Source organism: Acomys minous, assembly GCF_964271855.1.
Source record: "Acomys minous genome assembly, chromosome: 10".
NCBI classification, from domain to species: Eukaryota; Metazoa; Chordata; class Mammalia; order Rodentia; family Muridae; genus Acomys; species Acomys minous.
The window spans coordinates 74,142,597-74,214,685 of NC_140491.1; the positions used below are offsets into that span (position 1 = coordinate 74,142,597).

Sequence of the window (72,089 nt, forward strand, 5' to 3'; positions counted from 1 at the left end):
CTTTCCATGATGTATTTGACTTTGTATTTTGGTTACCGTGTGTGTGTGTGTGTGTGTTTGTGTGTGTGTGTGTGTGTGTGTGTGTGTGTGTCTATAAGCACAGTATGAGCGCATTCCTCTGATATGTGATTTTTTTGTATTGTTGAATGTGTTGTGTTGGTTTTAAAGTGAGTCTGTGTGACTAGTTTTACATTTTGTTCTTATGTCTCTGTGGGTGACATCCTCTCTCCAAGACAACTGTAGCTGGTGAGAAATCACAAATCAGCAATGCAAGTGTCTGCATGGGTGAGTGCACTCACTGTGCATGTCTGTTTCATTGGTGTGGTCTAGGGGCTTCAGTTAGTCCCTGGAAAGTCAAATATCCCTTGGTGGCCAGTTGTTATTCTGCATTGGGCAGAAGGCTCATATATATTTCATTACCATCATGAATTCATGATAAGAGTTCAGTTTAGAAACAGATTCCTCATTATTCAAGGACAGTGACCATCTCAACTTTATAGAAGTATTTTGTGGACTAAGTGATCCAGTGTATATAAAGTACTCAGTGCCGTGTTTGATTTACTGTAGTCAGTAAAAAGAAATTATTATTGTTTTTCCCAAGATTAAACCTCTGGGTGTTGGAGGCTCATTAGTTCACTACTATCTGGGGAAAGAACAATAGAAACCAGAGGAAATTGGCCTATTCTGACTTGCCCTCACACCTCAAGGTCACAGGCTGAGTGCCTCCTGCAAGATCTTGCCTATAGTAGCAGTCAGGGTTCATGAGTGGCTTCCTCTGGCTTTCTAAGGTGATACAGACTCTATCAGTGAGGAACCAGGCCTCTGCATTGGTGTCAGGTCACCATCTTCCTTGGGGACTACGTCCAGTAATAACCTGTGTCTTGGTAAGGTGCAAGTTTCTGCAGGATTACTCGCTACAATGCCCTGTCCAAGTCATGTATCCTTTTACAATATCTCGGTTCAAGGATAAGTTCAACGAATTTGTTTATTTGTGTTTATTTCCCCCGACCTCATCTCTCTGTGTATGTGTGTGTGAATGCATGAATGCCACAGAACAGGATGCAGGTCAGGGGGAGACTTGGAGTTGGTTCTCTCCTTTCACCACATAGGTTCCAGGGGTCAAACTCAGCCCATCAGGTTTGGTGAAAAGAGCCTTTACCCACTGAATAAAGAGGTTCTCCATCTTCCTTATGCTGCAACTCACACAGTTCCTTGTGTTGTGGTGACACCCAGTCATAAAATTACTTTTGTTACTACTTCATAACTATAATTTGTTACTGTTATGAATCATAACATAATTTTTTTTTTGGAGATAGAGGTTTGCCAAAAGGGCCCCAACCTCAGGCAGAGAACTACCACAACAGCCTCACTGGCCCCAAATGTATACTTACTGCTTTGAAAGAAGTTAAAAAGTGGAAATCTTTTGTAAATTGCACTATGTATAAAATATGATTGGCACCCTTTTGTAGGACTTTTGAAAAGAGTAGTGGACACTGTATGACATCCTTGGATATTTGGGTGAGTGATGATTATGATTCTACTAAGAGCAGGGACCTAAGCATACATCATGATTTTACCTGGTACCTTTGCTTGCAGACTTAGACACTCTGGCTTTGTTTCCTCACTGTTAAAATGAGTAAGATAATAAGTGTTCATAATTAGACTATGGTGAAGATAGAATTGGAAAATGTGTGCAAAACATTGAGATTAGTATTCGATGCTAAATTAATACTGTCTTGGAAATCATTCTCAACCACTTTTGGTGACAGGTAAATTGGAAGGACTCAGAACAGTTAAGACTTTAATATTTCTGCTTCAACTTAAGATGTTTTACGTTATTTTAAAATTATTGATAATCCCCACTTAATTCTCTATATTTGGCTATATTAAAACTGCAGGTTTGAAGTTTTACAATATTTTTTGTTGTGTTTTCCCAAGAGGAGCTATGTTGTGTTGTAGAAAAGAAAGTAAATAAATAATTTTTTAGTAGCTTGGAAAAACAAACAAATAAACAAACACAACCCATGTAAACAATGGATGCCTCTTTCTTACTGTCCATTTCTCATTCCAGAGTAAAGTACTGAGACTTGATATGGCTTAATATGAAGACACAGTCTCCTACACAGGGACCTGGCTCTTTTTATCACTGCTACTGTTCATGTTACACATGTGTGTCAGATGGGGGTCAATATTCTTTCTCAGTAAACATCCATTAAGCAAAGTGCTGGTGACCTTAGTTTCTTTGGAAAGACATTCTTTAATGTGAAGGTGTGGCATATTATTGGAGTTAGAATTGGAAATGCTTATTTATTCATGCACCAATAAGTTAAAGAAAATGACAGAAGCATCAGGGAAGTTAAGGAGGGTAGAGGAGTGAGTAATTCGTGGGTGTGGAGGAGTATGAAGGTGAACATGACACAAGACATACTTAAATGAAAATATCTTCATGAAATTCATTGTTACAATGAGTAATTGCTCATAAACTTTTAGAAAAAAGGAATACATTTCTGTTTCAAAAGAAGCAAAAAAAAATTCCTCCAAAATATAAATTTAAATGAGACAACATGCACATGCAATGTGCTGTGTAGCATGTGAATGCCAGAACTTTTATTATTGTAGTGTAGTAAGGAAGTGGCATTCAGTACCAAGTAGGTACTGCCAAAAGGAGTTGCCTTTAAGTAGAAGGTAAGCAGAAAATAAATAGTGAAAAATTCTTCAGTATTTTATGCAGATTCCTTGCATTTAAACCCAAAAAGAAGAATCATACAGAAAAGATCACTGCAATAATGTGCTGGCCATGCTTATGTGTGTTCCATCTTTTTCTGCTTCTGAAGAGCAGCACGAGGATGGAGAACCAGAGCAGTGTGTCTGAGTTCCTCCTCCTGGGGCTCCCCATCAGACCAGAGCACTGGGGCATCTTCTTCACCCTGTTCCTGGCCATGTACCTGACCACAGTGCTGGGGAACCTGCTCATCATCCTGCTCATCAGGCTGGACCATCGCCTCCACACCCCCATGTACTTCTTCCTCAGCCACTTGGCCTTCTCTGACATCTCCCTTTCATCCATTACAGTTCCTAAGATGCTGATGAACATTCAGACTCAGCAACATTCCATCTCCTACAAGGGGTGTATCTCTCAGATGTATTTTTTCATTGTGTTTGGCTGCCTGGACAATTTCCTTCTTGCGGTGATGGCCTACGACAGGTATGTGGCTGTTTGTCATCCACTGCGCTACATCACCATCATGAGGGAGGAACTCTGTGTCTGCTTAGTTGCTGGGTCCTGGTTCCTCTGTTGTGTCCATGCTCTGCTGCACACGCTCCTTTTGACCCAGCTGTCCTTCTGTGCCAATAATACCATCATCCCCAACTTCTTCTGTGACTTCACTGCCCTCCTGAAGCTGAGTTGCTCAGACATCTCCCCCAATAAGCTACTCACCTTCACCGAGGGAGTGCTGCTTTTCATCTTGCCTCTGAGTAGCATCCTGGGCTCTTATATTCACATAGGAAGCACTGCTTTGAGGGCCCCCTCCACAAAGAGATTCTTTAAAACCTTTTCTACCTGTGGCTCCCATCTCTTTGTGGTGGCTTTGTACTATGGGACAATTGCGGGCGTTTACTTTTTCTCTTTATTCCAGAATTCCAGTGATAAAGACATAGTTGCTTCTGTTATTTATGCAGTGGTCACACCTTTGCTGAACCCTTTCATCTACAGCCTGAGGAACAGAGATATAAAACAAGCTCTAGATATAGTTGTCACTAGGATCCACTTCTTTAAGTGAAAGACATTCACTCTACTTATTATGAACACTTCACCATGTATTTCCTAAAGTTATTATATGGTTGATAATTCTGTGTGCTTAGTATAAAATGTATTGCATTGTTATATGCCGGGTTTTCCAGTTTTTGTTTGGTTATTTGATGCAGTTCTGGGTGTTGACCTGAGGAACTCACTAATTGTAGGCTGCACCCCAAGTCCTGCACAGTGTTCTTAATATGTCAACAGGATCAAGTTTAGTTCTTGAGTTGCTTGAGTTTTATCTTAGTCTTTGCTTGCTCACCATCCTATATAGCTAGTGTTATGATCTATGCCTAGTAGACTGACTCATGTATCATGGTGGGCTGAAGCATGCTTGTGCTGAGTTTATGCTGTTTGAATAAATTTCTTCCCAACTGGACAGTTATGGCATCACACTACTAGCTTGAAGTCAGACATCATAAGGATGACTACACTATGGATATTGGCCACTTCTGCAAACATGTGTCATTCAGTCAGCACACATCATAACATTCATAGTTGGATGAGAGTTGACTTAATCTTTATAGACAGCCTCTGCCTTGTCACCACTACTTCTCATGGCAGCATAAGAAAGCCAGTTTTTTGTTATATATATATTATTTGTTAATTCATTCATATTACATCTCAATTGTTATCCCATCACCTGTATCCTCTCATTTCTCCCTCCCTCCCTCCCTCCCTCCCTCCTTCCCTCCCACTTTCACCCTATTCCCCTCCCCTATGACTGTGACTGAGGGGGCCTCCTCCTCCTTATATGATCATAGGGTATAAAGTCTCTTCTTGGTAGCCTGCTATCCTTCCTCTGAGTGCCACTGGGCCTCCCCATCAAGTGGACATGGTCAAATATGAGGTTCCAGAGTTCATGTGAAAGGCAGTCCCCTCTCTTCACTCATCTGTGGAGAATGTCCTGTCCATTGGCTAGATTTGGGTAGGGGTTCGATGTTTACTGCATGTATTGTCCTTGTCTGGTGCTATAGTTTGAGGAGAAACCCTGGGCGCAGATGTAAGAAAGCCAGTTTTTATGTATCACTGAATACATGCTTTTTTCAGTAATTTTACTTTTCAACATCCTTACACGTGTGATGTATACACTTTATAACAATGTAAAGTTGAATTTTTCTTCATTTATGTACTTTGAAAATTATATTTCTAGGGAATTCAGTTATCAACATTCAATAAAACTGTGGTACACTTGGATTTATATTTTCCACATTCCTAATTTCTGTTTGAGACACTTATTGCAAATGTTTTCTGCATTTTGATTATGTATTTCTGTAATTTCATTTCCCCTACTAATTTGTTTTGGTGGGGGTTAATCATTTGTTTGTTTGAGACAGAGTCTCAGTATGTAGCCTTGGCTATCCTGGAACTCACAATGTAGACTAGGTTGGCCCTGACTCCCAGAGACTCACCTGACTGTGCCTCCTGAGTGCTTGGCTTAAAGCTGTGTGTCACCAAACTCAGCTCCCTTACTAACTTGTTAATAGTATGTTATTTTCGTGTGTGTGTGTGTGTGTGTGTGTGTGTGTGTGTGTGTGTTTGCTTTATATGGAAATTATGATTTTTGCTTTCTGTCAAAATTTTAAATGAAGACATAATATGTATAACATACTACATACCATAGGATTTGTTGTCTTAAACATTTAAGGTGTATGATTAACCATCAGAATTGTCTTATTCTCACAAGTTCCAAAATAAAATGGCTATAATCTTTTTTATTAATTTATTCCTATTACATCTAAATTGTTGTCCCCTTGCTTGTCTCCTCCCATTCCTCCCTCCCTCCTTCTTTCACCCTATTCCCCTCCTGTAGGTTTGTGACAGGAGACCCCATCCCCCACCATATGGTCACAGCTTATCAAGTCTCATCTTGGTAGCCTGCCTATTCTTTCTCTGAGTGCCACCAGGCCTCCCCACCACAGAGAAGTGGTCAAATAAAGGGCACCAGAGTTCATGGAAGAGTCAGTCCTCACTCTCCACACAACTGTGGATAATGTCCTGTCCATTGGCTAGATCTGAGTAGGGGTTCAATGTTTACTGCATGTATTGTCCTCTGTTGGTGCAGTAGTTTGAGCAGAACCCCTGTGTTCTTCTTGTAGGTTTCTAGGACCCTCTGGATTCTTCTATTTTCCCATTCTTCCATACTTCTCTCACCTAGAGGTCCTCACATCTATCCTTTTTTTTCTTTTTTTCCTTTTTTTATTAATTTATTCTTGTTACATTTCAATGGTTATCCCATCCCTTGTATCCTCCCATTCTTCCCTCCCTCCCATTTTCCCCTTATTTCCCTCCCCTATGACTGTTCCTGAGGGGGATTACCTCCCCCTGTATATGCTCATAGGGTATCAAGTCTCTTCTTGGTAACCTGCTGTCCTTCCTCTGAGTGCCACCAGGTCTCCCCCTCCTGGGGACATGGTCAAATATGAGGCACCAGAGTTCGTGTGAAAGTCACACCCCACTCTCCACTCAACTGTGGAGAATGTTCTGTCCGTTGGCTAGATCTGAGTAGGAGTTTAAAGTTTACCACCTGTATTGTCTTGGCTAGTGGCTTAGTTTGAGCGGGACCCCTGGGAAGCAGAAAGACTCAAATGGTATATACTCACTTATATCTGCATACTAGCCCAAGGGGCATGTCCCATGAAAGCCTTCACTTACCAGGAAACTGGGACAGAGGAGAGGACATCCTATTGGGACTCTAGATGAGAGAAGCATGGGAGAATAGCAAAGTAGAAGGATCCAGAGGGTCCTAGAAACCTGCAAGAAGAACATTATGAATCTACTCTTTAACTATCTACACAATACCTTCATCTTTCCTCTCAGGAGGGAAAGATGAGCCCAAACTGTGCGCATGACTCCAGTAATTTTAGTAGTTAATTTTTATATTTTTGTTTATTTCTAAATGAGATAATTTGTATTTATTTATTTAAATTAAATTAATTTTTATTAATTTATTCTCTCATATATTACATCCCTAGTTCAGTCTGCCACCCTCCCTCCACCCCCACCTCCTTCATCCCCTGCTACCTCCTCCCTGCCCATCCACTCCTCCTCCATTTCCCTTCAGAAAAGGGCAGGCCTCCCAGGGATACCATTTAAACATGGCATATCAAGTTGTGAAAGACTATGAATCTCTTCTCATATTAAGGCTGGACAAGACAACCCAGTAGGAGGACAAGGGTCCCAAAAGTAGGCAAAAGCATCAGAAACAGACTCTGCTTTTGTTAGGAGTCTCACAAAAACAACAAGCTACACAACTATAACATATATGCAGAGAGCCTGGGTTAGACCCATGCAGGCTTCCTGATGGTTGGTTCAGCCTCAGTGAGCTTTTATGCATCCAGGTTTGTTGATTCAGTGGGTTTTCTTGTGGTGTCCTTTACCCTTCTGGCTTCTACAATCCTTCCTTCACCTCTTCAGCAGGATGTCCCAAACTCTGCCTAATGTTTGGATGTGGGTCTCTGCATCTGTTTCCATCAGTGGCTGGAAGAAGTCTCTCTAATAACAAGTATGTTAGGCACCAATGCTGTGGTTAATTTACCAGTAAATTTTTATTATTGCACCTATAATTATTATTATGCAGTATTTTCTAACCCACCAGCAATCATTCAAGACACAGACACCTGTTATGTTTTTAAATAGCCCTAGTTAACTTGGGACAGGGCAGATATTAATCCCCTCGGCTATTTCCCATACTGGGTCAGGTGCGGGATACCTGATCCAATCCCATGACATCTGGTTCTAATAATTTCTATGACCCTACCTCCTGCCCATAATCCCAAATACTTGCTAATGTTTTTCATTTAGGCCAAGTCCTCCATCCCTGCCAGCCATGTACTTTTTCTCCACCTAATCATTGATGGCGCAACCTCCTTCTCCTCTCTTCTCCTCTGGTCTCTCTGCCTCCCAAGATTCTCTCTCTCTTCCCCAGCCCTGGAGCCTTAGCCACACCTATCCTATTTTCCCTGCTAAGATGTGATAACCCTTTATTTATGATTTAAATTATTCTAACACTGTAGTTTCCAAATGCAGAGGCAAAATAAATTGACAACAATAGCACAGAGTTCACTTTTTACACTAAAGAGAAACAGGGAAAATAAAGAATAAGTATGCCAGAATGCTCGTTGAGTAATCAAATATTTACTGAGCACTCATTCTATGATAAGCCTATGATTGGGAATTTAGTATATGGAGATATGTAACTACATCAGTTTTTGTGAGGATATGAAAGATGTCATTGAGCTGAGATTACAGCCCTGTTGAAGAGCTTCTTCAAAGCCTCCTTCATGTCTCTGTTCCTTATGCTATAGATAAAGGGGTTTAGCAATGGAGTCACCACTGTGTACATCACAGAAGCAACTATATCCTTGTCACTGGAAGTGCTGGATGAAGGTATAAGATAAAGTCCAATGATTGCACCATAGTACAAAGCCACTACACAAAGATGGGAGCCACATGTGGACAATGCTTTGCAGATCCCTTTGGTAGATGAAACTTTTAGGATGGTGGTCCCAATGCAGCCGTAAGAGATCAAGATGCATATTAGTGGCAGAGTAATGACTGTTGTGCCTGCTGTAAAAATGACCAGCTCATTGAGGGAGATGTCTGAGCATGAGAGTTTTAGCAAGGTATCCAGGTCACAGAAGAAATGAGGAATGGTGTTGTCAGCACAGAAGGACAACCGGGCCAGGAGGAGGGTGTGAGATAGAGCACTTACACAGGACAGGATCCAGGACATAGCTACCAGTAAGATACACAGCTCGTCTCTCATGATGGTGGTGTAGTAGAGGGGATGACAGATGGCCACATACCGATCGTATGCCATTGCAGTGAGGAGAAAGTTGTCCAGATCAGTGAATAATATAAAAAAATACATCTGCGTTATACACTCTGCATAGGGAATGGATGGATCCCGAGTCTGCATGTTCCTCAGCATCTTGGGTACAGTGACAGATGAGAAAGAGATGTCAGCAAAAGCCAAGTGGCTGAGGAAGAAGTACATGGGGGTGTGGAGGTGAGAGTCCATCCTGATGAGCAGGATGATGAGCATGTTTCCCAGCACCGTGGTCAGGTACATGGCCAGGAACAGGGCAGAGTACATGGCTTGGTCCTCTGGCCTGATGGGGAGTCCCAGGAGGATGAACTCTGACACACTGCTCTTGTTATCCCTCCTCATATTATTCTTCTCTTTGCTGTGGACAACAGTACATTTAAGAAAGAGGGAACAAACAGGTATTAATTTACATCAGGGACATAAAATACGATTCATTTCCATAGTGAGTATGTTATGCTGATATTACTGAGTCACTTAAAGTGGTTTGCACATGAAATGAGAGAATTTTCCAACAAAGAGGAGACTTTAAAAAGTGGCATCGAGACCTGGTGGCACTCAGAGGAAGGATAGCAGGCTACTAAGAAGAAACTTGATACCCTATGAGCATATACAGGGGGAGGAGGTCCCCCTCAGTCACAGTCATAGGGGAGGGGAATAAGGGGAAAATGGGAGAGAGGGAGAAATGGGAGGATACAAGGGATGGGATAACCACTGAGATGTAATAAGAATAAATTAATAAAATTAAATTAAAAAATTAAAAAAGTAGCATCATTGGCATTCATCAGCATCAGAAGATAAGGCAAATAGGATCATGTGATAACTTGCAGTTGTGTGAAGTCAGGAATAAATCTCAACTGTTTTAGGAGAGGGATTTGCACCTTCAAATAGTAGCATGAACTTTTAAAATGTGACTTAGTTTGCATTAATAGTTAAAGTCTAAGATGGAGATTTTGAAGTGTTCAATAACAAGGACGTAAATAAAATTGGGTCAAAAATAAATTACTGGGGCTACAGCACACTAGTAGGTCACTCATTCTGCAAGCATGAACCTTAGGTTCTAATCAGCACCGCAAAAACAAATGGCCTCTGCAGGCAATAAGTTGCCAAGGTCTCGATTATTTATGAATTTTGTGAGAAAGGAGACATAGCTATTAAATTCGACATTTATAATTTTGTTATAATTTATTGACAGTTATCCTACTTGCCAGAAATTTTTAGAACATTTTCAAATCATCTCCTGATTCAATAACCTCTCTTCACCTCATGAAAATACAGAACCCAATATAGAAAGAGGGCTTTGTTTCTTTTGTTTCTAATCAAGAGATTGCCAAAAACAGAATCACTTGTTCCTTTTTAGCTTCCTCATTTTGGGCTTCTAGCATCTGGACCCATCCATTAACTGAGCAGCCCAGTCAGAGCCCCGGGACCCCAGTCCTCAGTATTAAGTATCCTTTTCTTTTTTTTAAAAATTCTATCTGTGGCCTTCCCTGAAGCCTAGTGTCTTCCATTGGAAATACTCTAGGGCATAAGTTACCAATGCTCAGAGATGTAGGCAAGAGAGTTGAAGACCTATGTTTTGATTGTTCTTAAAAGCTCATGCTTAACTGTTAAATTTATGGAGGGGTCATTTTGAATTTTTTTGTTATTATTTTGAATTCAGTTACAAAATCAGATTCCATTATGACATCTTCGTATGTACTTCATTTTGTTTGATCTCTCACTTCTCACTCCCCAAGTCCTTGCTTTTCATCCCTGACTAAACTCTTCCATTCCCAGTATTATTTATCCTTATTTTAAATTAATAAGTATTTAAATAAGTATTTAAAGTAGAAGGAACTTGTTTTGATGACCATGCAGTGGCTAACTAAAAACTGAGAAACTAAATATAATATGAAATTAAAACATCAGTTAAAAAGAAATTTTGGTATGAAATATTCCAAAGTGCTGGTATTAATGATAGCTTGGTAGTTGATTGCCTATATTCACTATTTTCTTCTGTCTTTAAAATATATGAATTATGCAAGATATAATCAAAGTACACTGTATGAAATCCTCCAACAATATGTAAAAATAACTTTTTTATTTTGAAAAAAATTGTCTAGAGCACCTTTATGGTTTAATAAGCATCAGAGTGTACTAGGGAATGGAGGCAGACAATTATCAGCGGCTTCTAAAAAGAAGTTGGAGAAGGAGGGCAGTGTTTAGTAAGTTGGGCGTTCTAACTAGATATATTCTTCATATACCTTCAACGCCATCTTAAATGAGAATGTTGAAGAAAGATTACACTGGACTGGTCACTCACTAGCTACTCTAAATAATCACATAGCATGATATCTACTCTAAATAATCACATACCTAAAAAAGAAAAATGATGATATAAGGCCCCCAGACAGGCTGTGTAATCAACTATCTCAGCCACTCTTCTTCAGTACCTAAGCCTTTGGGGTGAAATTTGAGAGAGTTATTGGCCAGTGATGACTGATACATCCCTGTCTCTAGGAACCAGGAGTAAAAAGTTACTTCATCAAGAGCACAGAAACTTGCTGAGCACCTGGAAAGACACACACACACACACACACACACACACACACACACACACACACACACACACATTTGATCTGAAATTCATGCTCAGGCTACCCTGCTCTCAGAAACTTCTTGGCTCACCTCTAGGAGATCCAGTGCACCCTCATGGTCCAAACCCCTCAGTGACAGAGAAAAGTCTTGAACCTGTATCTTAACCTTCTAAATTCATGGGCTTCAGAAACACAGGTGTCAAGACTCCACTCTCTACACCACAGAAAAGACACAATGGACTGGAAACCAAGATTTCAGCTAAAGAAAGCTGTTAAAGATGTACTGACTTCCCAATTTCCTTCTGACTCCCTCTAGAAAAGAAACCCTAGGGCAGTGGTCCCTAAAGTTCCATATTAGGAGAATCACCTGGGGAACTTGTTAATGAGTGCAGTTCCAGAGACACTTATTCATGAGCATTGAGGTCAGGTCATTCTCAGGCAAGCATTTCTAAGGGCTGACTTTGAGAAAACTGTCCAAGGAAGAGTGCCAGTTTACCTGTAAATGTGAGCCTAAGGGGAGATGGGAAGACATTCTCAGCCACAGTCAGATTTCTCCACACTAGGTCATAATTGGGAAAGTTCTCAAAGTGACCATGTTTTTTTGATTTGATACTTAGAGTATCAATTTCCCTTTACACCAAAAACTTTGATAATATAGGCACTGAAACAACTATTTTATCGTTTATCCACTAATCCTGCAAAATGTTTTTGTTAATAAACATGTATGTTTATATAAGTGGAATTTATAGTGTCTTTTTCTATAATAATTTAACGTGGTTATATCTGTATTTCCAGGTCTCTATATCATTACGTTTAAAAACTAAAAGTTGTAAAAAATTGAATCTGGTATTCTCAAGTATCTCAGGAGACTAAGCTAGGATTCAGAAGTTCTGGAAACTGTAGCAATAGTTTTGGTCGCAAACCCTTCATGTTGCTGTAGAGGATGGCTGTGAAAGAATGTTATCAGGAGACAGTTTTCAAATGTTAGCAGAAAGGAACTCTTTTAGGCCTGGTGAAGCAGATGGTTGTCTTGAAACTACCTCACTACTACTACTGTAGTGTGATATCAGCCATTCAAAACATATGAGTGAGTATGGTCGTGTCCCAATAAACTCATAGGAAGAGAGCATTCCTTCCACTTACACATAGCCTGGGATGCTCCAGTCTTGTCATTATGAATTAGTTTGGTATGTTCTAAAACTTGGGCAGGCAATGGTGGTGCATGCTTTTAATCCCAGCACTTGGGAGGCAGAGGCAGGTGGATATTCATGAGTTCGAGGCCAGCCTGGACTACGGAGTGAGTTCTGGGACAGCCAGAGCTGTTATACCAAGTAACCCTGTCTCAAAAAAAAAAAAAAACTTCTTTAAGGAATTATAGCAAATAAATATTTTTGAAATAGCTCTTTTTATATGTTTTTATATAATACTATATGTATTATAATTCTTACTTTTGTTGCTACATAAAAATTTGTGGATATAATTAAAATTATTATGGAAATGGAAAAGTGGTAAAATATTTGTTTAGTCATCTCTTCTCGAAACAGCACAAAGATTCCGCATGAAACTTTATTCGAGACTGCATGAGACTTTAAAATCACCTGATTTGCCAACTGCCTTAAAAATGCTGAAAAAATGAAGATGGTTTCAGCACAGAGTTCTACCAGACCTTCAAAGAAAAGCTAATACTGATACTCATCAAGCTACTCCAAACGATAGAAACAGATGGAACATTACCAAATTCATTCTATGAGGCCACAGTCACATTGATACCTAAACACCACAAAGACCCAACAAAGAAAGAGAATTTCAGACCAATTTCTCTTATGAACATTGATGCAAAAATACTCAATAAAATACTTGCAAAACGAATACAAGAATATATCAGAGATATCATTCGCCATGACCAGGTAGGCTTCATTCCAGGCATGCAGGGATGGTTTAATATACGGAAAAGCAGCAATGTAATCCACCATATAAACAAACTGGAAAAAACCCCACATGGTCATCTCCTTAGATGCAGAAAAAGCATTTGACAAAATCCAACACCCATTCATGTTTAAAATTCTCGAGAGATCGGGAATTCAAGACACATACATAAACACAATAAAGGCTATATACCTCAAGCCAATAGTCAACATCAAATTAAATGGAGAGATACTCAAGGAAATTCCTTTAAAATCGAGGACCAGACAAGGCTGCCCACTTTTTCCATATCTCTTGAAGTTCTAGCTAGAGCAATAAGACAACAAAAGGAGATCAAGGGGATCCAAATGGGAAAGGGGGAAGTCAAATTATCCCTATTTGCAGATGATATGACAGTATATATAAGTGAACCCCAAAATTCCACCAGAGAACTCCTACAGCTGATAAACACCCTCAACAAGTTGGCTGGATACAAAATTAACTCAAAAAAGTCAGTAGCTTTCCTATATGCAAATGACAAACATGCAGAGGAAGAAATTAGGAAAACTACACCTTCCATGATAGCCACAAGCAATATAAAATATTTAGGAGTAACTCTAACCAGCAAGTGAAGGATTTATTTGAAAAAAACTTCAAACCTCTAAAGAAGGAAATTGAAGATGACATCAGAAGATGGAGGGATCTCCCTTGTTTGTGGACCCCGATATGAATCCACACACATATGGTCACTTGATTTTTGACAAAGAAGCTAAATCTGTTTAATGGAAAAAGGATAGCATCTTCAACAAATGGTACTGGTCTAACTGGATATCTACGTGTAAAAAAATTCAATTGGACCCATATTTGTCACCATGCACAAGTCCAAGTGGATTAAAGACCTCAACATAAAACCAGAGACACTAAATCAATTAGAAGAAAAACTGAGGAAGAGCCTGGAACACATTGGCACAGGAGACTACTTCCTGAACAGAACTCCAACAGCCCAGACCTTAAGGTCAACAATTAATAAATGGGACCTCATGAGACTTAGAAGCTTCTGTAAGGCAGGAGACACTGTCAAGAGAACAAAGCGACAGCCTACAGACTGGGAAAAGATCTTCACCAACCCTACATCTGGCAAAGGTTTAATATCCAAAATATATAAAGAATTCAGGAAACTAAACACCACCAAACCAAATAACCCAGTTGAGAAATAAGGCTCAGAACTAAACAGAGAATTCTCAACAAAGGAATATCAAAAGGCAGAAAAACACTTAAAGAAATGCTCAACCTCCTTAGTCATCAGGGAAATGCAAATCAAAACAACTCTGAGATTCCATCTTACACCCATCAGAAGGGCTAGGATCAAAAATTCAAGCGACACCACATGCTGGTGAGGATGTGGAGAGAGAGGAACACTCCTTCATTGCTGGTAGGAATGCAAACTAGTACAACCACTTTGGAAATCTATCTGGTGCTATCTCAGAAAAATGGGAATAGGGCTTCCAAAAGACCCAGCTATTCCACTCCTTGGAATATACCCAGAAGATGCTCCAGAACACAACAGGAACATTTGCTCAACCATGTTCATAGCAGCCTTATTCATAATAGCCAGAACCTGGAAACAGCCTAAGTGTTCCTCAGTAGAAGAATGGATAAAGAAACTGTGGTACATTTACAGTATGGAATACTACTCAGCTATTAAAAACAAGGAATTCCCGAAATTTGTGGACAAATGGATTGAACTAGAAATGATCATAATGAGTGAGTTAACCCAGAAGCAGAAAGATTCAAATGGTATATACTCACTTATATCTGGAAACTAGCTCAAAAGGTATGTCCCATGAAAGTCTTTACTTACCAGGAAAGTGGGACAGAGGGTAGGACATCCCATTGGGACTCTAGGTGAGAGAAGTATGGGAGAATGGGGAAATAGAAGGATCCAGAGGGTCCTAGAAACCTTCAAGAAGAACATTATGATGGGCAGATCTGAGCCCAGGGGTCCTACTCAAACCATGGCACCAGCCAAGGATAATACATTCAGTAAACTTCGAACCCCTACCCAGATCTAGCCAATGGACAGGGCACTCTCCACAGTTGAGTGGAGAGTGGGGTCTGACTTTCACATGAACTCTGATGCTCCATATTTGACTACATCCCCTGGTTGGGGAGGCCCGGTGGCACTCAGAGGAAGGATAGCAGGCTACCAAGAAGAGACTTGATACCCTATGATCATATAGAGGGGGAGGTAATCCCCCTCAGGAACAGTCATAGGGGAGGGGAATAAGGGGAAAATGGGAGGGAGGGAGGAATGGGAGGAGACAAGGGATGGGATAACAATTCAGGTGTAATAAATTTATTGTAAAAAAGGAAAAGAAAGATGCTTAAATCTGTATATTTATAACACCACTTTCTCTCTCTTAGATTTTCATAATCTGTCTCGACTCTTCCCACCTCCTACAGAGTCTCCTCACAGGTGTCCTTATCACACATTTCTACCCACTCCACATCTTCTGTCCATCACCCCACACATTTTTAAGTGTTAGATAGTTTTTAGTATGGCTTCTTCAATCTTGTGATCAAATATTTCCATAGCTTTCTATGCATGGACTACATGATTCTGCATGAGGGTTACTGATGTTTCTAGATTTTTTTGAACTTCTTTCCCTGATCAAGTGCATCTCTATCTTTTTGTTTTGTTTTATTTTGTTTTTCCAAACAAAGCTTATCTGTGTATCTTTGGGTGACCTGGACATGCTTTATAGATAAGGCTGTCCTCAAACTCACATCAATTTGCCTGCCTCTACCTCCTTAGTACTGGGATTAAAGGCACACACACCACACCCAGGTTTTTATCTCTTTTAACATTCTTATAATTGTTTTTCAAATGAGTTACCAATTTCTTCTTTTCAATAGCTTCCTGTTTGGCTCCTTTGTCTTTCTTTTTTATTTATTTTTTACATATATTTATATTATTACACATATATACAATAAACTACTACAGCAGGAAGAACTACAAAACAATCGGGAATTATACAAATATTTCATTGATAGTATTTTGGTTATTTGTATTTGGAAGCTTTGAATAAAACATCTTTCCTATCTTGATGCTTCTGATATTCTGAAAACAAATCAATATCTATCACATCTCATCATTATCTCTCCATTTAATTTGATGTTGGCTACAGGCTTGCTGTATATTGCCTTTATTACGTTGACATATTGCCTTGCATCCATGATCTCTCCAAAACTTTAAACATGAATGGGTGTTGGATTTTATCAAATGCTTTCTCTGCATCTAAGAAGATGATCATATGGTTTTTTTTATTTTCAGTTTGTTTATATGGTGGATTACATTGATGGATTTCTGTATATTAAACTACCTCTGCATGCCTGGGATGAAGCCTGCTTGGGCATGTTAAATGATATTTTTTATGTGTTCTTGAATTCGATTTGCAAGTATTTTATTGAGTATTTTTGCATCAATGTTCATAAGAGAAATTGGTCTGAACTTCTATTTCTTTGTTAAGTCTTTCTGTGGTTTAGGTATCAAAGTGACTGTGGCCTGATAGGATGAGTTTGGTAATGTTCCTTTTGATTCTATTTTGCAGAATAGTTTGAAGAGAATTGTTATTACCTCTTCTCTGAAGGTCTACTGGAATTCTGCATTGAATTAAGATTGTCCTGGGCTTTTTTTTTTTGGTTGGGAGACTTTTTATGATTACCTCTATTTCCTTAGGTGTGATAGGACTATTCATTTTGCTTACCTGATCTTGATTTTATGTTGGTAATTCGTAACTATTTCATTTAGGTTTTCAATTTTGTAGCATATAGACTTTTGAAGTAAGACCTGATGATTCTTTAGATTTCTTCATTATCTGTCATTATGTCTGCCTTTTCATTTCTGATTTTGTTGATTTGAATACCTCTTCTCTGCCTTTTAGTTAGTTTGGCTAAAGGTTTGTCAATCTTGTTGATGTTCTCAAAGAACCAGCTCTTGGTTTCATTGATTCTTTGCATTGTTCTCTTTGTTTCTAATTCATTGGTTTCAGCTCTGAGTTTGATGCTCCTCTTGGGTGTGTTTACTTCTGTGTATTCTAGAGCTTTCAGATTTTCTATTAAGTTGTTGGTATGGGATCTCTCCAGTTTCTTTATAAAGATATTTAGTGCTGTGAACTTTCCTCTTAGCACTGCTTCCATTGTGTCCCTTAAGTTTGGGTATGTTGTGCTTTCAGTTTCATTGAATTATGGGAAGTTTTTTATTTCTAATTTTATTTCATCTCTTGCCCAGAAGTCATTGAGTAGGGAGTTGTTCAGTTTCCATGAGTTTGTAGGGTTTCTGTTGCTTCTTCTATGGTTGAGTTCCAACTTTACTCCATGGTGGTCTGATAAGATATCAGGGATTATTTCAATTTTCTTTTATCTGTTGGAGTTTGCTTTGTGACCAAGTATGTGATCACTTTTGGAGAACATTATGTGAGGTGCTAAAAAGAAGGTATATTCTTTTGTGTTTGAGTGAAATGTTCTGTAGATATCAGTTAGATTCATTGTTTCTCCATCTAGTTTCTGTTTTGATGACATGTCTATTGGTGAGAGTGGGGTGATGTCTCCCACTATTATTGTTTGGGGTTCAATGTGTGATTTAAGCTTTAGTAACATTTCTTTTAAGAGTGTGGGTGCTCCTGCATTTGGGGCATAGATGTTTAGAATTGAGACATTGTCTTGGCATATTTTTCTTTTGAAGAGGATGAAATGTCCTCCCCCATCTCTTTGATTGGTTTCAGTTGGAAGTATATTTTATTAGATACTAGAATGGCTGCTCCAGTTTGCTTCTTGGGACCATTTTCCCGGAATACAGTTTTCCAGCCATTTACTCTGAGGTAATGTCTATCTTTATTGCTGAGGTGTATTTCCTGTATGCAGCAGAATGATGGATCCTGTTTTCACATCCATTCTGTCAGCCTGTGTCTTTTTACTGGGTAGTTGAGGTCATTGATATTAAGAGATATTAATGACCAGTAGTTGTTAGTTCCTTTTATTTTGATGTTCATGCTGGTAAAGTGTGTGCATTTCCTTTCTTTTGGATTTGTGGATGTGGAGTTATTTATTTCCTGTGTTTTCTTGGCTCTGCCTATCTGTTCTGTGTTCCAGACAGGCTAGGTCTGTATGCTGCTGGCAGGCTGCAAGAGATCTGAGCCCAAAGCTGTTCAGGTGCCCCATAAACCTTCTTGAGATGGCAGCAAATGTGAGTTTTGGCCCACACTACATTCAGCTCTGCCTATCTTCTCTATATCCCAGATGGGCCAGACTGGTAAGCAGCTGGGGGATGGAGGTGGATCAGAGTAAGTGGCTAGGGAGGCTGAGAGAGATAGGAGCCCAAAGCTGCTCAGTTGCTCCACAGGCCTTTTCAAGATGGTTGGGCTCTGCCTATCTGCTCTGTGACCAAGATGGTCTAGGCTGGTAAGCAGGTGGTAGGCAGTGAGAGCTCCAAGCCCAAAGCTGCTTGGGTGCCCCGCAGTCTTTCTCAGGATGGCAGCTAATCCAGATTGTGGCTGGTAACAGGACTCAAGTCTGCCTGTCTGCTCTGTGTCCCAGATCATGTAAGCAGCAGACCAGCAGAGAGAGACCAAGCTGCATCTGTGTCTCATAGTCTTTCTCAAGATTGAAGCTAATGTGGATTGTCCCCCCAGGATTTTCTTTGGGTTAGCTCAGTGGCCAGGGGTCAGACCCACCTGTGCTTTATAAGATGTGGATACCTCTTTCACAGAAATCAGCAGCACTGGTGTTTTGTAGCTCTCAGTTTTGTCTTTATGTACTGTCCTGGTTGTTCTACTGATCAGAACTGGTGTGTGATAGGCACCACCATCTTGAATCTTCCCTCTGTTCTTCTTTCTAATAAGTAACTATTCCACCTCTGTGCTGTCCACATCACAGTCTGTTTCCATTCTCACAAGCCTCTGCTTACTTGTAATTTTTGAAGACCTATGTATCTTAATCCCTTCCATTACTCACTCTACCTCACCACAGTTTGGCATGTAGCAGTTACATAGAAATTTTACAAATGAGTAAATGAGTGAAAGAGTTGAATAAAATACTATTGCTTTCACTCCATTCTGTCTCATTTTGTTCTTCTTGAGTCTGAATGGAATTTATTTCTAAAGATTCTCTACACTAATTTCATGGTTATCATATATTTTCATGATTTCCTCATAGACACTAACTGTAACTGTGGGCCATAGCTGAAAAAGACAGTTAACATGTTGTTTCAGTCATTGTTCTATTACCGTTAAGAGACAACCACACCAACTCTTATGAAGGAAAGCATTTAACTGGGGCTGGCTTTCAGTTCAGAGGTTTAGCCCACTGTCATCATGGTTGGAAGTGTGGGGACACGCAGGCAGACATGGTGCTGGAGAAGTAGCTAAGAGTCCTATATCTATATTGGCAAGCAGGAGGAAGAGTGAGACATTGGACGTGCAATGGGGTCCTGAAACCTCAAAGTCCACCACCAGTGACACACTTCCTCCAACAAGACCATGCATTCTAATCCCTGCCACGTCCTAATGACTAAGGGTTCTAATATATGAGCCTATGGGTCCCTTTCTTATTCAAATCACCACATATGCCAACCTGGGTTTCACAAGACCACACTCTTAAGATGAAGGCTACAGACAATTAGTTGCTGCAGGGAATTGTATCTGTCCAGCCTAGCAAGCCAATAACTGACACAAAGAGACTGAAACATAATTCAAAGCTGCAAGCACTACACTGGGCAGAATCTAAACTGCTATTAATCTAACAATAAACTAAAAGAAACTACTCTAATCCTCATAACCTACATATAGCCCAAGCACTTGCCCATCTGATCCTTCTCAGACAGCTTCTGTCCTTCAACTCTCTGTCAACTGTGAACAATCAACTCTTAACTGTCAAATCCTGCCTCCTCCCCGTCTCCAGGAAGTCTCACCTTCCACTTCCTGTACTTTTGCCCAGCTGCTTGGCTAAACAGCACTTTATTTACAGTTGTTAAATCCCCCAAGACATTCCTCCACAATTCCCCTTTTTAGTCTAATAATTAAAAAAACTTTTACCTATACATTTATATTATTATACCAATATACAATATACACACACAAGAACTAAAAAACAATTGTGATATTCATGTTATACTCATAATGTTTTGCTGTCTTCAACCCCATCAGAGACTTGAGAAGGAATAAAATTAATTTCCTGAGTAAAAAGGAAGTGAATATTAGCAGCTTGAAAAATGAAAAAATAAATGACAAAGATACTTTGCTCCCTGAACAGTCACTCAAAACTTTCAAACATCTTGTGGCATCATCTTCTGCCTTATGGTCCAGTATATCTGACAGGCATATTTGTGAAGCAGGGACTATTGAGGACTTGCCTATCTTGTCTAGGCAGTTTGGCTGTCAACTCCACCTGCATCCAATCTTTTCCATTTCGGGCAGAATTCTGTTTTTGACAGAAAACAAGGACATTTTTGCCCAGTAGCTGGTTTGCCAATCTGAAGCCATCTCCAAAAGGAGGTTCCTTGATGCTCATTATCTTCTTTGAGATAGGCTGGGTGTTACCAAGAGTCAACCTATCTCATTTTCAAGGAGTCCTCAAAACAATAAAAATCTTTAAATGCCATATTCTGTAGGTCTCTGAGGTTTTTGATGACCTTATCTAAATATTTTATCTTATCTATCTATTGAACCTTTGATGTATATTCTTGTGGTAAAATTGAATAATACAATGAATTGAAAATAAACTTATTTTACATCAATATACAAGTTTTATACCAATGAATTAAAAATAGCCTTGTGCTCATGGATAGGGAGAATTAACATAATAAAAATGGCCATCCTACCAAAAGCAATCTACAGATTCAATGCAATCCCTATCAAAATACCTACACAATTTTTTAAAGACATTGAAAGTTCAATTCTGAACTTCATATGGAAAAACAAAAAACCCAGAATAGCTAAAACAATCTTGTACAATAAAAGGTGCTCTGGAGGAGTCTCTATACCTGATCTCAAACTGTACTATAAAGCAATAGTAATTAAAACAGCATGGTACTGGCACAGCAACAGGCCGGTTGATCAGTGGAATCGAATCGAAGACCCAGATATGAATCCACACACATATGGTCATTTGATTTTCGACAAAGAAGCCAAATCCATTCGATGGAAAAGGGATAGCATCTTCAACAAATGGTGCTGGTCTAACTGGATGTCTATGTGTAAAAAAATGCAACTGGACCCATATTTGTCACCTTGTACAAAACTCAAATCCAAGTGGATTAAAGACCTCAACATAAAACCAGAGACACTAAATCACTTAGAAGAAAAAATGGGAAAGAGCCTGGAACATATTGGCACAGGAGACAACTTCCTGAACAGAACACCAACAGCCCAGGCATTAATGTCAACAATTAATAAATGGGACCTCATGAGGCTGAGAAGCTTCTGTAAGGCAGGTGACACGGTAAAGAGAACAAAGCGAAAGCCTACAGACTGGGAAAAGATCTTCACCAACCCCACATCTGACAAAGGTCTAATATCCAAAATATATAAAGAACTCAAGAAATTAAATACCACCAAACCAAATAACCCAATTGAGAAATGGGGCATGGAACTAAACAGAGAATTCTCAACAGAGGAATATCAAATGGCTGAGAAACACTTAAAGAAATGCTCAACCTCCTTAATCATCAGGGAAATGCAAATCAAAACAACTCTGAGATTTCATCTTACACCCATCAGAATGGCTAAGATAAAAAATTCAAGCAACACCACATGCTGGCGAGGATGTGGGGAGAGAGGAACACTCCTTCATTGCTGGTGGGAATGCAAACTAGTACAACCACTTTGGAAATCTATCTGGTGCTATCTCAGAAAAATGGGAATAGGGCTTCCTCAAGACCCAGCTATTCCACTCCTTGGAATATACCCAGAAGATGCTCCAGCACACAACAAGAAAATTTGCTCAACCATGTTCATAGCAGCCTTATTCATAATAGCCAGAACATGGAAACAGCCTAAGTGTCCCTCAATAGAAGAATGGATAAAGAAACTGTGGTACATATACACTATGGAATACTATTCAGCTATTAAAAACAAGGAATTCCCGAAATTTGTGGATAAATGGATTGAGCTAGAAATGATCATAATGAGTGAGTTAACCCAGAAGCAGAAAGACTCAAATGGTATATACTCACTTATATCTGCATATTAGCCCAATGGGCATGTCCCACGAAAGCCTTCACTTACCAGGAAACTGCGACAGAGGAGAGGACATTCTAGTGGGACTCTAGATGAGAGAAGCATGGGAGAAAGGCAAAGTAGAAGGACCCAGAGGGTCCTAGAAGCCTACAAGTAGAACATTATGATAGGCAGATTTGGGCCCAGGGGTCCCGCTCAAACTAAGGCACCCGCCAAGGACAATACAGGCAGTAAACCTTAAGCCCCTACCCAGATCTAGCCAATGGACAGAACACTCTCCACAGTAGAGTGGAGAGTGGGATATTACTTTCTCACATACTCTGGTGCCTCACCTTTGACCATGTCCCCTGGAGGGGGAGACCTGGTGGCACTCAGAGGAAGGACAGCAGGTTACCAAGAAGAGACTTGATACCCTATGAGCATATAGAGGGGGAGGTAATCCCCCTCAGGAACAGTCATAGGGGAGGGGAATAAGGGGAAATTGGGAGGGAGGGAAGAATGAGAGGATACAAGGGATGAGATAACCATTGAGATGTAACAAGAATAAATTAATAAAGGAGGAAAAAAAGAAAAAACAAACAAACAAACAAAAAAAATAAAAATAGCCTTGTGAGTAACAACTAAGGCCTTAAGTTGAAGAGTAGATTCAGTAATCTGCCTTTGGTCTTATCATCCCTCTATATTTCTATATTCTCAGAGAAAAATCCCTGAGTCCAATCTCATTCTCTCTCTGAATAAGACCAATAATAACATAACCAATTCCCAATGAAAATAAACATCCATAGCCCAAAACCTTACCCAATCCCCCTTAAGGGAAATGAAACACCATTATTCCAGCTGATTTGGGATGAATAATACCTATGGAGGGGCCCAAATAAAATTGGGGAAATGGCTAAAACAAGTGAGAGATAGCCTTTGTGGTCCAGTTTCTAATATTGAGAAATTTTGGCGCAATGAAAGTCTTGTGTGGGACAGTCTGAAGTGCTGGACCAATTGGAATCAGGAGCTTTCTTCGAAGCTATCCTGGGAGCTGTTCTGTTCTGATGACGAATAGTAACCGAAGCACTTATGGCTGGCCCATGAGGAATGCAGGATGTCAGCATCTCAGCATGCTGGAGGATGAATCCTGTCAAGTCTGACCCAGCATCAGTGTCTGGTGCTTTTGTTCTGAAAATACATAAATTCTCACAAGCATTATACAGCTCTAAAACTATACATGGATGAGGTGTGCAGGATGCACAGAACAATTGAGGCTGGTTCTGTAGTTTGAATTCATGTACATATAGACTGACTTAAGTTAGCAGTCTCCCTTTCATCCAGGTCTGTTTTGATCTCTTTCAAAGAGCAAGTATAATATTACTATTACCAAAGAACATACAATCATTATTTAATTGACATAAAAACAAGATTGTATAGTTCTAAATGTCCTTTTCTAGGTTCTATGGTGCCTAATATATAGGCAAGGCCTCTATCTGTCTCCCAAGAAAATTTATCCCATTTTAGAAGCAAGTTGGTTGCCCTGAGCAAAGGAAGAGGCACTAAACCATAAACTTATGCATACCCTAGGCATCTTGTAACTGTGTTTTTACATTTATTGAAGGTGTTTCTGTCTCACCCCTTCTTCCATTGGGGATGGACACATCCACCTTTTAAACTTGATATAAATGCTCATTTTAGAGTTTATGCATACCCTACACACATTGTACCTGGGTTTTTACACTTATATAAACTCCAATTTTAGAGTTTATGCATAATCTAGGCATCTTGTACCTGGGCTTTTACATTAGTTGCAGGTGGTTTTGACTAATTCCTTCTCTCATAAAGGATGGACACTTTCACCTTTTAGTTCTGAACTTCCTTTTCTAGGCTCTATGGCACCTGATGTATAGGGCCAGGCTGCTAACTGTCTCCTGAGAAATGTATCCTGTTTTAGAGACAAGGCAGTTGCCCTGAGCAAAAGAAAAGGGATTATTAAGCTTACCCTTTTAAGAATATGAATTGTAGCCTTCGAATTTTTGAGAATCTAACTAGGCTGATGTGTACTTTGTCACCTGTAAGTCTTCTGTGTCTTTTCATGTCTGCTGTGACCACAACCTATCCCCTGCGAAAGAAGCTCATGTTTAGAGGGATAAGCCAGCTGCCAGAGCAGTGACACCTCAACTCAGCATACGAAGGGGACTTGTGCCAGTTTAAATCTTAGGCTGTCTCTACAAGTAACTTATCAGCAGGGGTCATGCCCTGTGGAGACCAGGCTGGTCTAGAACTCACAGAGATCCACCTTTCTTTTTCTCCATCTTGTTAAGATTAAGGGTGTGTGCTACCACTGTTCTGCACAAATATTTCATCCCAATTCCAGTAAAAATCCACAGAAATTTCAAGTATAATTCAAAAGTTTTCCAAAAAAAATTCTAAGTCTTGGATCAGTTACACCAATTTAGGCAGTAAGCGAAGCCCTGTCCACCATTCTTTTGAATTTAGTTATCGCTAATTTGCATAAGTTTACCCTTTCCAGAGTGAGATGACAAACACCTTGCAGCTAATAAGTTCTGAATTTTAGCCACTATCAACTCTAAGGAAAAGAGTTTGATTCCTTCTTCCCTTCTCATTGTTGGTAACTTAGCCTGGCATCTCTCAGCTTTCTCCCTTTCTCCCTGAACAACAAAAATAAAATAAAAAAAGCCAAAGAGGATCCAGGAGCCTTCTGCCATAGCAACGTGGAAAGGAACCATAGCAGTCTCTATTTTATTATTTGGATTATCTCTTAAGGAGCTATTCCTCCCACCAAACTATAACAAAATATGCTTTTTTTCAAGGGTGTGGATAAATTCGTTGGATGCCAATTTGTTACAATAAATTGTATCTGTTCAGACTATTCTGGAGGAATATCTTGAGTTGATGTAACAACTGTCAATAAATAGCTGTTTAGCCAATCAGTAGAGCAGAAGGGCAGAAAGTGGAAGGCAGGATTCCTGGAGGGAGGGAGGAGCCAGAAGTTGACAGTTAATGGTTAACAGTTGACTGTGAGTTAGAGGAAAGAAGCCACCTGGGAAGCATCAGATTGGCAAGTGCTTGGGATATATGTAGGATATGAGGATCAGAGTAGTTTATTTTAGTTTATTGTTAGAGTAGTAGCTGTTTAGATTCTGTGCAGCGTAGTGTTTGCAAGTTTGAATTATGTTTCAGTCTCTTTGTGCCAGTTATTGGCTTCCTAGGCTGAACAGGTACAATTTATTATAACAGGCCATACAGGACCCCACTCTTAAGATGAGGGCTACAGAGAATTAATTGCTGTGGAGGAAGGGAGAATTAGTTTTGTCCAGGGATGAGAGTTCTGATAGCTTATATAATCCCAAGTGCTTTTCTTTGACCATATGTACATATTAACTTAGTCAATTGTATATGTATGTATGATATATAATGTGTGCAACAATAACTAAAGAACAAGAGGTCACGAGTTTACAAGGGAGCAGGGAGGAGCCATGGGAGAAATCGGAGTGGAGAAAAAGGAGTTGGAAATTATGTAAATATAGTATTCATATATAAAAGTTTCAAAAAAATGAATTTAATTTTTAAAAAATTAAACATGTTAGTCCTCAATATTCACATTTATGTACCAATCCCTAAAAATATAATGATAGTTGCTTTATCAAAATATGTTAAAATAAAAGGTTAAAAAGTCTTTATGTATATTTAAGTATTTGTGTAGTAAGAAAAAAAGTCTCTTCCTTGACATGTGTTTGTGTTTCCCCATGAACAAGTATCAGTTCTCTTCTTATTTCCAGACTGAATGTGGGAAGGAAGAACCCACATGCTATGGATCCCACCCTGAAAAAAGAGCTAACATGGTATAAAGCCATCTATACTTTCACTTTGATTGAAGCTGGCAAATCTGGGCTTGAAAACAGGAGAATTTTGTGAACCATTCTTGAACTCAGCAAATGTGGACAAATATTATTCACCCCAGGAATTGTTATGATGAGTAAATAAGGACATGACTACAACATTTTAATAAGTGAATGAACTTGCAAATAATTATATCCACATCTATAATCTCAAAGGGGCTGCTTGGCAGTCATTTTATCTTGCAAATGTTCATGTCCTCAGAGAATTTTAAGAAAGATCCAGCGATTTCCCCTAATTGTCTCTTACAAGAAACTGTCAGTGGTCTCCTGGGTCCACCACCTGACTGTTAAAGAGGACTCCTGTTCTGACTGCATTAGAGATGTTGAGAAGAGAAAGTGTGCGTCTTCCTCAGGTTAGACATGGTGTCGTGGCATCTCTCTCCATCCTGGCTCTAAGTCTTTTGAAGAACATGAATAACAAGTTCATGGAACTTGCAACACTTGAGCATTTCACTGAGCTTGGTAAGGGACGTGTTTGTAAACTGCTACCCAAGAACAACGTGTGTGTGTGTGTGTGTGTGTGTGTGTGTGTGTGTGTGTGTGTGTGTGTTTGTGTTCCCATAGCTGGTCCTAAACACCTGGGGAAGAAGTTGGGCATAGAGAGATAGGCCAGTGGTCCATATCATAATGATCTGTACCTCCAATTACATATAATTTTAAATTTAAAATACATGTGAGAATGTAAGTGGTCAGTTAAAAATCTTGTAGATGATTAATGTAATCATACAAAGAAAGGGTTGTAAATCCCAATAACTTTAGCAAATATAAAGATAACTCTTTGAAGCTTATATTTTTCTGTCTAATAAAATTATAGACCTTCTCACTTATTGGATATTTGATCTGCATCTCAACTGTAAGAACATCAAATTTTAATAATCTGTATTCTGAATTTGTGGATAGCTAAAACATGTGTATATGTAATTTTCTATGACATACTTACACCACTAGTTTTTACAAAGTTAAGTTACTTTATTGACTACATGTTACTTCCAGTGGACTTATATTGGCCTTAAGCTTTCCTTATTGATGAAAACTAGACAGTACATTTAGGAAAATGGCCAAGAGGCTGAAGAAGTGGTTGAGTAGTTAAGAGCACTGGCTGACTTTCTAGAGGACTTGCATTTGATTCCCAGTACCCGCATCAGATGGCTCGCAGCTGCTTGTAACTCCAGCTCCAGAGAAACCAACACTCTCTTCTGATTTCCACAGGCACTGTGATTATGTGATGAACATACAAACAGAGGTACACATACAAACAAAAATAAATAGAACATTTTTTTTAATTTACCAAGATTTATCTCCTTTGGCCCTGAGAAATTACAGTTCTTGGTCCTCGATCTTTATATGTCAAACAGTGGACCTCTCTGATCACTTCAAAGCTATTATTAAAGATTTGTAGAATGCACCAATCTGATGGCCTCATTAATGAGAGGTGTCTGTTCTATCACTGCATGTTGCTCTAGAAGGGATTAAGCATCATGACTGGGAGCGTAGATTATAATTAGACTAGTCTGGGATTAAATGCCTTCCAGTCTGTTTCATGGTACATGGGCTTTAGTAAGTCACTTACATTCTCTCAGCCTTAGTTTTAAATTGGTTAAGCTAAAACCATGAATTTTTAATTTTTTTTACTTTATTTTATGTGTATGGGAATTTTTCCTGAATACATGTCTATGCTCCACTTGCTTGCCTCATGCCAGAAGAGGCTAAAACAGTGTTGGGCCCAAAGAAACTAGAGCTACTAGAGCTACAGGCCCTTGTGAGACTCTGTGTGGCCACTGGGACTCAAACCTCTGGAAGAGCAGCCAGTGCTCTTATCCTCTCGGCCATCTCGTTGTCCCTCGTGTCTTTTTTTGTAGCCATGTTAAGCTATTTTAGAAACTGTATGTCATAGAAGCTGGTCTATACTATGGAACAGAGTATATTATTATTAAATAGTTGTTAATCTAATTAGTATTATTAATATCTCCATCAAGTCACAAATCTTAAACGTTTTGACAGAGCGTTCAATTATCTGAACATTTCCTGGAATTCTTGAGTGCTATCAGACAACAGTTGTGATCTTCCTTGTGAACGTGGCTGCTGAAGGCTTTTGATGGGAAGAATACAGTTTTTGAAGACAGACAGCCCTGGGATCGCATCACAAATTCACTACAGGCTATTGCTGTAATACTCTGCAAGGAAAAAAAGTCCTGGTATTCTCTCTGGAATGAGGCTCAGAACGCACTTGAGAGATTTGAGGAACAAGTGAGTAGGACTTTAAGAGAACTTAGTGTAAATGAACTGTTTGTTATACGTTATCATCAGCACAGCTATTTCTGCTGCTCAGTTCTGTGGCAATCATCTGAGCCAAACTGAAAACATGGCTAAGTTTGTCCTCGCTTTCTGTAGTCTCTGTTTTCATTCTCTGTAACCCCTGGCTCCCTCTACCCTGGTTACTTTGAGAAAAGCACTTCCATTTGCGCCCACTCCTGCCCCACAAACCCACTACTCTCATCTGTCCATCTCAGTGTCGTTCATAAGCCTGTCTCTCTGCAATGAATATTTTATTTAAACTTAATCTCTATTTGGAATTTTAAAATCTTTGTTCTCTTGCTTAAGGATTTTTTGCCTAATAGCATCCTCCTGAAGATAGTGGTTGGGGCTGAGATATGGAGGACTCAAGGCTGCAATGGGAATTACACTACACAGGTGTGATTTTTCTGTCTTCCCTTGAGGGAGAAAAATGACTCAGATAATATGAAGAATTGAAAGAAACAGAAACGATGCTCCATTACTCATTTTCTACAGTCAATTAGAATTCTACAGCCAGACTTGGGTCCTGGATGTGAGAATCTGTGTAGAAAACCTCCAGCCATTAGAACAAAGAAACAGACAATGTCACTCACGTGTTTCCGGGAGACTAAATGGGAGTGTTCATGCACATTCTAACTCTGTGTTCAAGTGGCATGTGGAACCAATTGGCCACTTTTTTGCAGTCACTGAGGCTTAATATTTTGCCATGAATTTTCACCAACTGGACCATGTTGTCTTATAACTCTGCCCTTCATTTTATTTACTCATATCATAGGGAACCAGGCTACTTTTGAGTCCACTTGACAAACTAATGGCAGGACCTCTGGATCTCTGAAATTTTGCTTCTCCAATTAATGCTTTAACCCATCTGGGATTGTGTGTGGTGTGAGGTAGAAATATACTGTCTGTGTGCCATGTGGATAGACAATTGACTTTGAACTACTCATTGAAGACTTCATTCTTTTTTCCCAAGATATATATTATTTTATTAATTTGTTCTTGTTACATCTCAATGGTTATCCCATCCCTTGTTTCCTCCCATTCTTCCCTCCCTCCCATTTCCCCTTTATTCCCCTCCCCTATGACTGTTCCTGAGGGGGATTACCTCCCCCTGTATCAAGTCTCTTCTTGGTAACCTGCTGTCCTTCCTCTGAGGGCCACCAGGTCTCCCCTTCCAGGGAAAATGGTCAAAGGTGAGGCACCAGAGTACGTGAGAAAGTCATACCCCACTCTCCACTCTACTGTGGAGAATGTTCTGTCCATTGGCTAGATCTGGGAAGGGGTTTAAAGTTTACAGCCTATATTGTCCTTGGCTGGTGACTTAGTTTGAGCGGGACCCCTGAGCCCAAATCTGCCTATCATAATGTTCTACTTGTAGGCTTCTAGGACCCTCTGGATCCTTCTACTTTGCCATTCTCCCATGCTTCTCTCATCTAGAGTCCCAATAGGATGTCCTCCCCACTGTCCCTGTTTCCTGGTACTTGAGAGGACTTCATTCTTTACACACTTGCCTATAACACTATTTTTATCCATTGTAAATTCTTTATTATAAGCCTGTCTGTCCTTAGGTTCTACCTCCCCTCCACTGCTCTACTTGTTCACCTTTGTTTGTTTCTTACAACTGTAATCTCACAATATTCCTTTAAACACAGGCAACAGAGTCAGAGACAGCCCCTGCTCTAATTGTTAAGGGAACCACATGAAGAACAAGCTGCACATCTGTGTTAGGTGGCTTAGGTCCAGCCCATGCATGCTCATCGGTTAGTGGTTCAGTCTCTGTGAGACCCCATGGGCCCAGGTTACTATGTAGGTTTTCTTTTGATATCCTTGACCCTTCCGGCTCCCTCTATCCTTTCATGCCCCTCTAGAAGACTTCCTGAACTCTGCCTAATTTTTGGCTCTGGGTCTCTACACGTTTCTACCTGTTGCTAGATGAAGCCTCTCAGAAGACAGTCATGCTAGGCTCCTGTCTGCAAGCAGAGCAGAGTATCAATAATAGTGTCTTGGGTTGGCTCTTTCCCATGGTACGAGTCTCAAGTTGGGCCAGTACAGATTTTTTTATATTGATGTATGCCAGAAAATAAATCTCTTCTAGGTTATTTTAGAGATACTGAAAATATTAGAATTTGTTTTTATAATTTTCTTTTGAATTTATTGATTGTAGTTCTTTGCAATTTGGGGGATGGGCACTGTTATGAAGGTCCAGCCTAATTTACAAACTAGGTGTGGTGTAAGCATTTTATTGGAGCTACCATAGTGATTTTACTTGGATGCAACAGCTGTTTTATCAATCAGTTGATATCACATATGCATTGTCTATGTTACAGTCTAGACTGCAGCTAGTGACCAACATAGTAATGATAATTATAAGCATAGACAAATAGGACTTACAGAAGTGAAGAAATCATCACAAGCAGAATTACTAAGAGTTACAAGATTTAAGGTACCAGATAATCATTTTACTCCAGGAGAACAAACTTGGAATTAAAACACTTGGGTTTATAACCTTTCTTTTCTTTGTCTTACTTCTGTGGCTGGAAAACTACTTTTCTCTAACCATCCTTTTTTATAGTAGAAATGGTAATGGTACCTATCTAGGGCATCTATTTACAACTATTCATGGGTCAGTGCACATGTGAATTTAGAATATTATATAAGGAAAACACTTGGTAAATATTTACTGTAACTATTTTTATTTACAGAGGCTGGAATTAGACTGAGAAATAAAGTGACTGCATGCCTAAATCTACATTTTTATCCTCCACAAAATTTACAGCAAAACATGGAAAATGTGAAAGAAAAATATAAAGGAAGACATTCTTTAGGTCTAAAAAATTTGTATCATCATATGCCACAATAATCACATCTTATTCCTTCAACCTTCCTTGGCAGTAGCTGTCCCCAGCTGCTACACAAGTATGAGGTTCAAGAACCAGAGCAGTGTGTCTGAGTTCCTCCTCCTGGGGCTCCCCATCAGACCAGAGCACTGGGGCATCTTTTTCACCCTATTCCTGGCCATGTACCTGACCACAGTTCTGGGGAACCTGCTCATCATCCTGCTCATCAGGGTGGACCATCGCCTCCACACCCCCATGTACTTCTTCCTCAGCCACTTGGCCTTCACAGACATTTCCTTTTCCTCTGTCACTGTCCCAAAGATGTTAACAAAAGTGAAGAGCCAGCACATACCCATCACCTATGAGGGCTGTGTTTCACAGACATACTTCTTCATACTCTTTGCTGACTTGGACAGTTTCCTTATCACATCAATGGCCTATGACAGGTACGTGGCCATCTGTCACCCTCTGCACTACACCTCCATCATGAGTCAAAGTCTTTGTGCTAGACTAGTAGTTGTGTCCTGGGTCATAGCTTCCACTTGTGCTCTTTTGCACACTCTCCTCCTAGCCCAGCTTTCCTTCTGTGCTGACCACACTGTCCCCCACTTCTTCTGTGACCTGGGTGCCCTTCTCAAGTTGTCCTGCTCTGACACATCGCTCAACCAATTGGTAATCTTCACAGCAGGTTTGGCTGCCATTATGCTCCCATTTCTATGCATCCTTGGTTCTTATGGCCATATTGGGTTCACGATTCTCAAGGTTCCCTCAGCCAAGGGCATCTGCAAAGCCTTGTCCACTTGTGGGTCCCACCTCTCAGTGGTGGTTCTCTATTATGGGTCAATTATTGGCCTCTATTTTCTGCCACCATCCCACAGTACCAATGACAATAATGTAATTGCAGCAGTGATGTACACAGTGGTCACTCCCATGCTGAACCCTTTCATCTACAGCCTGAGAAACAAAGACATGAAAGGGGCTTTAAAAAAACTCTTGAGTAAGAAGACAGAGTTTTCCAGCTGATAATTGTTGGTTTTGCCTCTGTAGGATCTTAATTCCTCAATAATATAGATTCAAATTATTAAAACCATATCTTACTAGTCTCTCTTCTACTCCTTCCCTCCAAATGCTTTGCTGACGTCATTTCTGTACCGATGAAAAGGAATACTAAAACAGAATATTTTATGACTTTGTTATATTAGTTTATCAAATATTTGCACTGGGAACTATTGGAGCTGGTGTCATTAAACAGGAGCTGTGTGGTTAACCTTTCCTCTGACTTTAAATTTACTATAAAATGTTCCTGGAGTTTCTATTACTTTGAAAATTTCTAATTTTATGAACTATAGCTTCCTTTTCACTTACGTACTCAGAAACCCAAGAACTTTGAAATTTTTCTACAATTCCCTGAGGAGAGCACAAAACATTAATTCCAATTACATAATAGTTAGCACACACTTTCCTTGTTCCTCAGGAAAACTGTCAACACTTACTTTCTCACATGCACATATAGATATTTTATGGCAAGTGCCACCTCAGTTATCTTGAATTTTGTCTAACAATTTAATATGCAATGAAACCATAAAAGATGGTTCAGTGGTTAAGAACATTGGTTGCTCTTCCAGGGTTCCTGAGTTCAAGCCCCAGCAACCAAATGGCAGCTCATGACCATAAAAATATCTGTTGTCCTCTTCTGGCAAATAGGTCTGCATCCAGTCAGAGCACTCCTGCACTTAAACAAACAAACAAAAATTTATTCAGACAAAACCTCTTAGTGGTTGCTTAGGAAAACTCAGGTTCAGAGAAGTAACAAACACCTGTGACCACACAGTAACATGAAGCCTTGACCTTGGGTATTCCAAAGCAATTATTTGGGGGCATGGTCTGTAACGTATGGAATTCTATACAAGTCCAAGGAGGAATAGTGGACATTATCTGGTGGGAATAGATACAAAAGCTTTCTCAGAGATATGTATTTCACTTGTGTCTTCATTAGGACTTATCCAGACACACTGATTTCTATCTTTTGGTGCAGATCAGACCAGAGCACTGTAAGTCAGGATTGTAATATAAACCAACAGGACTCAAGATTGTAAGACTCAAAGCTGAAGATATTGGTGGTAAATTTCCAGGTGATCCATTTTTCTGAATCTTGATCATTTCAATTTAATGGGCATGTAAAAGTACATGGATATTGGAGATAAAAACAGTCTTATGAACTGATTTCTCTGGATAAAGCTGTGTTGTGAGCCCCAACTACTCCCAAGAAGGGAGGAGGTGTTTTCTTCCTTATAGAAAGCTAAATGAAAAAAAAAGAAAGCTAAATGACAGAACCTTTAAAGAAAACAAACAGCTTGATGTGTCCCTTTTTCTTTTATGAAAGAGCAGTGGCAAAGAAGAGGGTGACAGAAGGTACAATGGAATTTCATTTAGGCATTAGTTTTGCTTTACATCATGAGCAATAAGATTTTAAAACATGCTCCTTGTAGATCACAGGGAGTTTATGAGCGAGAATGGCCAGGGACCATTCAATTATTGTCAACAGGACTTTTGGGAAGTCCAACGAGATTCCAAGACAAAGTGTGAATTAGTGACGTGGCATCCAGTACTGTGAAAGCTCTTGAGGGAAATAACTAAAGGAAGGAAATTTGCTTGGGACTTATCTTGGGGCTATGAAGAGACATTCTAGGAGGCTGAATGTCCCTGGTCCAGAAATAATGCAGGAAATGAAATCATTTGGCATTGTGTTCATTTGGCTTTGGGTGTCCCTGGGGACTGAACCTAGGGTTTCAGATATGCTGGCAAGCACTCTACCAGAGTTACAACTGCATCGCACCTCAACCAGATTAACCACCAACAGTCTACGAGAAGTAGAAGTTCTCTCTAATGCAACAGCCACTGAGGAAGCATTCTGCCACCTGATTTTCCTCTTCTTCCTCCTTGCTCTCCTCCATCCAAGGAGATTGGACTCCCAACAAAAGTCAGAAAAGTAGGGAATCCCAAGTGAAGTGTCTTCATGATTTCTTTTTTTATTTACAATTCTTGCCTTTAGAAAGATGCAGTGGATTTAAAGTTTTACAGTCTGTATTGTCCTTGGCTGGTGCCTTAGTTTGAGCGGGACCCCTGAGCCCAAATCTGCCTATCATAATGTTCTACTTGTAGGCTTCTAGGACCCTCTGGATCCTTCTACTTTGCCATTCTCCCATGCTTCTCTCATCTAGAGTCCCACTAAAATGTCCTCCCCTCTGTCTCAGTTTCCTGGTAAGTGAAGGCTTTCGTGGGACATGTCCCTTGGGCTAATATGCAGATATAAGTGAGTATATACCATTTGAGTCTTTCTGCTTCTGGGTTAACTCACTCATTATGATCATTTCTAGCTCAATCCATTTATCCACAAATTTCGGGAATTCCTTGTTTTTAATAGCTGAATAGTATTCCATAGTGTATATGTACCACAGTTTCTTTATCCATTCTTCTACTGATGGACACTTAGACTGTTTCCATGTTCTGGCTATTATGAATAAGGCTGCTATGAACATGGTTGAGCAAATTTTCTTGTTGTGTGCTGGAGCATCTTCTGGGTATACTCCAAGAAGTGGAATAGCTGGGTCTTGAGGAAGCCCTATTCCCATTTTTCTGAGATAGCACCAGATAGATTTCCAAAGTGGTTGTACTAGTTTGCATTCCCACCAGCAATGAAGGAGTGTTCCTCTCTCCCCACATCCTCGCCAGCATGTGGTGTCGCTTGAATTTTTGATCTTAGCCATTCTGATGGGTGTAAGATGGAATCTCAGAGTTGTTTTGATTTGCATTTCCCTGATGATTAAGGAGGTTGAGCATTTCTTTAAGTGTTTCTCAGCCATTTGATATTCCTTTGTTGAGAATTCTCTGTTTAGTTCCAAGCCCCTACCCAGATCTAGCCAATGGTCAGAACATTCTCCGCAGTAGAGTGGAGAGTGGGATATTACTTTCTCACATACTCTGGTGCCTCACCTTTGACCATGTCCCCTGGAGGGGGAGACCTGGTGGCACTCAAAGGAAGGACAGCAGGTTACCAAGAAGAGACTTGATGCCCTATGAGCATATACAGGGGGAGGTAATCCCCCTCAAGAACAGTCATAGGGGAGGGGAATAAGGGGAAAATGGGAGGGAGGGAAGAATGGGAGGATACAAGGGATGGGATAACCATTGATATGTAACAATAATAAATTAATAAAAAAAAAAAGGAAAAAAAAGGAAGATCCAGTGGAAAGGAACAAGACCTCTCGACTAGATACTGTGGTGGAAATAAACTTTTATTCTTTCTAATTTCTAAAGTTCACACAAGAATTAGTGGAGTTAATTATATGTTAATTATATACTTATATTTACAGAATATGTTTTACTAATATATTATTAAATATATGTTATTCAGTGTAAGAGGAAATTCCTCCAGAAAGTAAACTTTAAGTTATCTTTTAAAATGAAGTCTTTTCCACTTTTTCTGTGCTAGAGATTCAAACTTTGATGTTTATATGAACTAGGCAATTACTCCATCAATGAACTACATCCTTAACTAAGCAAAGTTTGAAAAATAGCATAAACAAAGTCAATTCTCTTGATCAGGACTTAGTCAATAATCATGATATTAATTATTATAGATTAGATTGTTCTTTTAAAAATGTTTACTTCTTCCCCTCACTTCTATATTAGCAGTATTACTAAGTGGATTCAGTAAGGAATGAGAGAGAGACAAAAGAATTCCCTTCACTTCTATAACAGCAGTATTACTAACTGAATTCAGTAAAGAATGAGAAGAGATGAAAGAAAGAAAGAAGGAAAGAAAGAAAGAAAGAAAAATAGTAATTAAAGAAGGGAATGTATATTTGAGAGTGAGGCAGATCAAGGATAGAGAAAGAACTGGAGACAGAGAAAAAGAAGTAGATGTGATGCAAATACAATATTCACTTATGAAATTCTCAAAACTTAAAAAAAATAAGGAAGATCAGGTTTATATCTTAATGATGGAGCACTTTCTTTGGATTTGAGTGAAAACAAACAAACAAAAAGACTGGAGAGTAAAAACAATACAAAACAGAGCAGATCTTAAAGGGGGAAGCCCTAAGAACATATGCATTGTGCCATTTATTGAGCACAAGACATGGACTTGGACCAGACTAGAAAGCTGTAGAGGAGATGGTGTTCACCATCACCTAAACAGCCCCAGAATCTGGGCCACAGGAAAATCCTCCACTTAGGAAAATGAAGGTGCTCCCCGTAAGAAGCTCTATTCTAGTGGTTCTTAGTCTAGGCATTTTCTCCGAGGTCCCACCCCTTCCCTGTCATCTAAAAATACAATGTTTGGCATTTAATTAAAGAATCATATCAAAGTCAAGAACATCAATTGTGCCATGAATATATTAATAATTTAAATTTTAAAAAGTAATATATGAAGGTAATACAAGTAACAGTCTCCAAATATTGGAGCACATTAAAAATATGCTCCAATTAACAAAGTGTGAGTTTACAGGTTGCCTATAATGTAATAAATAAAAAGCAAAAGTAAGGAAAAGATGTGATTATGTGTTTCGTAAAAACGAATTCTATAGAAATAAGGATAAACCAGGTGTTCTGCTGGTCCAGTGTATGTCTCCTTGGGGCTAGACAGCTCTTCACTATGTGAAAATTCATGGTTCTGTCACAGTTTTATCACAGAAACAAGAAATCTGCTTCAATAGGAAAGCAACATTTCCTTAAAATGGAAAGGGCAGTCAGAGCCAGGCTTAGTTGCTTAACCTTATAATGTCATTACTTTGGAAGCTGAGGCAGAAGACTTATCCCAGTTCAAAGTCAGCCCAGATATACAGTCAAGACTACCAAAGCCACAATAAACTCTGCCTCAAAATAACAACAAGCAAACAAAACTACATTTCAATAGCCTGCTAGACAGCATAGTAGGCTGTCATCAAACCCTTTGACCTGAGTTCATTCCCTGGAAACCATAAAGTGGAGGGGGACAATCAACTTCCACAAGCTGTACACACACACACACACACACACATACACACACACACACACACACACACACACACACACTGTGGAACCTGAATACCAACACACACACACACACACACACACACACACACACACACACACACACACACGAAGGGGGAGGATGAATTTTAAAATCTTCTCAGGGTTGGAGATGGATCAGCTGTGTTCAGTTCAAGAAAATCCAGCACCTTCTTCTGCCTTCTGTGAACACATGTACACTCAAGCACACTACACATAATAAATATTTTAGAAAAAGCAAAGTTCTAAGGAAAGAGAAAGCAAAGGAAGAAAATTAATAAACCTATTCAAGACCTGGAAAATAGAATCAATAAAGAAAACCCAAACTGAGGAAATTCTGGAAATGAAAAATCCGGAATTTGAACAGGAACTACAGAGGTCAGTTTCAATAACAGAATAGAAGAGATAAATGATAGAATCTCAGGTACTGAAGACATAGTGAGGAAAAATAGATGCATCCATTGCAGACAATGTTTCATCTAAAAACACTCTTGGCACAAAACATCCAGGAAATCTGGCACACTAAGAATAATAGTAATAGAGGAAGGAGACGAAACACAGGTCAAAGGCACAGAAAATATTTACAACAAAGTCATATAAGAAAAATTTCCTAACCTAATGAAGGGGGTGCCTACCAATGTGCAAGAAGCACACAAAAGACCGAATAGACTGGACCAGAAAAGAAAGTCCTTTCAGCAAACAGTAATCAAAGCACTAAATATATAGAACAAAGAAAGGAAATTAAAAGATACAAAGAAAAAAGACTAAGCAGCATAAAAGGGCAGACCTATTAGAATTACACCTTACTTCTCAGTAGAGGCTGTAAAAGGCAGAAGGTCCTAGACAGATCACTACACACTCTAAGAGACCACAAATGCCATCCCAGACTACTATACCCAGCAAAGTGTTCAATCAACATAGATGGAGAAAATAAGACATTTCATGATGAAACAAAATTCAAGCACTATCTGCCTATAAATATTTACACAAAAATATATCCTCAGAAAGTGCCAGAAGGTAAACTCCATTCAAAAGAGGTTAACTACACCCAAGAAAACATAGGGAGTAAGTAATTTTGCCAAAAAAGTAAAGAAGGCACACACACACACACACACACACACACACACACACACACACACACACACACCACAAAAACAAAATAATAGAAATCAATAGGTCACTGATAGCTCCCAACATCAGCAGTCTCAGTTACCCAATAAGATAAACAGACTAAGAGAATGGATGGAAAAATAAAGTCCATCCTTCTGCTGCATCAAAGATAGACATCACCTCAGAGTAAAAGGTTGGAAAAGGCTATTCTAAGCAAATGGCTTAAGGAACAAGCTGATGCAGCCATTTTAATATCAGACAAGGTTATCTTCAGATCAAAACTAACCAGAAAACCCGGAGAATATCTCAAGGAAAATTCACCAAGAGAACCATTCAGTTTTTTAGCAAGTGTGGCTTGAACACAAGAGCACTCATGTAAAAGAAACTGTACTACTGCTCAAATCACATATTGAGTCCTATACACTATTAGCAGGAGACTTCAGTACCCCATTATCCCTAACAGACAAATCATCCAGACCAAAACTAAACAGAGAAATTCTGGAACTAACATTATAAAATGACATCATTATACCTGCAAAAAAATCCCCTTACTAAAATAATGCTAAAACTACTATCTGACTCCATCACGATAAAGTCTACATTGTTTCCTGAACTGTACTGTATTTTCTGTACAACTCTGATGACATTTGAGGATGTGCTAGTTGCTTTTTAAATTTTTTTTCTTTTGGTCAAAATCAGAAATATCCAGGAAGAAGAAGTCTTAATTGAGAAAATGCCTCTGTGATGGACTTGTAGGTAAGTCTATGGAGCATTTTCCTGATTAATAATTTATGTCAGAATGCCTAGCCCACTGGAAGTACCACCCCTGGGCAGGTGGTGCTCAGGTATGTAAGAAAGAAAACTGAACAATCCCTGATGGCAGGGTGCCAGCCAGTAAACAACACTCTGTGTTGTTCCATGTTCTCTGCTTCAGTTCTTGCCTCCAGGCTCCTGCTTTGGCTTTCTTTAATGGACTATGAATCAAGAAATATACCCCAAATAAATACCGTCCTCCTTTTAAAAATGACATCATGAAATTTGCAGACAAATAGGTGGAACTAGAAAAAAAATCATCATCCTGAGTGAGGAATCCCAGACTCAGAAAGACAAATATGGTAAAGTTCATTTATATGTGGACATTAGCTGTTAAGTCACAGTAACCCAGCTATGGTCTGTAGAACTACAGAGGGCAGGTAGAGAGAAAGGGACCTGGGAGAACAGATAGATCTCATTAGGAAAGGGAAATATAATAGATAATTATGGATAGGTTGGAGGGGGGGCTGGAATGGGAGGACCAAATAGGGATGGGGATAAAGGAAGTATGGATAGGGATTCAGGTAGAGCTAATTAAATATAAGGAGCATTTGAGAGTAGTTTGATGTAGAGGGCATGAGGGCCACATGCTTACACACAGTGCTAGAGAAACGAGAATTGTTAAAGATACAGGCCTTTTCGGTGGAAGTGACATCTGTTGTTTAATAACTTGGTGATGTTTTGCTAGTCTATGGAGCCAGTCTCACCTGAACCCCTGACTCCAGAGCATTGCCTCTCAGTCCATAGACCCCCATCTTCATGAAAGAGGGCCCATGTACTTTGCAAAAGAAATTGCTATTATGCCTATTGCAAACCCTCCTCCCCAGAACCTTATCTTTAGCATTGTTTCTCCATCAACATATGCCATCCTTTAGGCTTGTATCAAGCCATTGCTCCTTGGCCCCTATGCTGAGCTCATTTGATTAGTCAATAAAACCCATTCTTGTAGAAGAGGCCACAGGTTGGTCTACAAGAGACATGTATTTTGCAAGGGACTTTCAATGCGGTCATACTTTAAGCTGTCTTATGATAGTTGTCAAAAAGGAAACTTGCTGCCCAAAGTGTCACTGTGTTTAAATATGTAAAAAGTAAACTTCTAGGGGTCAGAGTCCAGAAGTTTGAACCATCCTGGCTTTCACTTTTGCCTCTCTTCAGATAGTTTTGCTGCCAGATAGTGATGCCTGCAGGGACCCTCACAATGTGAAAACCTAATACAATAGAAACTTCCTAAAATATACACATATATGCAGGCAAGTTAAATGAAATTTCCAAATAACGGGGGAAGAGAGAGAGAGTCTCAACTGGCCATCCCTTTTCACCAAGCAAAATGTCTAGTACCAGAATTGGATTACATCTCTAATTAAGTTGTCGGCCAAAGGGGCCCCATGGCTGAAAACTGAACTAGTTGCCAAAACAATAGTTGTTTCCTCTCCACAAACCGACTGCAAGGCCTCCATTGCTGAAGACAACAACTATACAACTCATTGAACACAGAGAATGCAAGCTGTTGCCTACATAGAGTTGCCTACATTCTGGCGTCTTTGCTACAGAAAGATATTCTGCATGCTGAAAAGGGGAACATTGACACCAACCCAGTCTCAAACTCTTTGATTTACAATAGTATACTGTCTATTAGATGTACTAATGCAATGGTGGCACAAACCTTGTGGGAGTAACCAACCAATAACTAATTTGAGTTAAGACCATGAGATAGAACCTATACCAAACACTGTTTTGGTAACCACGAACCAAAATCTAGATAGCTAAGGATCTAGGACAAAACCAAATACTACTGGTTTAAAAAATGTACCGATAAGTGATATTTTGATATGCTCATAGATCGGTGCTTTGTTCAACCATCATCAGAGAAGCATCCTCCTGCAGCATATGGGAACACATATAGAATCACACAGCCAGACATCGTGCAGAGGGAGAAACCTCGAGGCACATACTTCTAAATGGAATTAGCTCCATCAAATCCCTCCCCCTCAAAGCTCAGGAAACTCTATGGAAGAGAAGATAGAATGAGTGTAAGAGCAAGAGGGGAAGGAGGGCACCTGGAGAGCAAGGCCCTCTAAATCAACTAATCAAAGCTCATATGAATTCACAGAGGCTGGAGAAGCAGGCACCGGCCCCTGTATGGGTTTTCACGATGTTCATTTTTTGTCTCTCTCTGTCTCTGTCTCTGTATATCTCTGTCTCTCTCTCTCTGTGTATGTGTATCTCTCTTCTCCATCACTATCATATATATATATATATATATATATATATATATATATATATATATATATGAACTTATATATTTATATTTTTCAGTTTAGTAGTTTTATTGGACTCCTGAGCGTGTGAACAAATAGGTCTATGATTCTTGTGCTTTCTCTTAAGGCACTTTTCCTTTTGTTGATTTGCCTTGTCCAACTTTGTTGTGGTGTTGTTGGTTTTTTTTTTTTACTATATCTTATATTCTATTTTGTTATGTTTTGTTGTTACATCTTAGAATCCTGCTCTTTTTAAATGAGAGACAGAAAGAAAGTGGATGCTGATGGAGGATAGATGGGGGAGGGGACTGTGAGGAGTAGAAAGAGGGAAACTGTGAGCAGGATATATTGTATGTCAAAAATCTGTTTTCAATTAAAGGAGGAAAAGATAAATTACTTTACAACGTCATTGTAGTACTATAGAAAGGAGAGAAGCTGGGCCTACCTAACACTGAAAACAAAGAAACACACAAACGTTTACAACCATACCAAGTGTACATTTCACACCTGCTTTCACATGGTGTCTAAGATGAAGAATACCTTGAGCAAATTGCCATGGGAAGCATCTTCTATTTGTTTCTACGATGCATGCAATACAGTAAAAGAGAAGGTGTCTCTAAGGACCTCCGTATTGCATTATGTCAAGCAGAACTGTAACCCTACAAATAAGCAATTCTAAGTCAACATATCAATATGGTTTAGGTAATAGTTCCTGAGAAATTGGTGTGAATTTTAATTTTTCAAAACTTTGAGAGAACCAAGGGGGAAAATGTAACAATAAACTGTACCAAATTAGAGAAAACAGGATATAATTGTTACATTGTCTCTAGCTCCCCCAGGAATATAACCATGTTGGCACAGACATGGGAGAGTGTGTCCTTGGAGAAATCATGGTAAAACCACAGACAATGATTCTACACATGGTTCCTCATGAAGATTTTTGCTTTTCTAGTTCCTCTGGGAACTGTGATTCATAAGTCAGTAATGAGCCAAGCTGGAAGTTGACTGTGAAGACCAAATGTCTTGCTTCTGAAGCCCATGCTACTTTGAGAATTTTTAAAAGAAGACACAAAGTTAGAGGGAGCACATGTTGGGTGAGGGCTTCAAGGGGAACTGGAGAGGCGAGTAGGGGTAGAGATACTCACATTACATCATACATATGTCTGAAATTCTCAAAGAATAAATAAAGTATTACAAAATTCTTGACAAATGGAAACCATTAGTAAATTATTGTACCAAACTAAAATGAACTCTTAGTTTTACGATCATCTTTTATTTCAGTGGCTAGTTTATTTTTTCTTTTGTTCTATTGAAACTTTCCAATATATTTGACCACAGTGTCCCTCATCTCCTCCCAGACCCTTCCCATCTTGCCTACCCATCCAACTCTACCTCCCCACCCCCATTTTAAAGAAAACAATCAGGCAAGTAATAAAAGCACACAGAAGTGAAAAAAATAAAAGCACAAGAAACACAGATACAGAGGCACACAATCACACACACACATACACCATAAAAACACAAAATTGAAAACTATAATATGTCTGTAAAAGATCAGTGGGATAAAATAATCAAACAAAGTTAAATGAAACAAACAAACAAACAAACAAAAAACAACAAAAACATCATTGAGTTCATTTTGTGTTGGCCATCTACTGCTTGGCATGGGACCTATCCTAAAATGTGGTTTACATACCCAGTGAGACTCCAGCATAAAAAGTATGATTTTTCCTTTGCAAGCAGTTGTCAGTTGGAGGCAGAGTTTTAGGAGAACTCTGATTCATTGCAATGCTTCCCTTTTTCTTTCTTGGCTTTCACAACCGAGGTGTTTCAGTATTTAACATGTTGAATACAAATATATACAGAGAGTCAAACCAAAACCAAAACATTGTCAGTTTGTGCCAAGATATTGGTAAAATTAAGCTTGAGATAACTCTTGCCCACTGGAAATTTTGTTCACCCATAACAGAGGAGCAAAGTGGCAGTATGATTTACCATTGAAAATGTGAATTGATGTGGACCATGCAATTCTGATGCCAGGTTGTGTGTGTCTAACAGTTGACATGGATAAGAAGGATCATAGCCACATTTCATCAAGGTGGAAAAAAACTGAAGAAAAAAATACAGCAATACAAGAAAAAAAGGATCCAATGGCATAACAAAAAATATAAACACAAAACATATATTTTGTGGATGACTATGCCAAACCTAAAATTTACATATCAAAACTACCTACATATAATATAAATTCAGAAATAAAATGAAGAATTAATGTTAAATAAAGTAACTGGTCCCTCACTAGATGTTAATGTCATAGTGATGGGAGACTGATTAAAAAGCATTGAGGTCCTTTTAAAGTGGTTTGCTGTGTGTCCTCTCCCTCCCTCCCTCCCCCTCTCTCTTTGCCCATCTCAATCTTTATACACTTCTTCTTTATGTCATATGAACCAAAAGAAGGCAGCTGGTAACCTCTGCAGGCTATGAAGAAACCATATCACTATAGACTTTTAGATAGAGAACTGTATGTAATTGAATTTCTGCTGTTTATGACACCTAGTTACTTGTATATGGTTACAGCATCCTCAAGCAAAGAATTTGTGTGTGTGCATGAATAAATCTGTGTGTTTTAGAGGTTAATACACATAAAAGTCAAGTCAATTGTTTTTAAGGGGAGGAAGAAGACATGTACTTGGTTATTATGTCTCTAAAACAACAACAACAACAACAACAACAACTAAAAAGTATGACCAATAAGATGGTTCCTCAAAGAAAAGAAACTTGCCACCAAGCCCGGCAGCCCTGGGACCCACACAATGGAAGGACAGCAGCAATTCCAACATCTCTGACCTCCAGATGCAAACACAAATGCTAAGTGAATAAATACATGTAAAATGATTCAAAACAGCTGAAAATGCATGCTAAGAAACAGAAAGCCATCTTGTCATGAGGGAAGGAGTGCTGGAGAACAGTTACTCAGCAGCTGTTAAGCCTGTTAGTAAGTCAACTGTCCAGGTTAGAGTTTCCATTGCTGTGATAAGACCATAGCCAAAAGCAACTCAGGAAGGAAAGGGCTTGTTTTATCTTATACTCCCAGGTAACAGTCCACCACTGAAGGAAGTGATGGCAGGAACTCAAGCACAGCAGCCAGGAACATGGAGACAGAGACTGATGCAGATGCCATGGAGGGGTGCTGCTTAACGGCTTGCTCATCATGGCTTGTCCAGTGTGCTTTCTTATAGAACCCAGGGCCACCACAGCCCAGGGAAAGTCCCTCCCACAATGGGCTGTGCTCTCTCACATCAATCACAAATCAAGACAATACTTCACAAACTTGCCTACACGTCAGTCTTATGGAGCTATTTTCTCACTTAAGACTCCCTCTTCCCAGCTATGCCTACGTTTGTGTCAAGTTGACAAAAAGCAAGCTGTGCAGTGACTTAACATAATAATTATGTGCTGCATGCTTCAAGTAAAGCAAAAAGATAAAAGCATTATTAGTGTTTCCTAAAAAGCAAGATGAATAATGGTTTTGTTTTCTTTTCATCTGGTTAATATTGTATTGTACATATGCACCATATTTGTTTTTTATTTTGTCAGTTGATAGACTTCTACGTTGATTCTATTCTTGAGCTACTGTGAATATAGCATCAACAAATATAGATGTGCAGATGCCTGTATAAGAGGATATAAAGTCTTTTCTGTATATTTCCCAGAACAGTATAGCTGGGTCATATGGATGATCTATTTCTGGTCTTTGAAAAATAAACTGATTTCCAGAATGACAGTATTATGTATTAATTTTGTACCAATTAAACAATTTTTAAATACAAACTAGATTTGTAATTGGTGTTACTACTGAAAAGAAATTATAAATATAAAATTAAAAATACAGCGAAAGAATATATAGAGGAGAAATGTTTCTGTTTTCTTGAGAAAGGAAAAAAAATCTTTCAAATTGAAGGCCATACATTTAGATAATAACACAAAATGAATGTTTGGCATGACATAAAAAATTTTATGTTTCTAAAGTTAGAACACTATGTGAAAAGGAAAATAGTGCAGAGTTGTAAAAACAAACAAACAAGCAAACAAACAAACAAACAAAACACAACCTTCTTCCAAGATAATAAAACAATTAAAGAGAAACAAAATTTGGAGCTGAGGAGAAACAGGCTGAAAATGTACAACCTGAAGACCCACTGAAAAGAACCAAGCTGTACAGCCATGGGCAACACTGAAATGTTCTCAAATAAAGCGGGAAGACCATGCCCGTCGCTGTAAACACACTCTCCTGCTGAGGAAATTTCTTAGTGCTCCTTTCATATTCCGATTCTTCAGACTATAGATAAAGGGATTCAGCATGGGCGTGACCACACTATCCATCACAGCCACATTGGCATCCTTGTCATTAGTGTTATTGGAGGAGGGGAAAAAATATAACCCAATGATGGCTCCATAGTACAAAGAAACTACACAGAGGTGAGAGCCACACGTGGACAAGGCTTTGCAGATTCCCTTGATGGAGGGAATCCCTCCATCGTGCCCATAAGAGACCAGGATACATATGAATGGCATGGTAATGACTGCCACTGCTAAAGTGAAGATGACAAGTTCATTGATGGTGGTATCTGAGCTGGACAGCTTCAACAAGGCAGAGAGGTCACAGAAGAAATGATGGACAATGTTGTTTCTAAAGAGAGAAAGTCGAGCAAAGAGGAGAGTGTGCACAAGGCCATTAGTAGAGGAAAACACCCAGGATACCATCACTAGCAGGACACAGAGGCTCTGACTCATGATGGAGGTGTAGTGCAAAGGGTGGCAGATGGCCACATACCTGTCATAGGCCATGGAGGTCAGTAGGAAGTTGTCAATACACCCAAACAATAAGAAAAAGTACACCTGGGAAACACACCCAGCATATGAGATGGACTGGCTGTGTGTCAGCATATTCATGAGCATCTTTGGAGCTGTGACTGATGAGAAGAAGATGTCTGTGAAGGCCAAGTGGCTGAGGAAGAAGTACATGGGGGTGTGGAGGTGAGGGTCCATCCTGATGAGCAGGATGATGAGCAGGTTCCCCAGCACCATGGTCAGGTACGTAGCCAGGAACAGGGCATAGTACATGGCTTGGTCCTCTGGCCAGATGGGGAGCCCCAGGAGTATGAACTCAGACATGATTCTCCGGTTAGTCTTCATCATGCTCCTTTCTTTAACTAGAGATGAAAATAGATGATGTGGAAGAAGCATGTATCATTATGTCTATCAATTAATAATAATCACATCTTTTATAACTAGTCAGGTTGGACACTGTAACTGGACTCCCTCAATGTTCTTGCCACATTGTTGGGTTAGTGATTGTGTGGCTAAATGTGTTGTTTGCCTGATTAGAAGCCAACTCAAATTGGTTTTGGGGAAAAATGAAAAGCAGCAGAGTGAGCCTCATATCTCTTCAGGCTCAGAGGACACAGCAGTCTGTGAAAGAACTCTTAGGTTTCAAACAAGAGTACATGGTCAAATTTGAAAAGCATGAATAGAAATCCAGCAGATGACTTCTAAGGCCTTGTTGTTCTGACCTAACTTCCCTTGAGACCACTGGGATACTTCTTAGATATCTTGTATTTCCACCCACTTAATATAAGAGTAACTATTATGTGTTTGAAGCTCTGAAATATCATAGTCTAGAAATTTGATGTGACAGTGCATACAGCAGGTCAACTATTGGTGATTTCATAAGCTGGTAATATACCTGGGATACTTCATCAATTCTTTTTTTCTTTGGTCGGTTGGTTTTGGGTTTGGGGGATGGGGATTCTTTGTGTAGTTCTGGATTTCCTGGCCCTCGCACTGTAGACCAGGTTGGCCTTGCCTCTGCCTCCCAAGTGCTGGGATTAAAGGTATGTGACACCACGCTTGGCTTATTCTATTAATTCTTATTTTAAATAAGTTCCTTGGGAGACAAAAGAGCACTGCCACCCTTGCTGCTATGACTGTCCAGAGCCACAGTTGCCCAGGGACTTTGAATATATTTGGGATTGCCCTCAGCTGACCTTGGCAGGAAAGGAAAGCTTGGAGGAAGGACCACCCTTTGGGCTTTGTGCCTGTCCCAGCAAAGAACCCTAGTGGCATGACAAGCCTGCTGAATTGGGAGTGTGCTATCCCTGGGAAGAAGGGGAAGGAGGCTTGTTCAAGCTACAGATGCTTTTCAAAGATGACTAACTATCCTCACCACCAAAATGTACATTTGAGCCACTATTGTTGCATTCAAATGTGTATCCTTCCGGCACAGAGTGCCAATCCATTCTGGAGGAAGACATGCACTGGAGGCCAGCGATCATGGTCACACAGGTCTTATTAGGAATACAAGAACTTCTTTTTAAAAAAAATTTTTATTAATTTATTCTTGTTACATCTCAATGGTTATCCCATCCCTTGTATCCTCCCATTCCTCCCTCCCTCCCATTTTCTCCTTATTCCCCTCCCCTATGACTGTTCCTGAGGGGGATTACCTCCCCCTGTATATGTTCATAGGGTATCAAGTCTCTTCTTGGTAACCTGCTGTCCTTCCTCTGAGTGCCACCAGGTCTCCCCCTCCAGGGGACATGGTCAAAGGTGAGGCACCAGAGTACGTGAGAAAGTAATATCCCACTCTCCACTCTACTGTGGAGAGTGTTCTGTCCATTGGCTAGATCTGGGTAGGGGTTTAAAGTTTACCACCTGTATTGTCCTTGGCTGGTGCCTTAGTTTGAGCAGGACCCCTGTGCCCAAATCTGCCTATCATAATGTTCTACTTGTAGGTTTCTAGGACCCTCTGGGTCCTTCTACTTTGCCATTCTCCCATGATTCTCTCATCTAGAGTCCCACTAGAATGTCCTCCCCTCTGTCCCAGCTTCCTGGTAAGTGATGGCTTTCGTGGGACATGCCCCTTGGGCTAGTATGCAGATATAAGTGAGTATATACCATTTGCGTCTTTCTGCGTCTGGCTTAACTCACTCATTATGATCATTTCTAGCTCAATCCATTTGTCCACAAATTTCGGGAATTCCTCGGTTTTAATAGCTGAGTAGTAGGAATACAAGAACTTCTAAATGAACCAAAGGTTCAAGACCCAGCTCAAGCAGAGAACTACACAATACTGCCAAGACAGAGTGGAATATGAGAAAGGGTTCGAGCACAAGTGAAGAAGTTTGCCCCCTCATAAGCTGTGGCCCTGTGGCTGCACGACGAAGAGCTTGGCTTGGTGAGAACTGGTTTAGCACCTTTTGCAGATCTAAGTCAATCCATACAGTTACTAGTTGCCTGGGAGGGTTGAGCGGCCACCATTTTCCATTTCCACCGCTGTCACATACAGTCTCAATTTGCTGAGTTGCCCCAGTTTTTCATACAAGATCTCTTCCTTTGGTCTTTTGTATTTTTGATTGTTATGTAAAACTTGCTCTTATTTTAATACTAATGTCAGTATTTCAACCGCTGTAAAATGATAAACTTTTTTACTTGGTAAGCCCCTATGAGGTAGTTGCTTTGCACTTGGACGCAGGCGTGCTTTCCACTGTTTGGAGCTCTGGCTTGCAGCTGACTGTATGACAGAACCACACTGTCCCTCCCTCCCCACACCTGTCCTTCTCAGAAAACTGGGCTGTTGCTTATGAGACTCAGATCAAAAGTTGCCCAGCATCTTCATTCTGCACCACTTCTCTCATGTCTATATGGCGTTTGTCTATGTTGCTGTTTAGAATAAATAAACTGCTTATATAATGGTTTTTGTTGCATTATCATCATTAAAATGTCAGGAGGTATCTCAGTATGTCTGGCCCTCCTCACATACTGCAGCCTTTACCAGGCACCAAGGCCCGAGGAACAGCAACCTAGGATTCCTTCCAGCTTCTGCTAAGGATGTGCCCAGGTCCCATGCAAATCCATTTTCATCTGGTTCTTTGTAAATACGACTGTGTACAAAGGTATGTTCTGTTCTCCCTACCTGGGTCTTTGGGCCTTAAGGTATCAGGTGGCTTGAGACGCTCATGAAGTCAAAATCCGAATGTAGCCCTCATAAACCCAGCAGGGTGAAAACTGGCTGATCCAGACCAAGGCTGAGGGCCAAGGACACAGTGGCCTGCATTGAATCTCCCTGCCTGCTTGCTGTCCTGTTGGGCCCCACTGGACCCAGATAGAGGGATTCAGGCCTTTTGATGTCCTAACCTTGCACCCTAAAGGAGGCAATCATGCCACCAGCCCTGGAAAACAGCAGCTCCTTCCTCTAGAGCACCCGAGCACACAGCTCCTGCACCTCCTGGCCTGCATGCAGCCCTACTTTTTGATCCAGGAGACCAACCTGGGTGTGGCTTCAGCACAGGATGGTCACTGTCCACATACTCTGCCTATTGGAGCTGGTCTGGAGTGAAGCTGCTGTCTGCAGTGGCCTGCAGCCAATGCCTGGTCCAGGCTGAGTCTATGATGTTGAGGCTTACACACCACTGCCTTGGACGTAGCTAGTGATCACAGTCTCCATCAGACTTGTTTCTTAGACCCCCTGGAAGACTCTTGACATAGGAAGCAATCACCAGTGGCTCAAATTCAGGAACCAAGCAAGGGAGAGCTGGGCCCATGCCCAGGTCTCCAGCCAGGAGTCTTCCATGAGGCCTCGTTGCTAAGAAATTATGGATAACAGATTAACCACTGTATTTACAAATTCTCTACTGTAACAATCATTTCATATTTGGGAAAGAAAACATGTGAAACATCTACTGATATGCAGACTCCATATTCTCTCAAAAGAATTATTCACTCTGAATATGTTGATTTTTGAGAATTACATAATCATCTCATCCACCATTTATTTGAAAAGTTAACTAAAGTTTACATTAAAATATAAATATAGAATATAAATTATTTAAACTTGATTGAAGTATGTTTAAAGTTCACATATTATTTATCGTGTTACATTAAAAGTCCTACTACATTGGTGACAGAGGTGAGCATTGCTACCTTCCAAGTGATGCTGTTATGGAACTGGACAGGAACACTTTATGTTACTTATTCCATAATATCCATAAACTATCTCAATTAAATGGTAATTATATGCTAGAGATGTGGATTGGTTCTAATAATTTGTTACATTTCAATAAGCAACATTTGTAAGTTTTAAAGTTCTTTTATACACTAATATATGATGTGTGTGTGCATGCAAACATGTGTGTGTGTGTGCTTGTGTAGAATAAATTTCTAAAAATGGAATTAGATTGAAAAGAAAGACAACAAGAAACTCTATTCCTATGTATTTTTATGCAATTATTAATGTAAGAATTTGTCTCTTGAAATTGTTTTTTTAAAGTGTTTGGAGAGTACAGAGTGAGGGCATTTGAAGAAAAGAGAAAATTCAAGGTTAGAGTCACTAACTTAGCTACAAAATGATTTAGTACAAAGTTTGAGAAAATACCCGGGAAGATGATGGGAGTCAAAGAAAAACAGAAGGATGTACGTCCTACCTTTTCATCTCAAAACTAGATCTAAAGTCAGAGAGAATGCATTCACGTGCAAGTTTGCTGTCACCTCACTCTTCCAAATTTTGAATAGATGACCAAAGAAAGTTACGCTCAGGGATCTGTCTGTCATGGTGTGCCATCAGGAGTGACGATCCTAGGGATAAATAGTACCCTGCCTTCACGTACACATAAGGACATTTAAGGTCACGCAATCATCCTGCTTCTTGTAAATGCTGTTTCTACTCTGACATGGGTCTTTGATGATAAGCACGGATACCTTGATCCACAGGCTTGGAAGCTTCTTCTGTTTCTTTACGAAGTGTACAGAATATATTGAAGCTGGCAGAGTCTGCAAGGGGCTCAGTGATCCACTGTGAGCAACATAAGGTTTCAAACCTGCAGCCTGCTGTGATACCTATGAATATGTGGTTGTTCATGATGCTGAGAAATCGGTGTGGGTTATAATTACCCAAGCCACAGTGAGAGGGTGGCTTGGCTCCTGACTGGGGACAAACTGAAAATGGTTGTTGCATCACTACCTCAGACTTCTCCAGGGATAGAACTGTTTGCTGAAGAAGGCACAAGAGAGTTGTCTCACCCTTGGGGGAAGAGGATTATGATAATAAGTGCAATGTATCTATCAGGTGATGCACAAAGATTGTCACACTCCGTTTGCAGGAAAAACTATGGGATTTGGGTTTCTCACACTATGAAAAAAATATAATCAGAAAGAAAAGTATGCCCTTTTGTGCACACATTTTCACTTTCAAATGTTCATTGTAATGGGTCATTAGTCTGATTTGAGGTCTGTCTTCTTCTACACTACCGATACTGGATCCTCACCTGGACTCCTCTCAGATATCCCGTTGTTTCCCTGTGTCATGGAGATCTTGCAGCTTTGGATCTGCAGGACTGGCCCCTTCACATACCCCAGCAGTTCATAGATGGAGCAGATATTGGGGTGGGCCAACTCAAACCCTTGAATCTGGGCCTGGGAGTAGCTGAATGGGTCAGCCTGCCACGTCTCCAGCACTGTCCCAGCTAGCTCACCCAATGCCACAGCTGGCAAGAGCCTAGGCCAGTTCCCACTGCCATGACCTCAGGCAGCTTACCTACACCCGTACCTCCAGAGTCAGCTCTAATGTTCTGTTCAGGTAAGGTACAGGTCTGCTCTCCCAAGTACTGCAGCCTGTGAGGGGGCAAGGCCAAGCTATCTTGCTCTCATGACCTCTAGGCCAGCTCTCCCACGTGTCATAAGTGTCAAGCTCTCCCTCACTCAGGCCACAGCATGGCCAATAAGGGGAAGAGTCAGTTGTTCCACGCTCACACTCTTGGGATTCGCTCACCAGCTACCCTGCAACCAGGGCCAGTTCTACTGTGGTACCTAGGCATGATGCAGGACCCACTCTTCTGAGTGCTACAGCCAGTGAGGGGCAGGGCCAGCTCTGCACAGGCCTTGGACATCAATATGGTCCTAGGTGGCAATCAACACCAAGGGTGTCCACATAGCCTTTGGTGATAACATAAGTCACTGATATCAACACAGACCTCTGGTGCTGCATGGCCACATATCCCAGACACAGCCCTCAGCAGCAGCATAAGCCAGGTGGCAGGGCAGGCTACTCACATCAGGCTGCTCTCTCTCTCTCTCTCTCTCTCTCTCTCTCTCTCTCTCTCTCTCTCTCCCTCCCTCCCTCCCTCCCTTCCTCCCCCCTCTCTCTGTCTCTCTCTCCCATATCTCCACCACATACTTGCACATCCATTCAGCTTGTCTAGACTTCCCAGCAGCCTGCCATCCACCCCTGAGCTCACATCTGAAGTGGTGCACACGTACGCACAATCACAGCCCTCCCTGGAATGCCTTTGGAAGGCTCTCACTACTGTTTCACAAGGGTTCGCCTTCATAGGATCTAGAGATCTCCAATAGGGGTTTTATTCACCAATGTGATCAGTTTCTGTCTCTCATGGCCTTTTACAAAAACTAATCTTGTTTCAATATGTTAACAGGCTCAGACATTTGAAGGGGAAAAAGTTCTGTACTTAGCTACCTTCACACTAACACAACAAAAACCAGCTGGGGATGGAACAGAAGCTACCCAGAGAAGGAAGAGAAAGAAGGAGGTTGGCCAATGAATATATAACAGTTAAATAGAAAAATTACTTCTGATTACATGGTGGGGTGGTGAGTATGGTTAATGAGAAAATACTGTATATTTCAAGGTGATAGGAAGAAGAGTAAACATGTGAAAATTAGGAATCAAACAATCTTCATGATTTGAACATATGAGCTGTATACATGAATGGAAACAAAACATGGTACCCATTAACTATGCAACAATTGATGCCCATTAAAATTAAAAATAAATAAGTAGAAATTAATAAAAAAGGCATAGCTACATTTGAATTTTAAAAATAAACTTTAGCTAAATTAGAAAATTAAATACAAATAACATCATAAATTATTCAACTTTAAGAAATATTAGCATCTTTAAGAAAGGAGAAAGAAATATTTGCTACTAAAGGCTTTAACACATTAAAAAACACACAAGGGAATCAATAAGGACATAAAATTACAATTGTGGGAAAAGGGTTCTATATAAAAAGGAAAATGTGTGGATATGCTTGTGAAGAAAACTGGTGCAAAAGTATCAGGATTAACAAGACAAAAAGGAAGAGGAAGGGAGGGAGGGAGGGAGGGAGAGAGGAAGGAAGAAAGGAAGGAAGGAAGGAAAGAAAGGGAGGGAGGGTTAAAACTACATACATTGTAAATTGTGCCTGAAAAGACGATGCCCAGAATCACTAAGAAACAGCATTTCCCAGAGGAGAAGAAACTTGTAGAGAGTGGGGAGATCTCAACTTCCTTAGTGCAGCAGAAATGCCATTCACATGGAAAAAGTTGCTCTTGCAAGCATATTTTTTAAAGCTCCTTTCATATCACGATTCCTCAGACTGTAGATAAAGGGATTCAGCATGGGTGTGACCATGGTGTACATCACAGCCACGATGACATCCTTGTCATTAGTGTTGTTTGATGAGGGGACAAAATATAGCCCAATAATAGCTCCATAATAGAGAGAAACCACAGAGAGGTGAGAGCCACACGTCGACAAAGCTTTGCAGATTCCCTTGATGGTGGGAGTTCTCAGGATAGTGGCTCCAATGCGGCCATAAGAGATCAGAATGCATATGAATGGCACAGTAATGACTAGTGATCCCACAATGAGGATGACCAGCTCATTGATGGAGGTGTCTGAGCTAGACAGCTTAATTAAGGCAGACAGGTCACAGAAGAAGTGATGGAGAACATTACCTCTAATGAAAGAGAGACGAGCTAGAAAGAGGGTGTGCACAAGGGCGCCAGCAAAGGATAAGAACCAGGATGCAATGACTAGTAAGATACAGACAGTTTGACTCATGATTCTGGTATAGTGCAGAGGGTGGCAGATGGCCACATACCTGTCATAGGCCATGGAGGTCAGAAGAAAACTGTCAAGATCGGCAAAAAATAGGAAAAAATACACCTGGGAAATGCACCCAGCATATGAGATGGACTGGCTGTGTGTCAGCATATTCATGAGCATCTTTGGAGCTGTGACTGATGAGAAGGAGATGTCCGTGAAGGCCAAGTGGCTGAGGAAGAAGTACATGGGGGTGTGGAGGTGAGAGTCCATCCTGATGAGCAGGATGATGAGCAGGTTCCCCAGCACCGTGGTCAGGTACGTAGCCAGGAACAGGGCATAGTACATGGCTTGGTCCTCTGGCCGGATGGGGAGCCCCAGGAGGATGAACTCAGACGCACTGCTCTGATTCCTTGTGCTCTTCATCTTCTGCTGGAGATGAAGACAAAATAAAACCAAACAAACCATGGGAATATGAGAATGGCAAGCATTGTTATTAGGGCACAGTGAAATCAATGTTTTTAATTAGTGTATTTACTTTATCTAAAAACCTCAAGCTTTTAAAACACCAGTGGGAGATTGGTGACTTAGAAACCTGATTCCTGTATTAGCTATTTTTTTCAGGAACCTGGAAACATCATCACAATTTTCAGATAAGAAAATGTCAGCTTTGAGAAGTCTAGGAATCCATAATGGAATTATGAGATGGGACTTAGGGGAAAGGTCAGATCAGTCAACAATTAAAAGCAAAGCTAAGTCAATGGTACATAAGTTTGCTACCCTTTTAACCCTCTTCAAATCTCTAGAAGCTTATTGGCTAATATTTTATATCAGGGGCTGTATTGAAATGGGAAGAACCTAGTGGACAGCTATAAAGTTGCAATATATAATTCAGAGACTTAAGGGCATGGATCAAGGTCAATAACTTGAAATATCATATGACATGCCTTGTACACACCCTTCATGCCTTCCCCACTACACCACCTCTACTCTAGTTGTCTGTCATGCTCTCTAAAGCAGTGTTCATGGAATATGGACAAAAAGTCTGTGCCGCAGTTTCTTCTGTGTTCTCTCAAGCAAAGCTAATGATGCTTTTTCAGATTTGTAGGGTGCCAAGAAATATGTAACTTCTCTAGATACATTTGGAATGTGCCAAGGAAGTGCTTGGTCCCTGTCTAATGCAATCAAATAACACTCTCCATTTTCATTGATTTTTAATCCAGTTTTCTTTTGCTAATGACTCTTAAATAGTTTTTCTTTTGTTTTATTTCTAACATTTCATTTATTATTGTCCCCTCTTTGTCAGTTGAAATTGAAACTATTCGTGTGAGCAATCACAAAATAATAGTTAATAAAACATGCTGCTCTGTCTATTAAAACACAGATCCATGCTCTACAAACAGGATCAATCTGAATGTCCTTGTGTTTAAAAGCTGTGAAAGTCTCAAGTTCAAACTTACCTATTATTGGTTCAGGGAAGGAGGGTTAAAGTTTTCATTACTACTCCAATTCTGCCACTTTGGTTGAAATTATCTTTAACAATCTCTACATTGTCCAGTCCACTATCTTCAGTATTCTAATGTGGTTTTGTCACCAGAGATTAATTATACATTAAGTTATATCACCCATCACTACGTTTCTAATAATCAGTTTATCATAATGAAGTACTAAATAGCTATTTTTAGACACTGAGTTGTATTTTTATTGCTATTTCCAATATTACAATATACAGCATTAGTCAATACCATTTTACATAAGCATGTGTGTGTATGTGTGATAAATTTCAAGAAGTGGAATTGGGTTGTACGTATTCATAATTTTGACAAGCAGATAAACACAAGAAGCTGCAGATTGTGGGAAAGGCTATTGTTACATGTTCTGTAGACAGAGTCATGATAGCTAAGACTCAGCATTGGAGGAACAGAGGAAAGTCATGACCATGGTCAGTCTGGTAAAAATCTATGGAGAATTTTACTGAAGATCCAGGGTGTATGAGGCCATTTATGCTAGAACAGAAAGTTTCAATTTTCTGCTCAAAGCATTAGCAAAAGCAAGAAAAGATGTGAGTAAAAATGTTTCTAGCTTTAAACATTATATATACTGTTTAGTGAGTAGAAGCCAGTGACAGCAAAGCCAGGTATCACAGGAACCTGAACAGGGGGTTGCTGAAGCAGTTTAGATACAATATACTCACTGCTATCCCTGGGTGTGTCAGTGGAGACTGATACAGTTACAGAAATTGGCCATAAAATTGGGAAGAAACCTAGCAAGACTTAATAGAGGTGGAAGACAAAGAAGGAAACAATGCATCCCTCTCCTCACTGAATTAGGTACCTGTGATGTTAAGATACATTGTTCTGCATTGAGATACTGTGCTATCCTGTCCTCTCAAACTGTGGATAGATACCCAGTTCCTGACAAACAACTGGACATAGAACCATAGTGTGGAGGAGTAGAGCTGATGGGCAGTAGTACACATGGACACACAGACACACAGACACACACACACACACACACACACACACACACACACACACACACTCATGACTGAGTGCCAATTCTTCCCTCCTTCTGCTTTGCCATGCCCCTTAGATAATAAACACAGATACCTTCAACTTCAAGGCATGAGAAGATCCCTCCATTTCTCCCTAGAAGGCATCAAAGACAGGGTAATAAGTAGGGTTTCCAAGGGACAAAAAGTTCCATGGTAGCAGCCTGAGCCTCATCAGCTCAGAAAAAAAAACCAAGGTTAGATATGCCAATAAACATTTGCCTACAGCTCTTGAGAATTTGGTATGAATTCTAATTTTACAAAAGAACAGAGAGGGTCCCAGAGGGATAATGCTTCCATCTTGAGTCTAAATTAAAGGCACAATATAATTGCTAAGTCTCTATTGCTTCCTCGGGGAACATAACTAGGTGTAGAAGTAACAGAAAATTCGACCCATCCATAGAGAAATAATGCTAATAGTAAGAAGCAATCCACTAGGAACTTTATGGTCCGCAAATATTTTTTGCATCTTATTTACTTTTGGGGAATATGGCTGAGAGTCTAATGAACTAAGCTTGTGGCTGACTGGGATAAGAAAAATTGGAACCCTTTGACATTGCAAGAATGACAGAAGTTCTCATCATCACTCAGACCAAGGGGAACACGCTCCTATAAACTTAGTCTTTTCTTCAAAATCAGTAGGGTGGGTGTTACACAAATACCGTTCTCACATATCCAGAAGACGGCTATCAGTACAATTTTCACTCAGCCTCCTACAAAGTTCATTCCAAATCAATGCTTATGTCCCTAGGTTTATAACAGCAGAAACATGAAAACCTAAGTTCAACAATGTGTGGTATTTTCATTCAAACATGTTATTTTTTATTAATTTATTGATATTACATCTCAATTGTTAGCCCTTACCTTGTATCCTCCTATTCCTCCCTCCCTCCCGCTTTCCCCCTTCTCCCCTCCCCTATGTCTGTGATTGAGGGAGACCTCCTCCCCTTATATATGCTCTTAGATTATAGAGTCTCTTCTTGGTAACTTGCTATTCTTCCTCTGAGTGCCACCAGGCCTCCCCATCCAGTGGATGTGGTCAGAAAAGGGGGCACCAGAGTTCATGTGCAAGTCAGATCTCACTGTCCACTCAACGGTGGAGAATATCCTGTTCATCAGCTAGGTCTGGGTAGGGGTTCGAAGTTTACTGCCTATACTGTCCTTGGCTGGTGCCTTAGTTTGAGGAGGACCCCAGGACCCAGATCTGCCTGTCATAAAGTTCTTCTTGTAGGTTTCCAGGACTCTCTGGATCCTTCTATTTCCCCATTCTTCCATGATACTCTCGCCTAAAGTCTCAATATGATGTCCTCTCCTCTGACCCACTTTCCTGGTAAGTAAAATTTTTCATGGGACGTATCCCTTGGACTAATGTCTCGATATAAGTGAGTATATACTGTTTGTCTCTTTTTGCTTCTGGGTGAACTCACTCATTATGATAATTTCTAGTTCAATCCATTGGTCCACAAATTTCGGGAATTCCTTGTTTTTAATAGCTGAGTAGTATTCCATAGTATAAATGTACCACAGTTTCTTAGTCCATTCTTCTACTGAGGGACACTTAGGCTGTTTCCATGTTGTGGCTATTATGTATAAAGCAGCTATGAACATGGTTGAGCATTTGTCCCTGTTGTGTGGTAGGGCATTTTCTGGGTATATTCCAAGGATAGCTGGGTCTTGAGGAAGCCCTATTCCCATTTTTCTGAGATAGCACCAGATAGCTTTCCAAAGTGGTTGTACTAGTTTGCATTCCAACCAGCAATGAAAGAGTGTTCCTCTTTCTCCACATCCTCACCAACATGTGGTGTCACTTGAGTTTTTGATCTTAGCAATTCTAATGGGTGTAAGATGGAATCTCAGTGTTGTTTTGATTTGCATTTGTCTGATGACTAAGGAGGTCGAGCATTTCTTTAAGTGTTTCTCAGCCATTTGATATTCCTCTGTTGAGAATTCTCTGTTTAGTTCCAAGCCCCATTTCTCAATTGGGTTGTTTGGTTTTGTGGAGTTTAATTTCTTGAGTTCTTTCTATATTTTGGATATTAGACCTTTGTCAGATGTAGGGTTGGTGAAGATCTTTTCCCAGTCTGTAGGCTGTCACTTTGTTCTCTTGACAGTGTCTCCTGCCTTACAGAAGCTTCTCAGCCTCATGAGGTCCCATTTATTAATTGTTGACATTAAGGCCTGGGCTATTGGTGTACTGTTCAGGAAGTTGTCTCCTATGCCTATGTGTTCCAGGCTCTTCCCCACTCTCCCCTCTAACTGAATTAATGTCTCTGGTTTTAAGTTGAGGTCTTTAATCCACTTGGACTTGAGTTTTGTGCATGGTGACAAATAGGGGTCTAATTGCATTTTCTACATGTAGACATCCACTTAGACCAGCACCATTTGTTGAAGATGCTATCGTTTGTCCATTGATTAGATTTGGCTTCTTTGTCAAAAATCAAGTGAGCAAATGTGTGTGGATTCATCTCTGGGTCTTCAATTCGATTCCATTGATGCACAGCCTATTGCTGTGCCAGTACCATGCTGTTTTGATTACTGTTGCTCTGTAGTACAGCTTGAGATCAGGTATGGAGATTCCTCTGGAAGATCTTTTATTGTGTAAGATTGTTTTTGCTATTCTCAGCTTTTTATTTCTCCATATGAAGTTGAGAATTGATCTTTCAATATCTTCAAAATATTTTGTAGGTATTTTGATAGAGATTGCATTGAATCTGTAAATTGCTTTTGGTAAGATGGCCATTTTTACTATGTTGATTCTCCCGATCCACGCACAAAGTAAATCCCTCCATCTTTTGATGTCATCTTCAATATCTTTCTTCAGAGGTTTAAAGTTTTTTTTTCAAATAAGCCCTTCACTTGCTTGGTTAGAGTTACTCCTAGATATTTTATATCGCTTGTGGCTATCATGAAGGGAGTAGTTTTCCTAATTTCTTCCTCTGCCTGTTTGTCATTTGTATATAGGAAAGCTACAGACTTTTTTGAGTTAATTTTGTATCCTGCCAATTTGCTGAAGGTGTTTATCAGCTGTAGGAGTTCTCTGGTGGAATTTTGGTGGTCACTTACATATACTATCATATCATATGCAAATAGGGATAATTTGACTTCTTCCTTTCCCATTTGGATCCCCTTAATCTCCTTTTGTTGTCTTATTGCTCTGGCTAGAACTTCAAGAACTATATTGAAGAGATATGGGGACAGAGGGCAGCCTTGTCTGGTCCCCAATTTTAGAGGGATTTCCTTGAGTATCTCTCCATTTGATTTAATGTAGGCTATTGGTTTGCTGTATATAGCCTTTATTGTGCCTTGTATTCCTGATCTCTCCAGAACTTTAAACATGAATGGGTGTTGGATTTTGTCAAATGCTTTTTCTGCACCTAAGGAGATTCAGGCCCACTCTAGCTGTTTTTGGTGGGTCCCGCTGCCTTTGTTTTCACTGCCTGGGTGGGTGACCTCCGCAGTTTGGGGTTGTTTGGATGGAGGGATCCAAGGGCGAATTCACCCTATTCCCCGAGACTCCTCTGGCTGGGGGCTCTGGAAAATCCCCTCCCCAAACAGCCAGCTTGTGTTTTATATGCCAGCTCCAGTTTGCATGTGGATCCCATTCCAGAGCTTGGGGAGTACGATTAGCACCTCCAGAATGTTGCTTGTCCCAGGGGTAGGCCCACTGGTGGTCTGCGGAGTTTGAGGCCCCACTCACCTACAGTTCTCAAGATCCAGCAGTCTGTGGCTCCGTTCACGTCCCTGGTCTCCTCGGAGTAGATCAGATATGGTGCATACTGGTTGACGCCATCTTGGAATCCCCCCTAAATCCAATCTTATAAAGATAGTAGAGGCCTTTAAATAGGAACTGAATAACTCTCTTAAAGATATACAGGAAAATACCATTAAACACATGAAAGAAAAAAGTATAAAACTGTTCAAGTCATAAAAATAAAAATAGAAGCAATAAAGAAAACATAAATTGAGGGAAGATTAGAAATGGAAAACATAGGGAGGAGAACAGGAACAATAGAAGTAAGCATCAGCAACAGAACACAAGAGGTGGAAGACAGAATCTCAAGCATAGAAGACACAATTGAAGAAATTGATAAATTGGTCAAAGTAAATGTTAAATCTGAAAACTTCCTGACACAAAACATCCAGGAAATCTGGAACACTATGAAAAAACCACTCAAGAATAATAAGAATAGAAGGAGAATACTCTCAGCTCCAGTGCCCAGAAAATATTTTCAAGAAAATCAAAGAAGAAAACTTTCCTAACTTAAAGAAAAACTGCCTATAAACATTCAAGAAGCTTATAGAACATGAGATTGGACCGGAAAAGAAAATCCTCTTGCTACATAATAATCAAAATACTAAATGTGCAGAACAAAGAAGGAATATTGAAAGGATAAAAGATCAAGCAACATATAAAGGCAGTCTTATCAACTTTTCAAGAGAGACTCTAAAAGCCAGAAGGGCCTGGGCAGATATCTTGCAGACTATAAGAGATCACAAATGTAAGCCCAGACTACCATACCCAGCAAAACTTTCAATCACCATAGATGGAGAAAAAATATTCTAGGACAAAACAAATTTAAATAATATATATTCACAAATACAGCCCTAAAGAAGATACTAGAAGGAAAACCCCATCTGAGGCGGTTAGGTACAGCCCTCCCTCAAATAAAAACCCACAGGATATAAATAACTTCACTATAGCAAAGCCAAAAGAAAACAAGCATACAAACACACTACTATAACCAACATCAAAATGAAAGAAACTAACAGTCTTTGGTCATTAATATCTCAACATCAATGGATTCAATATGTAAACAGGACCCATCATTCTGCTGAATACAAAAACACACCTAAGCCACAAAGATGGGCATTCTCTGAGAGTAAAGGGCTGGCAAAAGGTTTTCCAACCAAATAGACCCAAGAAGCAAGATGGAATAGCCATTATAATATCCAATAAAATATACTTTCAACCAAAATTAATCAAAAAAGACGAGGAAAGACACTTCATACTCATCAAAGGGAAATTCCACCAAGATGACATCTCAATTCTCAACATCTGCCCCAAATATAAGAACACCCACATTTGCAAAAGAAATATTAATAAAGTTTAAACCACACATCAATTCCCACATATTAATAATGGGAAACTTCAAAGACACACCAAAGGACAGGTCAACAAAACAGAAACCAAACAGAGAAATAATGATACTAATAGATGTCATGAATCAAATGAACTTAACAGAAATCTACAGAACTTTTTACCAAAACAGAAAAGAATATTTCTTCATCTCAGCACATCACAAAACCTTCTCCAAAATTGACCATATAGTCACTGGCAAAGCAAGCATCAACAGATACAACAAATTGAAATAGTCTCTTGTATTTTTATCAGGCCACCCCCATGGGCTAATGTTGGACCTCAACACTACAGAAACAGCAAAAAAGCCTATGTACTCATGGAAAGCAAACAACTCTCTACTCAGTGACAACTGAGTCAGAGAAGAAATTACCCAAACCTATGGGACACATTGCAAGCAGTGCTAAGAGGAAAGTTCATAGCACTAAGTGCCTTCATAAATAAATTGGAAACATCAAATACAAACAACTAAATGGCACACCTGAAAGCCCTAGGAAAAAAGCAGACACATCCAAGAGGAGTACAAAGCTGGAAAAACTCAAGGTTGAAATCAGTAAATCAGAAACAAAGAGAACAATTCAACGAATCAATAAAACCAAGAGTTGGTCATTTGAGAAAATCAACAAGATAAACAAATGCCTATCCAAACTAACTAAAAGGCAGCGAGATAATATCCAAATCAACAAAATCAGAAACGAAAAGGGGGAGATGAAAACAGACACTGAGGAAATCCAATGAATCATTAGGTCTTACTTCAAAAGCCTATGTGGCACAAAATTTTAAAATCTAAATGAAATGAACAATTTTCTTGATAGATTCCACTTGACAAAGTTGAATCAAGATCAGTAAATAAATTAAATGTTCCTATGTCCTCTAAGGAGATAAAAGTAGTCATCAAAAATCTCCCAACCAAAAAATACCCAGGTCTAGATGGTTTCAGTGCAGAATTCTACCAGACCTTCAAAGAAGAGCTAATACCAATATTCTTCAAACTATTTCAAAAAATAGAAACAGAAGAAACTTTACCAAATTCATTCTGGGAAGTCGCAGTCATCTTAATACCTAACCACACAAAGACTCAAAAAGGAAAAAGAACTCAGGGAAATTTCCCTTATAAACATTGATGCAAAAGTACTCAGTAAAATACTTGTAAACCAAATCCAAGAACACATCAAAAATATCATTCACCATGACCAAGTAGGCTTTATCCCAGGCATGCAGAGATGGTTCAATATACAGAAAACCATAAATGTAATTCACCATATAAGCAAACTAAAATAAAAAAACATAATCATATCCTTAGATGCTAAAAAAACATTTGACAAAATCCAACAAATGTTCATGTGAAAAGTCTTAGAGAGATCAGGGATACATGGCACATACCTAAACATACTAAAGATAATATACAACAAGCCTCTAGCTAACATCAAACTAAATGGGGAAAAATGTAAAACAATTCCACTGAAATCAGGGGCAAGACAAGGCTGTCCACTCTCTCTAAATCTCTTCAATATAGCACTTGAAGTCCTAGCTTGAGTAATAAAGCAACTAAAGGAGATCAAGGGGATACAAATTGGGAAAGAAGAAATCAAAGTATCCCTATTTGAAGATGATATGATAGTGTACATAAGCAACCCCAAAATTTCTATCAGAGAACTCCTACAGCTGATAAACCATGTGGCTGGATACAAAATTAGCTTGTAACCTTCCTATATACAAAAGACTAATGAGATGAAAAAGAAATCAGAGAAACAACACGCTTCACAATAGCCACACAAAAAATGTAAACTGTCTTAATATAACTCTAACCAAACAAGGGAAAAAGAATATATAAGAAATTGTATAAGAAATTTCAAGTCTATGAAGAAAGAAATTGAAGAAGATATGAGAGGACAGAAAACTCTCCCATGCTCATGGATAGGTAGAATTAACATAGTAAAGATGGCCATCTTACTAAAAGCGATCTGCAGTTCAGTGCAATTCCATCAAAATGCCAACAAAATTCTTTGCAGTCCTTGAAAGAACAATTATCAGTTTCATGTGGAAAAACAAAATACCCAGAATAGCTAAGACACTACTGTACGATGAAAGGTACCCTGGAGGTATCTCTATCTCTGATCTCAAGCTATACTCTATACTATAGAGCAACAGTAATAATAATAATAATAAAAACCAGACAGGTGGATCAATGAATCAAATAGAAGACCCAGAAATAAACCTTCACAACTATGGACACTTGAGTTTTGACAAAGGAACAAAAACCATATAACTAAAAAAGACACCTTCAATCAATGGTGCTTGTCTAACTGAATGCCTACATGTAGAAAAATGCAAATAGATCCATATTTATTAGCCTGCACAAAACTCAAGTCCAAATGGATCAAAGACCCCAACATAACACCAGAAACACTAAATCTATTAGAAGAGAAAGTGGGGAATAGCCTTGAACTCATTGGCACAGGAGACAACTTCCTGAGCAGAACACCATCAGCTCAGGCTCTAAGATGAAAATTTAATAAATGGAACTTCATGAAGCTGGAAAGCTTCTGGAAGTCAAAGGACACTGTCAATAAAACAAAACAACAACCTACAGACTGGGAAATGATATTCACTAACCCTGCAGCCAACAGAGGGCTAATATCCTATATATGTAAAGAACTCAAGAAATTAAACAACAAACCAAATAATCCAATTACAAAATGTGGTACAGAGATAAACAGAGAATTCTCAAAGAAGAATATTGAATGGCAGAAAAGGAATTAAATAAATGCTCAACATCCTTAGTCATCAAGGAAATACAAATCAAAATGGCTCTGAGATTCCATCTTACACCTGTCAAAATAGCTAAAATAAAAAAATTCAAGTGACATCACATGCTGGTGAGGATGTGGAGAAAGGAGAACACTCCCCATTGTTTGTGGGAGTGTAACCTTGTACAACCACTTTGGAAATCAAACTGGCACTTTTTCAGAAAATTGGGAAGAGCTCTACCTAGAGACACAGCTATACCCAAAAGATACTCTAGCATACAAGGACATTTGCTCAACAATGTTCAAAAAAGTTTTATTCATAATAGCCAGAAAGCGGAAACAACCCTGATGTCCCTCAACCAAAGAATGGATGAAGAAACTGTGGTACGTCTACACAATGGAATAGTATTCAGCTATTAAAAATAGTGACATCATGAAATTTAAGTCAAATGGATGGATGTTGAAAATATCATACTAAGTGAGGTAACCCAGGCCCAGAAGGACACACATGGTATATACTCACTTATAAGTGGATATTAGCACCATAATACAGGATAACTAACTACAGTCCACAGACCTAAAGAAGGAAGACCCTAGAGAGGATGTCTACTTCTCATTCAGAAGGGCAAATAGAATAAACACCATAAGCAGTTGAAGAGAGGAAACAAGACTGGAGCCTACCATAGATTTCCTCTGAAAGACTCCGCCCAACAAGAGATCAAAGCAGATGCTGAGAATCACAGCTAATATTTGAGCAGAAACAGGAAATCTTATGGAGAGTGGGGAGGTAGAAGGACCTAGGAGGGACAAGACCTCCACAAAAAAACCAATAGAGGCAGCAAATCTGGGCCAGGGGGATCTGTGGAGACTGATACATCAACCAAGGGCCATGCATGGAGATGACCTCGGCCCACAACTCAGATGTAGACTGTAGGCAGCTTATTCTCCATACGTGTCCACTAGTAAGGGGGAAGGGGCTGTCTTTGCCATGGGCTCTGTTGCCTGCTCTTAGATCACTACTCACTGGTGGAGCAGCCTTGCCAGGCCACAGAAAAAGAGGATACAGGCAATCCAGATGAGACTTGAAAGGCTGGGGTCAGTTGATATGGGAGGAGAGTTCCCTGTTTCTGACTACAAGGGGAGAGGAAACAGAGAGGGAAAGGTGGGATCAGGAGGAGATGAGGAAGGAGGCTATGATTGGAATGTAAAGCGAATAATTTTTTTCCATTTTTTCTCCTTTATTGATTTATTCTTGTTACATCTCAATGGTTATCCCATCCCTTGTATCCTCCCATTCTTCCCTCCCTCCCATTTTCCCCTTATTCCCCTCCCCTATGACTGTTCCTGAGGGGGATTACCTCCCCCTGTATATGTTCATAGGGTATCAAGTCTCTTCTTGGTAACCTGCTATCCTTCCTCTGAGTGCCACCAGGTCTTCTCCTCCAGGGGACATGGTCAAAGGTGAGGCACCAGAGTATGTGAGAAAGTAATATCCCACTCTCCACTCTTGGGAAAGGAGGAAGTCAAATTATCCCTATTTGCAGATGATATGATAGTCTACATAAGTGACCCTCAAAATTCCACCAGAGAACTCCTACAGCTGATAAACACCTTCAGCAAATTGGATGGATACAAAATTAACTCAAAAAAGTCTGTAGCCTTCCTATACACAAATGACAAGCTTGCAGAGGAAGAAATTAGGAAAACTACACCCTTCACATTAGCCACAAGCAATATAAAGTACTTAGGAGTTACTCTAGCTAAGCAAGTGAAGGACTTGTTTGAAAAAAATTTCAAAACTCTAAAGAAAGAGATTGAAGATGACATGAGAAGATGGAAGGATCTTCCTTGCTCATGGATCGGGAGAATTAACATAATAAAAATGGCCATCCTACCAAAAGCAATCTATAGATTTAATGCAATCCCTATCAAAATACCTACACAATTTTTTAAAGACATTGAAAGTTCAATTCTGAACTTCATATGGAAAAACAAAAAACCCAGAATAGCTAAAACAATCTTGTACCTGATCTCAAACTGTACTATAAAGCAATAGTAATTAAAACAGCATGGTACTGGCACAGCAACAGGCTGGTTGATCAGTGGAATTGAATCGAAGACCCAGATATGAATCCACACACATGGTCATTTGATTTTCAACAAAGAAGCCAAATCCATTCGATGGAAAAGGGATAGCATCTTCAACAAATGGTGCTGGTCTAACTGGATGTCTATGTGTAAAAAAATGCAACTGGACCCATATTTGTCACCTTGCACAAAACTCAAATCCAAGTGGATTAAAGACCTCAACATAAAACCAGAGACACTAAATCACTTAGAAGAAAAAATGGGAAAGAGCCTGGAACATATTGGCACAGGAGACAACTTCCTGAACAGAACACCAACAGCCCAGGCCTTAATGTCAACAATTAATAAATGGGACCTCATGAGGCTGAGAAGCTTCTGTAAGGCAGGAGACACTGTCAAGAGAACAAAGTGACAGCCTACAGACTGGGAAAAGATCTTCACCAACCCTACATCTGGCAAAGGTCTAATATCCAAAATATATAAAGAACTCAAGAAATTAAACACCACCAAACCAAATAACCCAATTGAGAAATGGGGCATGGAACTAAACAGAGAATTCTCAACAGAGGAATATCAAATGGCTGAGAAACACTTAAAGAAATGCTCAACCTCCTTAATCATCAGGGAAATGCAAATCAAAACAACTCTGAGATTCCATCTTACACCCATCAGAATGGCTAAGATCAAAAATTCAAGCAACACCACATGCTGGTGAGGATGTGGTGAGAGAGGAACACTCCATTGCTGGTGGGAATGCAAACTAGTACAACCACTTTGGAAATCTATCTGGTGCTATCTCAGAAAAATGGGAATAGGGCTTCCTCAAGACCCAGCTATTCCACTCCTTGGAATATACCCAGAAGATGCTCCAGCACACAACAAGAAAATTTGCTCAACCATGTTCATAGCAGCCTTATTCATAATAGCCAGAGCATGGAAACAGCCTAAGTGTCCCTCAATAGAAGAATGGATAAAGAAACTGTGGTACATATACACTATGGAATACTATTCAGCTATTAAAAACAAGGAATCCCCAAAATTTGTGGATAAATGGACTGAGCTAGAAATGATCATAATGAGTCAGTTAACCCAGAAGCAGAAAGACTCAAATGGTATATACTCACTTATATCTGCATATTAGCCCAAGGGGCATGTCCCACGAAAGCCTTCACTTACCACGAAACTGAGACAGAGGGGAGGACATTCTAGTGGGACTCTAGATGAGAGAATCATGGGAGAATGGCAAAGTAGAAGGATCCAGAGGGAGCTAGAAGCCTACAAGTAGAACATTATGATAGGCAGATTTGGGCCCAGGGCTCCCACTCAAACTAAGGCACCAGCCAAGGAAAATACAGGCGGTAAACCTTAAACCCCTACCCAGATCTAGACAGTAAAGCGAATAATTTTAAAAAAAAATTAAAAATTTAAAAAAGGAGATTATGAAATTTGCAGGGAAACTGATGGAACTTAAAATATCATCCTGGGTGATGTAACCCTGACCCAGAAAGACACGCATGGTGTGTACTCATTTATAAGTGGATATTTGCCATAAAGTACATGATAACCATGCTACAGCCCATGGACCCAAGGATGTCAAGGAGGTCCCAAGAAAGGATGCTTAATCCTCACCCAGAAGAGGAAATAAAATAGACAGTGGAAGTGGATCATGGAACTGGATGAAAGAGGGTGTTGGGAGGGAAACAGGGGTTGGGATCAAATATGGGGAGAGCAGAGGGGAGGGAGCTGGGAGAAAAATGAATATTAGTAAAAGGGCATCTCTGGAGAAGAGCTGGAGACCTGGGTTGCAAGAGGCTCATGGGAGTCTATAGGGGTGACCATGGATTAGACTTCTAGCAGCAGGAGATATAGATCCTGAAATGGCCAGCTCCTGTAGCCAGACAGGACATTCAGTGGAGGGAGGGGAATATCAACCCTCCCACAAAATCTTTGACCCAAAATTTGTCCTGCCTAAAAGATGTGCAGGGATAAAGATGGAGCAGAGACTGAGAGAATGCTCAACCAATGACTGGCCCAACTTGAGACCCACCCCATGGGAGAGAGCCAACTCTTGACACAATTAATTTTATTCTGCTATACTTTCAAACAGGAGCCTACTATAACTGTCTTCTGAGAGGTTTCATCCAGCAGCTGATGGAAACAGATGCAGAGATCCATGACCAAACAATAGGTGGATCTTAGGACATCTTGTAGAAGAGTGGTGGAAAGGATTGAGGGAAAAGGGGGGCGGTCAAGGACACCAGAAGAAGATCCACAGAGTCAGCTAACCTAGGCCCTTGGGGGATCACAGAGAGTGAACCACCAACCAAAGAGCATTCATGGCTGGATCTAGGCCCCTACACATATGTAGCGCATATGCATTTTAGGCTTCATATGTCAGAGTATGTTGGTACCCGTGGGGGCTGTTGGAGGGACTCCCTTCTCAGGGGGAGGGGCGTGTGAGAGTGGGAGCAGGAAGACAGGAGGGCGGCTTTAATAAGAGTGTAAAGTGAATAAATTAGTTAATAGAAAAAAATACCACAACCAAGGCATCTTATTAAAGAAAGAGTTTATTTGGGGCTTACAGTTTCAGAGATTTAAATTCCATGACCGTCATGGTGTGGAGCATGGCAGCAAGCAGGCATGGCACTGGAGCCACAGCTGAGAGCTTATATACCTGATTCACAAACAAGAGGCAAAGAGAGTAGCACTGAGGATGCTGTGGGCTTTTGAATACTCAAAGCCTACCCCCAGTGACAGGCCTCCTACAACAAGGCCACACCTCCTAATCCTTCCTAAACAGTTCTAACAACCAGGGATCAAATATTCAAGTGTATGAACCTGTAGGACCATTCTCATTCAAACCATCACACACTGGAAACAAAGATAACTGTGTTCTTATCTTGCAGTGGAGGATGAAAATATAGAGAGCAGTTTTTCAGAGACAATGGTGCACAACAAATGCAAAATGTAAGAAGAATAAATATAGTCATTTCTATTGTTTAAAAAAAATCTAGACCAGGTAAGTTTGAACAATCTATGTAGAACTGTTGAAACTCTAGGTAAAATATTGAAAATAGTCAAGAAAATGGTTAACTTAAAGAGATAATAGAATACAAAAGCAAACAAATGTACAGAACAGCACACATACCTAAACTATGTGTGGCTTATATCACTTATCCGTTTACATATTACCTTTAAAGTTGTGTGATGACTAAATAAAATGTGCAATAAGTGTGTAAATTATTTCTTGTTTTAAAAATAATAAGCAGCAGAGTGTTAACACAGTCACGTAGGCATACACACAGTCAGTAGGTTAAGTTCCGCTAAGTGCTAGCTGAGCAGCATTTAACTGAACACCAAACTCTCTTGTGCTACCTTACAGACATATCTTCATACAGCCAACTATTATCAACTGAATTAAGTTCCTCTGCTTCAGCAAAGGATGAGTCTCAGGGACCAAAAGGGAAGTTACTTCACAGGATGTGACATTTTTGTAGTTGATCAAGGACCTGTCTTTCTTCTTTTTCTAAAGAAGTATACATGGATTAAACTGCTCTGTAGATCTGCTTGAACTCAATTCAAGGGTTTGAGCCTTCCTGACATCTACCTAGCCATCCTTCATCACCACTGAGAAAAGCAGAGCCTCCGTAGCAGGATGCAACAACTGTGTGTAACCGCAGTGCCCCCTGGAGGGTCATATCAAAGTCCCACCACAGAGTTAGATGCCTCCTCAGAGCTCTCCACCTTCCCAGAATCTTCAAACTCCACACAGGGCTTGACTGTGTCCTTGCTCTCATCTTTTACAGAGAATACTTTCATTCTAGTTAGTAACAGAAGCCAAGAATTTGTCAAAAAACATGATGAATTAAGTACCTGGTTACCATCACATTAATATAAACACTAAAATTCAAGGAAAATGGATAAGATCACAAATATATGAGGAAAAAAGATGAGCATAGGTTGGTCGGTGGGTACCAAATTATGGTTAGACAGCAAAAATAAGTGTTTTCATATATTCACTGTGCAGTGATTATAAATACCATATATTATCCCAAAGGCTAGAATAAAGAATTTCATACTAAGATATGGTGAATATTTGAATAAATTACTTTATTTCCTTTGATTTGGATATTATATACTATTTACATGAATGGAAAAATCACATCATACCCCATAAATATTTGCCACTTTTGAATGTCAACTTAAAAAACTAAAAGAACAAATGTAACAGACAGAAAAAATGGCTCACCAATTAAAGGAACTAACCACTCTCCCAGAGGACCCATGCTTAATTTCCATCCCCCATATGGTAGTGTGCAACCATCTGTAAGTCAAGTCCCAGAGGATCTGACATCCTCTTCTGACCTTTGCAGGCAGGAGACACACATATGATGAACAGAAATACATGTGTGTAAAATACGCATACACAAAAAATAAAATAAATAAATGTTAATAAAGTTACTGCCCCCCCCAAAATCAAAGCACATTATAAGACAAAATCATAAATATAAGGGAAGAAATATTTCTGTCATCTTCAGAGATGAAAAGGATCTTTTCTATGGAAGTTATTAACTATATTTGCTACAGCTAATAAAAAAAGACTAGGTGATGACTATATAAACACTTAAAATGTTTGCAAGAGAAGAAAAATATGTAGGAGATTTGTGAGAAACCTTCCTAAGGTGTTGAATGTCAGCAAGAGAGTTAAATAGAAATGGAAGTTGCAAAGAGAGGACGGGTGAGGAAAGAGAGCCACATGAAGATTCCTTGAGAGAACAAAGGATGAATGGGAGACTAGGAGAAGGAAATATGGATGCTAACAGGGAAGACCACACCCATCACTGTGAACACACTCTCCTGCTGAGGACATTTCTCAGTGCTCCTTTCATATCACGATTCCTCAGACTATAGATAAAGGGATTCAGCATGGGTGTGACCAGACTATACATCAGAGACACAATGACAAACTTGTCATTAGTGTTATTAGATGAGGGGACGAGGTATAGCCCAATAATGGCTCCATAGTATAGAGAAACCACAGAGAGGTGAGAGCCACACGTGGACAAGGCTTTGCAGATT

General features: G+C 39.8%; 6 protein-coding genes and 1 pseudogene across 7 annotated transcripts in view; 3 read left to right on the forward strand and 4 right to left on the reverse strand.

The window, feature by feature from the left end:
• Positions 1–2,837: 2,837 nt before the first annotated feature.
• LOC311606605 (olfactory receptor 1J4-like) lies at positions 2,838–3,782 on the forward strand (the record flags this gene model as incomplete). The annotated part of the gene is made up of 1 exon (XM_084797934.1): positions 2,838–3,782. Exon 1 carries the CDS (start codon positions 2,847–2,849, stop codon positions 3,780–3,782), a length of 936 nt encoding a protein of 311 aa, XP_084654060.1. The 5' UTR covers positions 2,838–2,846.
• A 4,248-nt stretch (positions 3,783–8,030) lies between these two features.
• Positions 8,031–8,972, reverse strand: LOC311606595 (olfactory receptor 1J4-like; the record flags this gene model as incomplete). Its single annotated transcript, XM_084797925.1, has 1 exon — positions 8,031–8,972. The coding sequence occupies one exon, from the start codon at positions 8,970–8,972 to the stop codon at positions 8,031–8,033; it is 942 nt and encodes a 313-aa protein (XP_084654051.1).
• Positions 8,973–31,456: 22,484 nt separating this feature from the next.
• LOC311606592 (olfactory receptor 1J1) lies at positions 31,457–32,398 on the forward strand (the record flags this gene model as incomplete). The annotated part of the gene is made up of 1 exon (XM_084797923.1): positions 31,457–32,398. The coding sequence occupies one exon, from the start codon at positions 31,457–31,459 to the stop codon at positions 32,396–32,398; it is 942 nt and encodes a 313-aa protein (XP_084654049.1).
• A 13,454-nt stretch (positions 32,399–45,852) lies between these two features.
• LOC311607296 (olfactory receptor 1J21-like) lies at positions 45,853–46,782 on the reverse strand (the record flags this gene model as incomplete). Its single annotated transcript, XM_084798966.1, has 1 exon — positions 45,853–46,782. One exon carries the CDS (start codon positions 46,780–46,782, stop codon positions 45,853–45,855), a length of 930 nt encoding a protein of 309 aa, XP_084655092.1.
• Positions 46,783–47,590: 808 nt separating this feature from the next.
• LOC311607297 (SUMO-conjugating enzyme UBC9-like) lies at positions 47,591–48,805 on the forward strand (annotated as a pseudogene). The gene is made up of 2 exons: positions 47,591–47,959; positions 48,672–48,805. The product of its transcript is annotated as an SUMO-conjugating enzyme UBC9-like (transcript).
• A 5,163-nt stretch (positions 48,806–53,968) lies between these two features.
• LOC311606593 (olfactory receptor 1J21-like) lies at positions 53,969–54,910 on the reverse strand (the record flags this gene model as incomplete). Its single annotated transcript, XM_084797924.1, has 1 exon — positions 53,969–54,910. One exon carries the CDS (start codon positions 54,908–54,910, stop codon positions 53,969–53,971), a length of 942 nt encoding a protein of 313 aa, XP_084654050.1.
• Positions 54,911–71,848: 16,938 nt separating this feature from the next.
• The window catches only part of LOC311606598 (olfactory receptor 1J21-like), a gene marked incomplete at both ends in the record, with an annotated part of 939 nt that continues 698 nt past the window's right edge, over positions 71,849–72,089 (reverse strand). Inside the window, one exon of the mRNA XM_084797928.1 lies at positions 71,849–72,089. This exon is cut by the window's right edge and continues 698 nt beyond it. Within this exon, the coding sequence (XP_084654054.1) occupies positions 71,849–72,089 (241 nt within the window).